The following is a 72,089-nucleotide window of genomic DNA, read 5'->3' as shown; positions in this document are numbered from 1 at the left end:
GCACCCTCTCTAGTACAATGAGATCGTTCCAATAAATCTTCATTTGAGGACAGTCAGCTTGGAATTGTTCAGGGAAGGTCGTGTCTGATTAACTTGATTGAATTTTTCGAGCAGGTAACCAGGATGGTCGGCGAGGGCAGTGTGTATGATGTAGTGTATATGGATTTTAGTAAAGCTTCTGATAAGGTAACACATGGCAGGCTGTTCAGGGCAAAGGGACAATTTGGATCCAAAATTGGCTCAGAGGCAGGAAGCAAAAGGTTGATGGGTGTTTTTGTGAAAGGAAGCCTGTATGCAGTGGGGTTCCGCAGTGCCCAGTGCTGGCTCCCTTGCTTTTTGTGGTATATATCAATGAATTGGACTTGAATATTGCGGGTATGATCAAGAAGTTTGCAGATGATGCTAAAATAGGCTGCGTGGCTGATAATGAAGAAGAAAGCTGCGGACTGCAGGAATACATCAATATGCTGGTGAGACGGGTAGACCAATGGCAAAGGGAATTCCATCTGGATAAGTGTGAGGTAATGCATTTGGGGAGGTCTAACAAGACACGGGAATGCACATTAAATTACGACACAGAAAAGTGTATAGGAAAGAAGGGACCTTGGAGTGCGAGTCCACAGATCCCTGAAGCTAGCAGGCCATGTAGATAAGCTGGTTAAGAAGGCATATGGAATGCTTGCCTTTACTAGTCGTGACATGGGATACAATAGCAAGGAGGTTTGCTTAAAACGGTGCAGTACTGTGTGCAGTTCTGGTCACCGCATTACAGGAAAGATGTGATTGCACTGGAAAGGGTGCAGAGGAGATTTCTAAGAATGTTGCCAGGACTGGAGAATTTAGTCTATGAGGAAAGATTGGAGATGCTGGGTCTGTTTTCGTTGGAACAGAGGAGGCTAAGGAAGAGACCTCATTGAGGTGTATAAAATTATGTGGGGCCTGGATAGCATGCATAGGAAGGACCTGTTTCCATTGGCAGAAGGTTCAACAACCAGGGGGCATAGATTTAAAGTAATTGGGGGTAGGGTTAGAGGAGATATGAGGGGAGATATATTTACCCAGAAGCAGGTGAGTGTCTGCAACTCACTGTCTAGAAGGGTGGTAGAAGCAGAATCCTTCACCACATTAAAAGTTACTTGGATGTGCACTTAAAATGCAGGGCTAGGGACAAAGAGCTGGAAAGTGGGATTAGGCAGGATAGCTCTTGGTCAGCCGGTGCAGAGATGAGCCAAAATGGCCTCCTTCTGTGCTGTAAATGTTGATGGTTCTAGGATTCTATGATCCATGTAGACTACATATAACATGCTGTCCTCATCGACCCTGCTTGTTACCATCTCAATAAATACAATCAAGGTAGTCAGGCATGACCTTCCCTTAACAAATCCATACTGACTGTCCTTGATTAATCTATGTCTTTCATAATGAAGGTTTACACTGTCCCTTAGAATTAATCCAATAAATTCGCCCATCTCCGATGTTAAACTAACTGGCCTGTAATTACACGTTGATCCCTTCCTCCCTTTTTAATCAATGGTACATCATTAGCAGTTGTCCTGCAATAAGTGAGGATTGGAAAGTGATGGTCAGATCTTCTGCAACTTCCTCCCTTGCTTTTTTTAATACCCTAGAATATATTTCATCCACTGCTGGCGTGTTATGCACTTTGAAATACAGTAAACACGTTAATACTTCCTCTCTTACTATGTTTATCCCATCTAATATTTCACTAATACAGAGAAGTTTCTGAGCTGCACGTTTGAGATTCCACTGCGAAAATTGACAGCTACTATTCAGTTTGCGGCATCGCCCACCGCAAAGAATTCCAGTCTGGAGCCTGTCTTCGCTAACCTACATTGTTACGTGGCACGGCAACGCTTTGGCTTTAAAATTCTCATCCTTGTGTTTATATCACTCCTTGGCCTAGCCCATTCCCGTTAATTATACTACAAGCCCTACAAATTTCCCAAATCTGTGTCCTCCACTTCTGGCCTTTTGCGCATCCACAGTTTCTATAGCCCCACCATTGGCGGCCGTGCCTTCAGCTCGCAGGCCCTTAGCTCTGGAATTCCCTCACAAAACCTAACTCCTCTCCACCACTTTCCCCGACAATAAGATCGTACTTCAAACCAAACTATTTGACCAAGCATTTAGCCATCTGTGCTAATATTGCCTTGTGAGGCACGGTTCCAAACTTTGCCTGATTAGGTTGCTGTGTGCACTTTGGGACATTTTATTGCGTTAATGGCTCTAGATAAAGGCAAGTTTTTATCGCAAAATGCCCAAACTGGTGCAACCCAGATGAATACGTGGCTTGAGCAGTGGTGCAGCAGGGAGGGTTTGAAATTCCTGGGGCATTGGAACTGGTTCTGGGGGAGGTGGGACCAGTACAAACCGGATGGTCTGCACCTGGGCAGGACCGCAACCAATGTCCTAGGGGGAGTGTTTGCTAGTGCTGTTGGGGAGGATTTAAACTAATATGGCAGGGGGATGGGAAACAATGCAGGGAGACAGAGGGAAACAAAAAGGAGGCAAAAGCAAAAGACAGAAAGGAGATGAGGAAAAGTGGAGGGCAGAGAAACCCAAGGCAAAGAACAAAAAGGGCCACTGTACAGCAAAATTCTAAAAGGACAAAGGGTGTTAAAAACCAAGCCTGAAGGCTTTGTGTCTTAATGCAAGGAGTATCCGCAATAAGGTGGATGAATTAATTGTGCAAATAGATGTTAACAAATATGATGTGATTGGGATTACGGAGACATGGCTCCAGGATGATCAGGGCTGGGAACTCAACATCCAGGGGTATTCAACATTCAGGAAAGATAGAATAAAAGGAAAAGGAGGTGGGATAGCATTGCTGGTTAAGGAGGAAATTAAGGCTATAGTTCGGAAGGACATTTGCTTGGATGATGTGGAATCTATATGGGTAGAGCTGCAGAATACCAAAGGGCAAAAAACGTTAGTGGGAGTTGTATACAGACCTCCAAACAGTAGTAGTGATGTTGGGGAGGGCATCAAACATGAAATTAGGGGTGCGTGCAATAAAGGTGCAGCAGTTATAATGGGTGACTTTAATATGCACATAGATTGGGTTAACCAAACTGGAAGCAATACGGTGGAGGAGGATTTCCTGGAGTGCATAAGGGATGGTTTTTTAGACCAATATGTCCAGGAACCAACTAGGGGTGGGGGCATCTTAGACTGGGTGTTGTGTAATGAGAGAGGATTAATAAGCAATCACGTTGTGCGAGACCCCTTGGGGAAGAGTGACCATAATATGGTGGAATTCTGCATTAGGATGGAGAATGAAACAGTTAATGCAGAGACCATGGTCCAGAACTTAAAGAAGGGTAACTTTGAAGATGTGAGGCGTGAATTGGCTAGGATAGATTGGAGAATGATACTGAAGGGGTTGACTGTGGATGGGCAATGGCAGACATTTAGAGACCGCATGGATGAACTACAACAATTGTACATTCCTGTCTGGCGTAAAAATAAAAAAGGGAAGGTGGCTCAACCGTGGCTATCAAGGGAAATCAGGGATAGTATTAAAGCCAAGGAAGTGGCATACAAATTGGCCTGAAAAAGCAGCGAACCCGGGGACTGGGAGAAATTTAGAACTCAGCAGAGGAGGACAAAGGGTTTGATTAGGGCAGGGAAAATGGAGTACGAGAAGAAGCTTGCAGGGAACATGAAGACGGATTGCAAAAGTTTCTATAGATATGTAAAGAGAAAAAGGTTAGTAAAGACAAACGTAGGTCCCCTGCAGTCAGAATCAGGGGAAGTCATAACGGGGAACAAAGAAATGGCGGACCAATTGAACAAGTACTTTGGTTCGGTATTCACTGAGGAGGACACAAACAACCTTCCGGATATAAAAGGGGTCGGAGGGTCTAGTAAGGAGGAGGAACTGAGGGAAATCCTTATTAGCCTGGAAATTGTGTTGGGGAAATTGATGGGATTGAAGGCCGATAAATCCCCAGTGCCTGATGGACTGCATCCCAGAGTACTTAAGGAGGTGGCCTTGGAAATAGTGGATGCGTTGACAGTCATTTTCCAACATTCCATTGACTCTGGATCAGTTCCTATGGAGTGGAGGGTAGCCAATGTAACCCCACTTTTTAAAAAAGGAGGGAGAGAGATAGCAGGGAATTATAGACCGGTCAGCCTGACATCGGTAGTGGGTAAAATGATGGAATCAATTATTAAGGATGTCATAGCAGCTCATTTGGAAAGAGGTGATATGAAAGGTCCAAGTCAGCATGGATTTGTGAAAGGGAAATCATGCTTGACAAATCTTCTGGGATTTTTTGAGGATGTTTCCAGCAGAGTGGACAAGGGAGAAGCAGTTGATGTGGTATATTTGGACTTTCAGAAGGCTTTCGACATGGTCCCACACAAGAGATTAATGTGCAAAGTTAAAGCACGTGGGATTAGGGGTAGTGTGCTGACATGGATTGAGAACTGGTTGTCAGACAGGAAGCAAAGAGTAGGAGTAAATGGGGACTTTTCAGAATGGCAGGCAGTGACTAGTGGGGTACCGCAAGGTTCTGTGCTGTGACCCCAGCTGTTTACACTGTATATTAATGATTTAGACGAGTGGATTAAATGTAGTATCTCCAAATTTGCGGATGACACTAAGTTGGGTGGCAGTGTGAGCTGCGAGGAGGATGCTATGAGGCTGCAGAGCGACTTGGATAGGTTAGGTGAGTGGGCAAATGCATGGCAGATGAAGTCTAATGTGGATAAATGTGAGGTTATCCACTTTGGTGGTAAAAACAGAGATACAGACTATTATCTGAATGGTGACAGATTAGGAAAAGGGGAGGTGCAACGAGACCTGGGTGTCATGGCACATCAGTCATTGAAGTTTGGCATGCAGGTACAGCAGGCGGTTAAGAAAGCAAATGGCATGTTGGCCTTCATAGCGAGGGGATTTGAGTACGGGGGCAGGGAGATGTTGCTACAGTTGTACAGGGCCTTGGTGAGGCCACACCTGGAGTTTTGTGCACAGTTTTGGTCTCCTAACCTGAGGAAGGACATTCTTGCTATTGAGGGAGTGCAGAGAAGGTTCACCAGACTGATTCCCGGGATGGCGGCACTGACCTATCAAGAAAGACTGGATCAACTGGGCTTGTATTCACTGGAGTTCAGAAGAATGAGAGGGGACCTCATAGAAACGTTTAAAATTCTGACGGGGTTAGACAGGTTAGATGCAGGAAGAATGTTCCCAATGTTGGGGAAGTCCAGAACCAGGGAACACAGTCTAAGGATAAGGGGTAAGCCATTTAGGACCGAGATGAGGAGGAATTTCTTCACCCAGAGAGTGGTGAACCTGTGGAATTCTCTACCACAGAAAGGTGTTGAGGCCAATTCACTAAATATATTCAAAAAGGAGTTAGATGAAGTCCTTACTACTAGGGGAATCAAGGGATATGATGAGAAAGCAGGAATGGGGTACTGAAGTTGCATTTTCAGCCATGAACTCATTGAATGGCGGTGCAGGCTAGAAGGGCCGAATGGCCTACTCCTGCACCTATTTTCTATGTTTCTATGTTTCTATTGGGCTGCGTTGCGTTCTCTTTGTTCGACCGTCTTAAGGAAAATCTGGTCCAAATGAGGTAAAAACGCTGACAAGCTTTGGGATTGTTACCACGGTTGCTGCCGACTTCTCACAGTATTCAGCTCACAAGGTGGCATTGAAGAGACTGCTAAGAACCCGATGCGGCCCCTGTCGGTGGATGTTGTACATTCTTTAACCTGCCCCACCAGTGCCGGGTCTATTTCACTCCTCCGCCGCCTTGAACTGCATCTGAGTCAGACCTTATTCAGCGTCAGAATCTTGATCACACCCCCTCGTTCCCACTCCCCGAAGGTGCCACAGCCTGAAGCTACAAATTCTGGGTCCAAAGCACACGCAGATTGGAAGGCACTTGAAACCTATGATTGAGCATCTGAGAGGCAGCTGCAGGACCTCGGCCCCACTGCGGTCAAGCGAATCACACAAAGGAGGGACAGAAATGGAGTAATTTGCACATATCAAGCACCTAGTTATCAGAGGGATAGGTATGTATACAAATCGTTTAATGGAAAAAAAATGGATAGCTTGAAGTTAAAAAAAAAACGGAGCAGTGAAAACCGTGGCTCTGCATTCAGTTCATTGGTTGCCATTTATCCGTGACTTTGCATGCACATGTCTGCATGTGCTCGGTACCTTTACCTGGGTTTCAGAGTAATTATCAGACAGTATAACTTTGTTGGCACGAGAGAAATAATATTGCTTGTATACCAACTCCACTCCTATCGCACACCCTTATATAACAAGACCTGGACTAACAGCTTCCCAGACTACAGAACCAAAGCCTGTCTGAGAAAATGAGTACAGGCCAATATCTAAATCGAAACCACAGGCTGTGTAGCGAATTTTGTAAATTAAATCATCGTCCTTTGGAACAAGGTGAGTTCCATTTCTTTTAGCTGGTATGCCATAGTCTGGAGTGCAATTGGATGTCCTCTGCTATCTGGTAGCGCTTGGTAGGTTATGGTAAATCTCCGGCACATCCGAGTTGATCTTCAAATGCTCCCTGCTAAATGGAAATAATTCTAATAAAAATCGTGGGACACTTCATTTTTTCCATAAAATCTGCAGAACCTTTTATTAGAGATCGGCCACAATGTGAAACTGCCTGCTTGACAGGATTATCAATTACACCGAATCACATAGGCTTTACAGCACAGAACGGGAACGGAAGCATAGTTGTTAAGTTATTGGACTAGTGATACAGAGGTCTGGACTAATGATCCAGAGACTTGAGTTCAAATCCCACCACGGCAGCTGGGGAATTTAAATTCAGTTAATTAAATAAAAAGCTAAAATCAGTAATGGTGACCATGAATCTACCCATCTGGTCACTAATGTCCTGATCTGGCCTTTATGCAACTTCAGACACATAGCAATGTGATTGATTCTTAACTACCCTCTTAAATGTCCGAGCAATCACACAGCTGTGCATAACCGCTACGAAACACAATGACAAGAATAAAACCAGGTGGACCATGCGGCACTGCCTTCCGAAATAAGAACCGCACACCCAGCCCAGTCGACTCTGCAAAGTCCTCCTCACTATCAGCTCGGGACTTGTGGCAAATTTGGGAGAGAGGTCTCAGCTCGCGACATTTGCGGTCTGTCTCAGCATGTAACACATTGCTGCATTACATAGATCACTGAAGCCCTGTACTCACGCAGGATGGAATTTATCAGCTTCCCTATGATCAGGGAGGCTCAGACTGAGAGGGCTTTAGGATTGTACCGAATTGCTAACTTCCACAACTTGCAGGGAACAATAGACTGTATGCACATCGCGATGCAGGCACCTTTTCAGGATGCAGATGTTTTCAGGATCCACAAGGGATTCCAATCCCTGGATATGCAATTCGTTGTCGACCACCAGCAAATTATTATGGCAGTGAATGCTAAATTTCCGACCAGCATCCATGATGCTCACATCCTGCATGAGAGCACTGCATCTAACTTGTTTAAAAATCAGTCACAAGGTCAATGCTGGATGCTTGTTGAGAAAGGATATGGCCTCGCCACCTGGTTGATGACCCCCCTGCGTGACACCCACACCGAAGCCGAAAAGCTATACAGCGAAAGCTACAGAGCCACTCGCAATAGCGTGGAGTTCACCATTTGGCATTATTATTTTGGAGATTGTCCAATTTTTATCTCACGTTTTATTTTGAAAATTATCTAAATTCTGTCCATGCTTTGCTGTCAATTATCATTGTTAGCGAAGGGGTTCTTATTCATCATTTATTCCTCAATTCAACAAGTTCCCGAACATTGCATATCAGGTGTCACAGATGTATGCAGTACACAAAACATGTAATCGTAGTAAAACAGAGAGAAACATTAAACAAATACCTTGCATCTGTCTTCAAGGAATAAGATTAAAAAACCTCCCGGGAATAGTAGAGAACAAAGCGTCCAGCAAGAATGAGAAACGGAAAGAAATTGGTATTAGGAAAAAAATAGTACCTGAGAAGTTAATGTGACTGAAAAGCTGATAATTCCCTGGGACCTGTTGGCCTACATCCAAGGATTTTGTTAGAGGTGGCTATAGCAATAGCTATATCTATAGCATTGGTTGTAAACGTCCAAAATTTCATAGATTCTAGAATGTTTCATGCACATTGGAAAGTAGAAAATGTAACCCCACTATTTAAGAAAGGAGGGAGGTAGAAAACGGGGAACTACAGACCAGTTAGCCTGACATCAGTAAGAGGGAAAATGCTAAAATGTATTATTAAGGACGTGGTAGCCGGGCACTTAGAAAATAATAAGAGGATTCAGGAGTGTCAACACTGATTCCTGATTGAGTTTTTTGAGGTTGTAACTGGCAGGATCGATAAGGGGGAAGCAGCCAGGTTCGATGAGGTGCAATAGAAGAAGTTATTTAGCAAAATTAGGGCTCATGGGAATGGGGTTAGGGATGGATTGATGCTTGGTTAGCGGACAGAAAACAGAGAGACATAAACGGGTAATTTTCGGATTGTAAGACTGTAAATAGTGGGGTACCACAAACATCAATGCTTGGGCCTCACCCATTCACAATTTATATCAATGATTTGTGTAAGGGCGAACAATCTTAATTAGGGGAAAAGTAACTTTGTGTAATTAAAATAAAGTAAGAAAGACTGAGAGAAAGGTTTAAAATGCGTTCATGATATAATAGCTGAATTAGGCAGAAAAACTAAGGTCAGAGAAATTCTCTTAGGAGATAAGAACACCCACAAGATTTACGTAGACAGCTCACAGAAATAATGAGAGAAGGCCACGATGTTCCAGGCACAGAAGATACGAGGGACAAAAACCTCTTTAAAGCAGAGTGTAACCAGACTCTGCCAAAGATAACAAGCCTGGGAAGACGTTCCCAGGAAAGTACACACAACCTGCCTGGGACTGCAGCTGTCAGAACTGAATATAACCTTAGAATCATTAGAATTTACTATAACCAATGAAATTGCCTGAAACCTTTATCGACCAATGTATTAGTAGTAGGTGGGCGGGGACTGATGGCAAATAACCAATGGAACACTTCCCCGCCTAGTTTCTGCATTTCGACTCTTTAAACATGTAATTGCACCGCCTGTCCTGTGAGATCGGTCTGGAGAGCACTCAGTAACGGTACTGATGCGGCCAGATTTCCCATGTTTAATCAGGTTTTAATAAACAAGTCTTTTCTCTATAAAAGACCTTTCGTGTGAGTGTTATATTTTTAATACTCCACAACATTGGTCTAGTCGGCAGGATACAATGGGCAGTCTACAGACGAGCGGACACGAATCCATCACGAGTGAGTATCTTTAACTACCACTCTTAATCCGATGTGAGACGTTACGAGACATGTCTGTTGCCCGGGGTACCAGAATTTGTGAAGGGTTTGTTATGGTGTAATAGACTTGGGGGAATTGGGAAGTCAAGATAGACACTATCAGAAGACATCGATGTGGATGTGGCCTCTAAGTTCAAGGGCAACCGGGTAGAGGCACCGTCAGTATCTAGAATACAGATAAGTCGATAAGGTTATCGATGGGATTGTAGGCTCTAGGGGTATGGAAAACTGATTAGAGGGACAGTCGGTATCTAGAATACATGAACAGAGACATCTAGGGGCAGGATTAAAGTCGCATGAATGGGCCAGTGCGGTGGGACTGCCCGTAGTCGGATCACAGAATGGCGTCGGGAAAGAATTAGACTGGGTTGAAGAAGGCACCCTTACTAGATTCTATACAGGCGACTGGAAGGGCTTAATTGACAAGGTATTCTAGACTGGGGGCCGGATGGCTTGCTTAGTAGATATTTTTCAGACGACCATAAAAAAAACTGATAGTGACTATCTTAAATGTCGTATGGATCCAAAAATAGAGCCAGCCAAGCAATTACTAAGCATTGTTGAATGAAAAGAGACTTTTGTGAATGTCTGTCTTTAAATGAAAGTGCTTGTGTGATTTTTGACTGTGGAATATTTGAGGTGGGAATTAATGAATTTTTCATGTGTCTGAAAGCCTGGTTGAAAAAAATGGTGGAGCTGTCTGTTTGTTTTAGCTCCACCCACTTTTTCAGACAGAATGAACGTTTTTCTGAACCCTTTGCAGTGTTGTCCTGTATGTGGGAAGTTTTAAGAAAGTCGGAACCTCGAATTGAATTACATTTTAAGTTAGAAACACAGGTGCAGGTTTATTCGGATGATAAGTCAGGGAGCTAGGAAATGCACAAAGGATAGGTTTGTTGAGGAAAAGATTAAAAATCGACACGCTCACTTACTTGTCAAAAGAAAAAACGCAATCGTTGAATACATTGGGTTGAAAGACAATAAATTAATCCAGGACTGAGACAAAGAACGGAGAAGGGAAGTTGTAATGCCTTTTAAAAAAGCCTGTGTGGTTCCATCGAGGCTGTGGTTTGGGGAAGTACGCCCCCAATTTTCTTTGTGTAAAACGTTGACGTGAAAGCTTCTAGCTCAGTAAAAAGATTTTTAAATAAAAGATTGTCAGTACACTATTTGAGTTGGGATTTTGAGATATTTCAGGTGATTTTCATTGATAAACATTTTGGTTGTATTGGACAATCTTGGGTTTGGAAGCCTTTTTAATAAAAGTAAACATACTGCGTCAGGAGCTGAGGCTTAAAAAGATGCAATGTATGAGATACTGTCTCACAAAATTGATGTTACAGAGCAAAAGATTAGAGTTTTTGATGTTCAGCTTCTAAAACAATAGTTAGGCACATAATTATAAAACAGGTACTTTACATTCTGTGATCTGTGAATCACTAGTAGCATAAAGGAAAAGTCTGATATTAAAAAAAACAGTATTACCATATTTGACATTTTGTAATACAACAATAAATACAAATACTACAAAAGGGGAGCAGAAATTAGGATGGGAACAGTGAAGAGTTAATTTTGTTGTGAAGGTTTCAAGTACAACTTGTTAAGAAAGGGCACAACAAAATGCGATACATAAAAGTAAAATGTTTGGAAACAATCTAGAAATACCTTCAGGGATCAGGTCTAACTCCTGGGCAAGTGGGGAGCTATCTGCAAAAGTGTAAAAGGGACTTTGGAAAAATTAAAATGTTAAAACGGCAGGCGTTAGCAGTTTAGAATAAAGGACAATATAAGTTGAACTTGTGCCTTCAGATACGGTGGTTGAAGAACCACAGAAAATGAGATGGAATGACCTTGACAGTGGAACATTTAAGATAACGGAAAGCAGCTTTCAAAGCCTACGTGCTGGACTCTGTTCTAGTTATGGAAAATACATTTGAGATAACGGAAAGCAGGATTTAAAGTAAATCCCCCAAAGGCACAAATTGGACAAGCAGTGGTACAATACCTGGGACGTGAAATATCCCAAGGAACTAGGACCATGTCCAATAATAAAATGGATCTGGAAAATGGCACATGCCCGGAGAAACGGTACAAACAATCTAGTTGAAATAGAAATGGTAAGATTCTAACTAAAAACCTGGACTATCCAGGATGTGTTTTATCAACAGAATATAAACGTGATTACCACCACCCTTCCGATAAGCTATAAGGCTTCCCCGAGGGAGCCCAGAAGCCTATACCCACAGCGGAAGGTACAACAACTACATAACGCAGTCCCTATGGGGTGGCTCCCGAGAATCAGGAGCGTTTATCTTGAAGCCACAAGATTAGTGGGTAACAAAATACCTGAATATTGTAAACCAGGGGAATTAACCCTGGGAAAATGTGTGGTAGTTAAACCTGGAACAGAAGTATTGCTGTTATTTGACAATGTGCAACATAAAATGTTGCCTGTGAGCATACATTTAACAGCCTAATTCCTGCCAAAAAAGTTTAGCCCCAAGACGAAAGCGTTGTATTCACGATTGCTAGACACAATCCTGAGAAAAGCTAGTGACACATCAGGAGCATGGGAGATCACAAGCAGCTGAGACACAAAGGAGGAAGTCAGAGGAGATCTATAGGGAATGACGTATTAATTGGAGTAAGTACAGCGACCTCTCTAGTAGATGCACTAGATATACAGGCGATCCAGGCAGGAGTAGATAGTTTGAGGGGAACGATGGAGGTACTAATGAGCAAACAGGCCAGGATAGGGATAGATTCTTCAGAGTTAGCATCTAAAACATTCAAAATACTGCTAGAGGATATATCCATATTGGAAGGCCATGCACGAACAATTAACGAGGTAAAAAATAAGCAGGAATGAGAGGACGATGCCGAGAACAGGAAAAGAGACACACGTCATGCCTATGGGAGATGGAAGATCGGTCAGGTGAGACACAATATGGATCAAATAGAAACCGGGCGAGTTCCAGATTGGAAAAATAGCACCCAGTTGAAAGAAATGGCACAACACACTTCTTTGTGTGCACCCTGAAAAGATATATGCGGTTCCAGGTGGATGTGAGGAGATACAAATATAATACGAGGGGAAGCATACATCCGTGATGGACCACTATCAGATCACAAAGAATGGAAATATAAAGGGAGGATCTTTATCAGGGTGCCGGAGAGAAGGACGCCTAACTATATGCCCTCACTCAGTGGGAGAGGGGAGCAAGGATAGCTCTGGGTTTGACAATACTATGGAAGTATGTGTCATTGGAATAAGCCCTGCCCGAACTGAATCCACATACTGCAACTATCAAGGACGAGGAAAATATTGCATGGTAAATAGCCTGGGAACTTACGATTAGGAGGCTTGACTTGTAACATTACAATGCCTAAATTTTGCTTTACTCCCAGAGTATCGGTGGCAGTGGGAAGAGCACGCATGGCATATATACACTTCAGGAAGACAATGACATTAAATATAAGCGATGAGATATTGATGATTACATGGAAAAGCATGACCAGCAATTCCCCTGTTACTTGAAGATTTAACTGAGCTCAAAGAACTATTAAGAAATAAAATTAAAATATATTATGAGCTAAAGGATAAAGGCAAACAACTGGACAGCGAAATAAAGGATACACTGAAAAATCTGCCTTGATACTTGAGATTATACATCCATGGATAAGGATCATTTCACGTACCCTAGTGGTAGTACAGATAGTAATAGCCTTGAGTTGGTTAGTGCTGTTATGTAACAAGTGCAAAGACAGGAGAGACATACCCGAGTAAAGTTATAAGATAGGGATTAAAATTCTATTGCATGTTTTAGTCCTAGTGCAGCAATAGTGGTGCTGATGCTCCTGGGAGAATGTGCAGGCAGATGCAAGAGATGCAGAGGGAAGAATTTGGCCAAGGCCCATAACTAAGAACGCAGAAAGCCTTAGCTAGATCCAAAGAGGGGTAATCAAATATAAACACGGCATGAATACCTGATATGAGTCGTGATGGTCCCAATCCTATCGCCCGATCAACGAAACAGAGCCGGGAGACACACGAATCAAGACAGGAAAAGGCAGGGAAAGGAAAAATTGTTGTTCATGGTTGGTATTAGGGGTTACCACCTGATCAAATGGGGGATTGTAAGGGCGAAAAATTATGGGTAAAGTAATTCGGTCTAATTAAAATAAAGTAAAAAAGACTGAGAGTAGGGTTTAAAATGCGTTCATGGTAGAATAGCTGAATTAGGTAGAAAAACTAAGGTCAGAGAAATTCTCTTAGGAGATACGAACACCCACAAGATTTACATAGACATAATGAGAGAAGGTCACGATGTTCCGGGCACAGGAGATAAGAGGTACAAAAGCCTCTTTAAAGCAGAGTGTAACCAAACTCTGCAGAAGATAACAAGCCTGGGAAGACGTTCCCAGGAAATTACACATAACTTGCAGGGTCTGTTCCCCAGCAACAACTGTCAGAACTGAATGTACCAATAGAATCATTAGAAATTACTGTAACCAATGAAATGCCTGTAACCTGTATCAACCAATGTATTAGTAGTAGATGGGCGGGGACTGGTGGCAAATAACCGATGGAACACTTCCTCGCCTGGTTTCTGTATTTAGACTCTATAAACATGTAATTGCACCACTTGTCCTGTGCGATCGGCGTGGAGAGCACTCAGTAATGGTACTGATGCGGCCAGATCTCCCTTGATTAATCAGGTTTTAATAAACAACTATTTTCTCTATAAAAGACCTTTCGTGTGAGTGTTATATTTTTAATACTCCACAAAAACTTGGATGTAATGTAATATATCCAAGGATGCTGATGATACAAAGCTAGGTGAGAATGTAAATTGTGAAGAGTATTCAAAGATGTTTCAAGGAAATACAGACTAAATAAGTGGGCAAGAACATGGCAAATGAAATATAGTCTGGAGAAATGTGAAGTTATCCACTTTGGTTGGAAAACTAGAAGAGCAGAATAATTGCAAATGGTGAGGGATAGGGAAATGTTGTTGATCAGATGGGCCTGGGTGTTCTTGTACATAGAAACATAGAAACATAGAAAATAGATGCAGGAGTAGGCCATTCGGCCCTTCTAGCCTGCACCGCCATTCAATGAGTTCATGGCTGAACATGCAACTTCAGTACCCCATTCCTGCTTTCTCGCCATACCCCTTGATCCCCCTAGTAGTAAGGACTTCATCTAACTCCTTTTTGAATATATATAGTGAATTGGCCTCAACAACTTTCTGTGGTAGAGAATTCCACAGGTTCACCACTCTCTGGGTGAAGAAGTTTCTCCTCATCTCGGTCCTAAATGACTTATCCCTTATCCTTAGACTGTGTCCCCTGGTTCTGGACTTCCCCAACATTGGGAACATTCTTCCTGCATCTAACCTGTCTAACCCCGTCAGAATTTTAAACGTTTCTATGAGGTCCCCTCTCATTCTTCTGAACTCCACTGAATACAAGCCCAGTTGATCCAGTCTTTCTTGATAGGTCAGCCCCGCCATCCCGGGAATCAGTCTGGTGAACCTTCGCTGCACTCCCTCAATAGCAAGAATGTCCTTCCTCAGGTTAGGAGACCAAAACTGTACACAATACTCCAGGTGTGGCCTCACAAAGGCCCTGTACAACTGTAGCAACACCTCCCTGCCCCCGTACTCAAATCCCCTCGCTATGAAGGCCAACATGCCATTTGCTTTACACGAATCACTGAAAGTTAACATGCAGGTACAGCAAGCAATTAAGAAAGCAAATGGTATTTTGGTTTATATTTCATGAGGAATTAAGTATAAAAATAAATACGTCTTCCTGCAATTATATAGTGCCCTGGCAAGACCACACCTGGAGTATGGTGTACAGTTTTGGTATCCTTACCTAAGGAAGGATATATTTGTCATTGAGGGAGTGCTATGAAGGTTCTCCAGGCTGATTCCTTGCATCAGTGATTGTCCAACGAGAAGGGATTTAGTAGACATGGCCTATATTCCTGTGTGTTTAGAAGGAAGAGAGTTGATCTGATTGAAACATATAACATTCTTAAAGGTCTTGATAAGATTAATGCTGAGAAGATGTTTCCCTTGACTGGCGAATCAAGAACACTTGGTCACATTCTCAGAATAATGGTTCGGCCATTTAGGATTGAGATGATGAGAATTCACTCAGAGGGTGATGAATCTTTGGAATTCTCAATCCCAGATGTCTGTGCATGCACTATCGTTGAGTATATTCAAGACAGATATCGATAGAATTTTGGACATTAAGTTAATTAAGGGATGTGTATTGGAGGCAGTAGAAAGTAATTTGTGTATTTGGACCCAGTTTTTTATTCAGTATGCACATTAATCAGGGAGTGGAACGTGGAGAGACAGCAATTAGACAGCAGTTAGGGATCACTGGAAGAATGTTATGCAATGAAAACTGGTGCAGTCAGAGAGAAGGGGAGAGAATGAGGGAGAGTGGCAGAAACACAGGGACTGCTGTCTAATTGCTGTCTTTCCACATTCCACTCCCCGATTAATGTGCATATTGAATAAAACACTCGGTCCAAATACAGCAAATTACTTTCTATTGCCTCCCACACACAACACTTAATTCACTTAATGTCCAAAATTCTATCGATATCTGTCTTGAATACACTCAACGACTTCGCATGCACCGTCATCTGGGGTAGAGAATTCCAAAGATTCATCACCCTCTGAGTGAAGAAATTTCTCATCATCTGAATCCTAAATGGCCGAATCCTTATTTCAGAAAGAAAAGGGGAGAAATATAGCATGATAGGTCAACAGAGACATGGAGTTATAGTAAGAAAGAAATACATGGTAATATAAGAACATAACGTAAGAATTAGGAACAGGAATAGGCCATACGGCCCTTGAGCCTGCTCTGCCATTCACTAAGTACATGGCTAATCTTCGACCTCAAGTCCACCTTCCCGCACTATTCTCATATCCCTTGAATCCACAAATCTATCAATCTCATGCATGAATATAAACAATGACTGAGGTTCCACAGTCCTCTGGGTGTAGAAAATTCCAAAGATTCACTGCCCTCAGAATGAAGAAATTTTTCCTCATCTCAGGCTTAGATTGTTGACCCCTTATCCTGAGACTTTGCTGCCGAGTTTTTGACGCTCCAGCCAGGGAATCAGTCTTTTGTTATTTATTCACTCAATGGATATGGGTGATGTTGGCAAGCCTGGCATTTATTGCCCATCCCTAATTGCCCTCGAGAATGTGGTCAGAAACCTTCTTGAACCGCTGCAGACCTTGTGTTGGAGGTACTCCCACAGTGCTGACTTTCTCATAGCGGTTTCGTACAAATGAATAGCTTCCTAGGGCATTTCAGAGGTCAGTTAAGAGTTAACGACATTGTAGATGTGGAGTCACATGTAGGCCCAGATCAGGTGAGGAAGGCAGATTTCATTCCCTATAGGACATTAGTGAACCAGTTGAGTTTTAATGACAATCCAGTTGTTTCGTGTTCACCATTACTAATACAAGTTTTTTAATTGCAGGTTGATTTACTTAACTTAATTTTAATTCTGCAGCTGCCGTGGTGGGATTTTAACTCATATCTGTGGATCATTCGGCCAGAGCTCTGGATTACTAGTCCAATAGCGTAACCACTCTGCTACTGAAGCCGTAAAACCTCTCAGCATCTGTCCTCTGAATCCCCTCAGAGTCGTATCACTGAGATCACCTCTCATTTTTCTAAGCTCTTGATAGTATGGGCCCAATCTAGTCAATCTCTCATCATAGTGACAGGAGAATAACAGAGATTCAGAGAGAGAGATCGTGAGAAGGAGCAAGAGTCAGATAACGATAGGAGGATAGCAGAAAGGTGGAAGGTTCACTGAAATTCGTTCTGTGCAGGATGAACTTTCATTTCATACTTTTGTTTGTTATTTTGCCACATTTGTTATGACAGAAATTTTGACTTCAGGAAGGGAATCACTTAAAATAATAATAGGAGAGCGAGAAACAAACCGAGACAAAGTGAGAAAACAGAGAAAAACAGGCGATCAGAATAAGAGTGCGAAAAATAGAGAGATGTAAGATGAAGGGATAGAGATGTAGAAGCACAGTGTAAGAATAAAGAAAGAAAAATTACTTATATATAGCGAATTTCACGATCACCGGACGTCATAAAGTGCTTTTCAGTCAATGAAGTACTTTTGGAGTGTAGTCACTGTTGTAATGTGTGAAATGCGACAGCCAATTTGCGCACATCAACCCCTCGCAAACAGCAATGTGATAATGACCAGATAATCTGTTTTTTTTTTGTTATGTTGATTGAGGGATAAATATTGGCCAAGGACACCGGGAATAACTCCCCTGCTCTTCTTAGAAATAGTGCCATGGGAGCTTTACGTCCACCTGAGTAGGCAGACGGGGCCTCGGTTTAATGTCTCATCTGAAAGATGGGACCTCCATCAGTGCGGTCTCCCTTAGCACTGCACCATAAGAGAGACAAATCATACAAAGATGTCAACGATAAGAGAGATGGATAAAAGTACAAAAACAAGGGAAGAATAATAGACACAGGAGGAGATTGTTTGTGGCAGAAGCTCCTAGTGATATGACAATAATATGTACTGGGCTGTTTTTCATCAAGACGACAGTGGAATCGATGGAGGAGGAAAATTAATTGAGCTGAATATAATTATAATCTCCTGCCTCAATGGTTTCGTGTGCATTGTGGAAAATAGTAAATTAATTTAAATAGTGAAATACATCAGTAGCACATTCCATTTTACGTCATTATGTGACTTTCCCAGGATGAGCCAGGTCCACAGCTCTCCTGAATCACAATCTACTCTTTAATGCTTAATTAAAACAAAGGTCACAGTGGAAGTAGCATATTTTCCACAATAGCTGTTCATGATAGAACTAAAATCCAATAACAAATTAATTGCATAATGATGGACCAAATAGTTTGCAGCTCGAAAATAAGGGACTTTGAGAAACTCCTGATCATGTTGTTCAGCCTTGAAATCATAACACAAACATTAATTCCTGGATAAGCGCAAATGCTGTAAAGCAGGGATATGGTATTTCTCACACATTGCTATCTTACAATTACTCCAGTTGGTTGATCAAACGGGTTCAACGAACAGCAGTAAGTTTGGCTGAGAACTCAGGAGAACGTAATATTTGATCTCCCCAACTTGTATCCATATTGCTCTGTGATAATTCATTGCACGTCGTATCTATTCATGTTGAGGACATGACTGATTATTTATCATGTGATTACCTTCTTGGTTGAGTAATACCTTGCGAAGATCAAGGAGTATGCTTTGCACAAAGAGTCCACTTATGACAATGATGGTGAGGTCAACTCAAGATTCAGAGGCTCTATTGGGTCATCCCAGTTACCCATCATTTAATCACATCTCACCCAGGGAGCACCTCGTAGGGGTCTAGAGAGTAGGGACAGAAATTAGCGATAAGGGGAATTTACTCAAATTGTCTGGATGTTGACAGTGCTATCGCACAGTTTCGGACCTCAGCATTTCAGCGTTTCAGTATATGTATCACTTATTTAGATGAAGGAATAGAGAACCATATATCTACATTTTGTGGCAGCACCATGCAGGGTGGCAGACTACGTAGTGCAGATGGGAGAAGAATGTTGTACAGTGTCACTGATAGAATAAGTGAGTGAGGAAAACTGTTGCAGATGTTGGTTAATGAAGTGTGAGGCCATCTACTTAGGACCTAATAAACATCTATCATAATACTTTGTAAATGGTCAGAAGCTAAGAAATGTGGCGAAAGGAGATTTAGGAGTCCATGTACAGAGATTACTAAAAGTTACAGAACATTTAAAAAATAATTTAAAAGTCTAATAGCACATTAACAGTATAAGCCATGCCTCAGTGGGTAACAGCCTCACCTCTGAGTCAGAAGTTTACGGGTCCAAGTCCCACTCCAAGACTTGAGCACAACAATCAAGTCTGATACTCCAGTGCAGCACTGAGGGAGTGCTGCCCTGTTGAAAGTGCCGACATATATTTTAGTGATGTTGGAGCAATAAATACTGGCGAGAGCACCGGGGTTAACTCCTCTGCTCTTCTTCAGATCATTTACGTCTACTCCAGAGAGCAGATGGGACCTTGGTTTAACCTCACATCAGAAAGGCAGCACCTCAGACAGTGCTGCATTCCCTCAATACTGGAGTGTGAGCCTGCATTGTGTGCCTGGAATGGGACTTTTACCCATAAGGCTAACCTGGGGGCGAGAGTTCTACCTGCTGAGCAAAGGCTGATCAATAAGTTTGAGGTAACTGGGCTTCGACGGCTATGATGGTCAAAGATGGCCGTCGGAAATACATATTACCATGTTTTACATTCTAGTCTGCATTGGATATTCTCTGGGGTTCAGCATCAATGCTCAATTCCGTAACCGGATCTCGCATTCTCTACAGTCGCCAATCCTGGCACCCACTTAGAACACAGTGCAACACGTGGGATGTAATGTAGACCCTTGTCGTCCACCGGCAACAGTAAACTCAATGCCACGTGTGATATTTGCAGCTTTAGAAACGTGGACTGAAAAAAACAATCTCGTGATACCAGGCATGATTGCTAAACAATAAGATATTTACATCAAATCTATAAATGCACAAAATCCAGGTTCACAGTGATTTCTTACCCCTCCTCGTTTCATGTAAATAACGAAACACAACCCTAATAATATAATTTTAATTTAATAAGCTAGCTGGTCACATATTTAGGATGGACATAATTGCCCGTTCCGATGAGTCAGATGTGCAGTTGACATCAGGTCAGCATTGATGACAAAACGAAGATTCTCCATCACCAGGTAAGCAACGACAGGGAGTTGAAGATGTCGGAAACACTCACACGCTTCAATGCTCCTGATATTGAGAGGCAGGGAGTTTCAATTCATGCAGAACATAATGTTAGGCAGGCAGCAGGATAGTGCAACAAAGAGGCTGTGAGTTAATGCATCAGGGATAGAAGGCATTTTATGCGAATCTAGGCAAAACAGTAAAGGACTGTTTAATACAGATTGTATGCATGTTAAGCGCTGCAGTTTCTAATGGTGACAAGTGAGCTCGGCATGGAAGATTGTTGCTGTTGCGGTCTTTGGCAACACAGGTTTGTAGTGTCTGCAAAGAAAGGTTAAATCCGCCTATTTAACAAAAGGCAGCAGACAAAAAGCAGGAAATTATAGACCATTTAGCCTAACATCTGTCATTGGGAATATGCAAGAGTTTATTGTTAAGGAAGCAGTAGCGGGACATTTGGAAAAGCATAATTCAATCAAGCAGAGTCAGCATGGTTTTAAGAAAGGGAAATCATAGAAACATAAAAAAAGGTGCAGGAGTAGGCCATTGGGCCCTTCGAGGCTGCAGCACCATTCAATAAGATCCTGGCTGATCATTCATCTGCTTTCTCTCCATATCCCTTGAACCCTTTAGCCATAAGGGCCATATCTAACTCCGTTTTGAATATATCTAACGAACTGGCATAAACAACTCTCTGCGGTAGGGAATTCCATAGGTTCACAAGTCTCTGCGTGAAGAGGTTTCTCCTCATCTCGGTCCAAAATGGCTTACCCTTATCTCCTTAGACTGTGATCACTGATTCTGGACTTCTCCAAAATCGGAAATATTCTTCCTGCATCTAACCTGTCCAGTCCCGTCGGAATTTTATATGTTTCTATGAGATCCTCTATCATTCTTCTAAACTCCAGTGATTACAGGCTCAGTCCATCCAGTCTCTCCTCAAAGGTCATTTCTGCCATCCCGGGAATGAGTCAGGTGAATATTCGCTGCACTCCCTCAATAGCACGAACGTCCTTCCTCAGATTAGGAGGCCAAAACTGAACACAATATTCCAGATGAGGCCTCACCAAGGCCCTGTACAACTGCAGTACGACCTCTCTGCTCCTATACTCAAATACCCGAGCTATGATGGCCAACATGCCATTTGTCTTCTTCACTGCCTGCTGTACCTGCATGCCAACTTTCAATGACTGATGTACCATGATACCCAGGTCTCGTTGCACCTCCCCTTTTCCTAATCTGCCGCCTTTCAGATAATATTCTGACTTCATGTGTTTGCCCCCAAAGTGGATAAGCTCAGATTTATCCACATTATACTGCATCTGCCATGAATTTGCCCACTCACATAACCTGTCCAAGTCACCACGCAGCCTCTTAGCATCCTCCTCACAGCTCACACCGCCACCCAGCTTAGTGCCATCTGCAAGCGTGGAGATATTACACTCAATTCATTCATCGAACTCATTGATGTATATTGTTAATATCTGGGGTCCCAGCACTGAGCCCTGTGGCACCCCACTAGTCACTGCCTGCCACTCTGAAAATGAGCCGTTTATCCCGACTCTCTGCTTCCTGTCTGCCAACCAGTTCTCTCTCCACATCAAAACATTACGCCCTATACCATTTGCATAACAATCTCTTGTTTGGACCTTGTCAAAAGCTTTTTGAAATTCCAAATACACCACATCAACTGGTTCTCCCTTGTTCACTCTACTAGTTACATCTTCAAAACATTCTAGAAGATTTGTCAAGCATGCTTTTCCTTTCATAAATCCATGCTGACTTGGACCGATCTTGTCACTGCTTTCTATATGTTTTACACATTAACTGGAGTTCTTTGAGGATGTAACAAGCAGGGTGGATAAGGGGGAACCAGTGCATGTCCAGTATTTGGATTTCCAAAAGGCGTTCGATAAGGTGCCACATGAAAGGTTACTGGACAAGGTAAAGTTTCACGGGATTGGGAGTAATATATTAACCTGGATAGAGGATTCGCTATCTAACAGAAAGCAAAGAGTTGGGATAAATCGGTCATTTTCCAGTTGGCAAACAGTGACTAGTGGGGTGCCGCAGGGATTGATGCTGGGTCCTCAACTATTTACAATACATATGACTTGGATGAAGGGAATGAGTGTAATGTAGCCAAGTGTTCTGATGATACAAAGATGGGTGTGAAAGCAAATTGTGAGGAAACAACAAATCTGCAATGGGATATATACAGGCTAAGTGAGTGGGCAGAAATTTGGCACATGGAGTATAATGTGGGAAAATGTGAGGTTATCCTTTGGCAGAAACAATTTAAAAGCAAATTATAATTTAAATGGAGAAAAATTGCAAAGTGCAGCAGTATAGAGGTATCTGGAGGTACTTGTGCATGAAACACAAAACGTTAGTATGGATGTACAGCAAGTAATCAGGAAGGCAAATGGAATGTTGGCCTTTATTGCAAGGGGGCTGGAGTATAAAAGCAGAGAAGTCCTGTTACAACTATACAGGCCACAACTAGAGCACTGCGTACAGTTTTGGTCTCCGTATTTAATGAAGGATATACTTGCATTGCAGGCTGTTCAGAGAAGGTTCACTAGGTTGATTCCGGAGATTGGTCTATGAAGATTTGTTGAGTAGGTTGGGCCTATGCACATTGGAGTTCAGAAGAATAAGAGATGATCTTATGGAAAAATATAATAATGAGGGGGCTCAATAGATGGATGCAGAGGGGATATTTCCACTCATATGGAAAACTAAAACTAGGGGACATAGTTTCCGAATAAGGGGCCGCCCATTTAAAAGTGAGATAAGGAGAAATTTCTTATCTGAGGGTTGTAAATCTATGGAAGTCTCTGCCCCAGAGAGCTGTGGAGGCTGGGTTATTGATTATATTTAAGGCGGAGATAATTTTTTGAGCGATAAGGGAGTGAAATGTTATGGGGAGCGGGCAGAGAAATGGAGCTGAGTCCATGATCAGATCCGCCATGATCTTATTGAATGGTGGAGCAGGCTCGAGGGGCCAAATTGCTTACTCCTGCTCCAATTTCTTATGTTATTATGTCTGTCCTGAAGTTTACAAATTTCACACTGATATTTATAATTCTTTATATTGTAGTAGTAATAATTTTTCATTTTTCAGCAGGCAACTTTAATTCAATTTCAAGAACCACTGGGCTGCTGGCCCCGGCCCGACCCTGCAGCAATGGGCCGTTTCAGGATAAACTAATTTGACAGGGGCATGGGCACCAGGATGTAGCATTAGAAAGGGAAAACAAGGTGCGCAAAGGATTTCGAAAGACAGATAACAAAAGAGTAATAAATAGTATGATGTTAGATAGGGTCAGACTAAAAGAAATTACAAGAAGGTCTAAGATAGGTTTATAGTGCACGTGTGTGAATGCATGAAATATGGTACAATAACGTTGGTGAACTGCTGGCGCTAATAGTCACATGAGAATATGATGTTGTGGCGATAATGGAGACCTGGCTAAAAAAGGATAGGATTAGGTACTAAATATTCCTGGATATAAGGTGTTCAGGAAAGATAAGGAATTAAAGAAAGGAGTTGGGTGGCAGTATTTAATGAGGACAATATTACCGTGCAGCAGGGTGAGGATGTCCTGGAAGTGTCAAGGACATAATCTATTTGTTTAGAGTTGAGAAACGATAGAGGTGCCATTACACTGCTAGGTATATTCTATACGCCACCAACTAGTGTGAAGGCTACACAGCAGCAACTCTGTAGAGAAATTACAGAGGGATGCAAGAACCATAAAGTAGTGAAAGTGTGGAAATTCAGATATCCTGATATAGACAAGTATAATAATCGTGTAAAGGATTGAGGGGGGAAGAATTTCTGAAGTGTGTGCAGGAAAACTTTCTTGATCAATAAGTTTCTGGCCGAATGAGGAAGGAGGCATTGTTGGATCTGTTTCTGGAGCATGAGGTGGGTCAAGTAAAGCAAATGTCAGTAGGGAATCATAAAGTTTAGACTAGATATGGAAAAAGACAGGGGGCAATCTATAGTAAAAATAGTTGATTGGACACAAGCCAATTTCAGTTGGCTGAGCATGGATCTGACCCGGGTAAATTGGAACCAAAGATTGGCAGCCACATCTGTAATCGAACAATGGCTGCATTTAAAGAGGAGATGGTTCGGGTACATTTGAAGTACATTTTCACGAGGGGGAATGGTAGTGCAACCAAAGCCAGAGCTCGCTGGATGATGAAAAAGATAGAGCATAAGATGAAGAGGAAAACGGGGCTGTGACAAGTCAAATTGAGAATACAAATAAGAAGCAGGCTGAATATTGAAAGTTCAGAGGGAAGTGAAAATTGAAATAAGGGCCAAAGAGAGAGAGATAGAGAGAGAGAGAGAGAGAGAGAGTACTGCAATAGATTGGTATCTAACATAAAAGAGAATCCAAAAGTCTCTGTCAGCATATAAATAGTAAAACGGTTGTAAGAGGAGGGGAGGGGCCGATTTACGACTAAAATCGATACCTATGCATGGGGTCATATTGCCTGGCTGAGGTACTAAATGAGTACATTGCTTCCTTCTTTAAGAAGGAAGACGATACTGCCAAAGTCATAGTGTCAGAGTAGTAAGTTGAGATACTGGATGGAATAAAAATTGATTAGGAGCAGGTACTAGAAATGCTAGCTGTACTTAAAGTAGTAAGTCACCAGGACCGGACAGGATGGGATGTATCCTAGGATGCTGAGGAAAGTAGAGGTGGAAATTATGGAGGCACTAGCCATAATCTTCCAATCCTTCTTGTATACGGGTCTGGTGCAAGAGGACTAGAGAATTGCAAATGTTACACCCCTGTTTAAAAAAGGGTGTAAATATAACTCAGCAATTACAGGCCAGTCAGTTTAACCTTGGTAGTGGAGACGTTTTCTAAAACGACAATCTGGGAAAAAAATAAGAGTCACTTGAGAAAGTCTGGATTAATTGAGGAACGCCAGCACGGATTTGTTAAAGGAAAATCGTGCTTAACTAACGTTTTTGAGTTCTTTGATGAGGAAACAGAGAGGGTTGATGAGGGTAATGCACTTGGTGGGATGTACATGGATTTACAAAAAGTGCTTTATGTAGTGCCACATTATAGGCTTGCCATGCAAATTTGAAGCCCATGGAACAAAAGGGACAGTGACAGCATGGCTAAGTGACAGGAAACAGAGAGCAGTGGTGAATGGTTAATTTTCATCAGGAGAAAGGAGGTTGTGTTTCCCGGTGGTCGGTACTAGAACAAGTACTTTTCTTGACATATATTAATTATAAAGTTGGAGATGACATGAAATATAGTAAAAAGTGATGAGGATAATGATAGACGCAAGATGACACAGGAAGAGTGGTGGAATGGGCGGACATGTGGCAGACTAAAATTAATGCAGAAAAGTGGGAAGCGATACATTTTGGCAGGAAGAATGAGGAGAGGAAATATAAAGTAAAGGGTACCATTCTAAAGGAGTGCAGCAATAGAGCGATGTGGGGCTTTATGTGAAAAGATCGTTGAAGGTGGCAGGGTAGATTGAGAAAGCAATTAATAAAGCATACGGGATGCTGGCCTTCATAAAGCAAGGAAGTTATGATGAACATTTATGAAGGCTGCATTGCCACAACTGGAGTACCATGCCCAATTCTGGGCTGTGCATTTTGGAAATGAAGTAAATGCCGAGAGAGGGTGCAGAAAAGATTTACAAGAATGTTTCCAGGGATTAGGGACTTCAGTTACATGGATATACTGGAGAAGCTGGGTTGTTCTTCTTCGAGCAGAGAAGGTTGAGAGCAGATTTGATAGAGGTGTTCAAAATCATGAGGGGTCTAGACAATGTAGATAGAGAGAAAATATTCCCATTGGCAGGAGGGTCGAGGACTAGAGGACACAGATTTAAGATGATTGGCAGAAGAACCAAATGCGACATGAGGGAAAACTTTTATATGAGTGGTTAGGATGTGGAATTTACTGCCAGAAAGGGTGGTGGAGGCAGATCCATTTGTGGCTTTCAAAAGGGAATTGTATAAGTACCCGGTGAAAGCCTGGGGGAGTGGGCCTAGCTGAAGTGCTTTTGCAGAGAACTGGCACAGGCTCGACCATACGAATGGCATCATTTTGTACTGTAACTATTCGATGATTCTATGGCTTTATGAAGTACAAAGGGGTTACATTATAGATAACTAATGAATCATTTAATAAAATGTGTGAGGATAATTGATAGTTCGACAATGGAAAACATCTGGGCCTACATCATCCTTTTGAACTATAATAAATGATACATAAACGAAGACAGACTTAAAATTAAATGTGTCACTTGATATCATAGCAATTATCTGGAATAAAAGTGAAATATTCGAAACAATAAAACAATGTAAGGATATTGCAACTTTCTATGGAAAAATATATTTTCTGTCGGGAAATTAATGTTATTGATAAGGGATACGTCTGTTAAATTCTTATTAATTGGAGTTGTATTTTAGCTTTAACATAATTACAAAATACAAAATGTTGTGGTTTGTCAGGAATATTTGAATTCAAAAAGGCCTAATTGTAACCCATTTGAATCTCCAACAAAACTCTCAGTTTTGATAGTACGCACTGCCTTTGAAGTGTACGTTCAATTATTATTACATATACTCTATACTTAATAAATTTGTGACACCTGATTTTCATGTTCAGAACCTTATTGTTTGGAGGAGTAAATTATGAATAAGCACCCCTTTTTTAACAGCTTTATTTCTCATTACCAAGGCAACGAGCCAAATGTTTGCATGTCTATATCTATATCTAAAGAGAGGTGGATACATCGACAGTGTACAACTGGGATAGAAATGGTCTGTTGAGCACTGAGAATTAGAACTTATTGATCAGGTTAATTCGTCAATTTATTTCACATCAATCTGCATTTATTATGTCACTATGTGCCATCGGATAGATCGTCCCGAGGTCCATGATGCAACATCAGGATCATCACTTTGATGGAAACCAGTACTTGAGGATGAGGAACAAAATGTAGCCAATTGTAATTCATCGAAGCACGCTCGTGTAATGACTATAATAAGAAAGCTGCCAGGCATTTAAGACTGCTTCATACAAAGCCTAATGTACAAGACGCGAAAATTATAAAGTTTATGGTATGTACCAAAAAACAAATCCAAACTAAACCCATTTGAGATATCGAACCCTTGACTGAGTCTATATAAATTTCTAATCTGCCCTTCTGTGCACAGCAAATTACTGTCCTGTTTCATTTCACCGAACGTCCCATTGGAACGTTCCCATCAGTGACGTTTGAGAATTCGTTTGGATTCAATTGTCGATTTCCAACATCAGGACCTCGTTCAAATCAAATTCAAATGATAATCAACAAATGACTGGATTGTTCGTAATTCCACAAATTACAGGGTGTGTATTTCAAGTTGTGGTGGTCCTCATAACTCCATCTCACCTCATTGAACTTCATCATATTCTCCTCCGAACTCAGTGCCAAAGAGAGTAACGGAACCTAAAAAATATACATGTTGAGCTGATTAAAGACAATGTAGACATCAAAATAATAAGCACAGCTTCTGCATAGTCTGTTTGTGAATTTCTCCAACTCTGGTTTGCTGTCAGTCCATCTCATCGCTCGATATATCCATTCAGCTAACGCTTACTCGACACTAACATTCAAAGTACTTTCATTGGGAGACAATTCCTATTTCTAGTTGATCCCAATAAATTCGCATTAAAAATTTCAGACTAAAGGCCCCTTGTCACTTATGATGGATTTAATTTAGAGGTTAATGCCAGATATGGGGTAAATAATATGTTGTGTAGATAGGCAGAATTGTTTATATTTCTGAGTGCTGAAGCCAGGACACTGATATCCTACCCTTTAGAAAAGGTGTAGCTCATGTCGGCTGTACAGGAGCGGGCTTTCATATGTAATGTCAATGTAACCAACTAACACAAGAGAACTATTATATCTCTAGTTATATACTATGCAAATGGTCTAGATGATAGTTACAAATAGTTTTGGCTGCATGAGCTACACAGTCACAGGTCTTTAGTCCGAAAATAGGCAATTATCAGGTATCTACCCGTGTAATTATCGGTGTTTGATTACAATGCATGCAGGTAGCTGAGTAAATTCGCGCTAATAACTGCTTCAGAGTCACAGCCAAAGAGTGTAAAGTCCCTCGAACGATGTAGTTAGTGTGCGTCAGGTAGATGATAAACATACAGGTTTTACTTAATGTCTGCATTAATTAAATGAGACCACACTAAAACCAATATATCGTTCGATTGCTGTGTGTTTGTAAAGTGTCTGAGTGTGAAAGTGAGGGGTTATTTCTTTTTATCTCGCTCTGTGTCGCTGCGGGTGGCGTGTGGCAGGATCGCAAATGGTCCTACCTTCCATATTTATATCTTCACTTTCATGTAAATCGCTGTCTATATAATATTCCAACTTGTCCACTGAACGGATAGATTGCGAATCTAATAACAAAACACAATGCAATTTTAAAATGGAAAGATTCTTCAAAATGAAAGAGAACATATTGATCAAGGTTAAATATAATTACCGGCTCCTGCCCCAAACTCCTGAATCTGTATCTCCTCATAAACCGGCTCAGGGAATCCAGTCGTAGAATGTTGCATGTTTCTGTCGCCTGTAATACCAAGAGCGAGAGAATATCGGGTGAACGAGAGTCGAGAGTTATTTATATCTCAATTTCCCGGATTCCTCTTACCATTTTTTATTACTACTTGTGGCCAATTAGAGGTTATTTGGATTATAATATATCAGCGCAATTCACCTTACCTATCCCCGAAGAATGCTACACCACTCAAGAACTCACTGCGCTTTATTTTGCTGAATAGGACCAATTGGGGTCGGCTCAGGTTGAAAACTTGGCACGATCTTATAGCTGGAACTATGGTTGTAACAGGAAACAGTGCCTAAGAGTCCTGCCACTATTCTGATTCCTGTGAGATTCAAGGTCCTCTGCCAGCTGTTGGCGAGACCAACGTCTGACTATACTGAGGAGGTAAGTAAAAGAGTTGCCCTCTCTTTTGCTATTTCGACTGCTTCAGATCCTCACCCTGTCTCCCCACACCGGGATCCTCCCAAACTGATGAGGGACCTGGCCCGTTCTTCACCGCTAAATTCTTGGGGTGTATCTGCGTTCGAGAGCCCCATGGGCATACTTCAAGGAAAATGGAGACGCCAGTGCCTTACCAGACCAAATGGACCGGAGCCTCTTGCAAGTGCAGATCCCAAATAGCTTGGAATCGCAGTGCAAGTGTGAGAGGCAGGTATATAAAATTAAGTATCTTCACTCCTTTTCCATGCAAAGCTTTTGGGAGCTTCACATTTCTCCAGTACTACAAAGAGGGAATTTAGCGCTTTCGTGTTACAACAATTCAGCTCTCGACCAGAGTGCCAGTATAATTGATTTTGGAAGCGGTCGTTTCCTGGGTTTGGCTGATTGCCCATAAGGAGGCTCTGTCCTGTGCTATTTAGTCTCTGTTGTTTCTGTACATATTGGGCATTCCGTGGATTCTCAGCTCAATCCGATATCATTTAACAATGACTAGAAAAGATCAGCAGTTCTCACGACTCATTAGACAACCTTTCTGGAAGCTTCTCTGCAGTTCCGCAGCCAAAGTAAGTGACACGGCAGCTAAAAGGGCACCAAGAATGCAGGGGATGATGAAAAGGAAGGATCTCTGCTGGTTGAAAGGCGCTGTGTATTGCGGAGGGCCTGTAAGCAGAAGCACCTCGTATTAGCACAGGGCAAATTTGTCACAATTATTTCATTAACTCACAGATTCAGCAAACGGATCAAACTGAAATATTCATGGGTTACATTGGGGCAGAATCACATCACCTCGCACAAGTTCTGTTGTTGCCTTTATAGAAGAACCGAGTTAAGAGAGAAATGTTTAAATCTAAACCATGCTCATTATCTTTACTCCAGCTCTCGATCTCAAGCTGCCATTAATCATTAATAGCACTGTTTGGGGAGAAATGTGTCAGTTCTGGACAGACATTGAGCCGTTGCTCAGATGGGTAGACAATTTAACGCTGAAGTGCCAATAACATAAACAAATAGAGAGCCATATATACAATTTTCTGATGACACCGTTAATTGGCACAGTAAATAGTGCAGATAGGAGCGCCATGTTGCAAATGGACAGTAACAGATTAAATGAGTGGGGGAAACTATGAAAATGGAGTTCAATGTGGGGAAGTGTGAGGTGATCGACTTTAGAACTAAGAATGATAGATCATTCTATTTACGAAATGGTGAGAAGTTAGGAACCGTGCTTGAACAGAGACATTCGGAAGTCTAAGTACAGAAATTACTATTAGCTTATGACGAAGTAAAGAATATAATGAATGAGGGAACAGTCAGGCGGGTCTGGATGGCCACAGTAAATAATGTAAATAGGAGCAGAAAGTTGCAAACGTCGCAGCTGGATTAACAGCAAAACTTTGCCGATGGAATTCGTTGCGGGGACATAAGAACATAAGAAATAGGAACAGGAGTAGGCTATGCGGCCTTTCGAGCCTGCTCTGCCATTCAAAAAGATCATGGCTGATCCGATCATGGACTCAGCCCACTTTCCCGCCAGCTCTCCATAACCCCTTATCCCCATATGGTTTAAGAAACTGTCTATTTCTGTCTTGAATTTATTCAATGTCGTGACTTCCACAGTTCTGAGGCATTGAATTCCACAGATTTACATCCCTCTGAGAGAATAAATTTTTCCTCATCTCTGTTTTAAATGAGTGGCCCCTTTCGTGAGGTGATCCACTTTGAAAAAGTAATTATAGATCAGAGTATTTTCTAAATGGTGGGAACTTAGGAACTAGGGTTGAGCAGAGAGATTTAGAAATTCAGATACAGAAATCATTAAAGTCTAGTGGACATATAAAGATAGTGAATGGCGGACCAGATATGTGGGGCTGAATGTCCCTTGTCCCTCTGTTCCTAGCACGTGGGATCGTTCACAGGATGGACAGTGTCAAAACTACACTTTGTACAGGTGCAGGAAATCTGGCTTCTCTTCAGCAGGTGACATAGTGGGGCAAGAAACGCCATTTCCGAATGAGAAGCTCTTTCAGTGAAAAGAATCGTCTATCAGACTTACATAGTTACAAAGCAACTAAGCACATTTTAAAACAACTTCTGGACCATGACAGGAAACATGTGACTGTGCTTTTAAGCCAGTGGGCGCTTCTTAGTTATTCCTGCAAAAACCTAAAATAATCCTAGTTTTGTCCCTGGAGAGTGTTGTCTACCTACAGATTATTATGTCAACAACCTGCATGTATATAGCGCCTTTAATGAAGTAAAAACGTCCCATGGAGCTTCACGGGAGCTTCAGAGACACTTTGAAACTCAGCCACATAAAAAAGATATGACAGATAAATGGAAAACGATAGAGCTGGATTTATATAGCGCCTTTCACGACCACCAGACGTATCAAATCATTTTAGCCAGCAAAGTACTTTTTTGAGGAATAGTCACTGTTGTAATGTGGGAAGCCATAAACATGGTCAAAGATGTAACGTTTAAGGAGCGACTTAAAGGAAAGAGAGTAAGAGGCGTGGAAAGGTTTGTAATGCCCGAGGTCCAGGTAGCTGAAGGCAAGGCTAGCAAAGGTGGGGCGACAAAAGTTGGTGATATCCAAGAGGACAGAGTTGGGGGAATATGTAGCTCTCGGAGGTCTGTAGGACAGTAGTACACACGTAGGGTGGCGGGCAGTCATGAGGGATTTGAATGAGAATTGTAAAGTCGAGGCTTTACTTTAAAATCACGTACCGGAACATATCACACTGACATCCTCTTTATGCCCGCAGTCATGATGGCCCATTCCCGAAAATTGGCAGTCCCACAGAAACAGCTCACTCCCCTTGCATTTAACCTCGTCCATCCAAATGGTGCCATTTACTAGGGCGAATACCGTGTCTCCTGGAGCCCAGACTGGATCGCCACAGTTCAATTGTCTACAGACGACAGCGGCATCGTGTCGATCCCAGGAATCATCGCACACTGTTCCCCACGTACCACTGAGTAATATCTCAACTCTTCCGGAACAATTACTGAATCCTGCAGCCAGCCGCAGCCCTGCATCAAAAGATATACGTGTCAGCACTTGAGTACTTTAACTTGCACTTGGATACAATCATTTATTTTTCCTGTTCCGAGTCCCAACCCACTGTGCAATGTTTGGCGCGACACATGTAAAATATCCTGTCATTCGCACTGGCCCAGGATACTCTGCTGGAAAACGTGAAGCTAAACTAGATTGGTAACGTGTACATTGGAAGATAACTGCTCACTCTCGGGTTTGCTGATATTTAACGAGATACGTTAGAAAATGTGAGTGGAACCAATTTTATTAAAACCCTCTCTGCTAATAGTCATTTGAGATCCTGGTACAGTTCGGAGAACAGTTGTTGTAGAACCTAGCCTTATATCAGAAGATACATTTTGAATGCTCCTCGACAGGCAGCAATGTGCCGAACACCAGTGTTGAATAAAGAGGACGTGCAGCCTGTGTGATCCAAACGCTAACTGCGTTTGAATCAAATATGTATATTTCATCTACAATGTATATTTCATCCCCATTGTCTATTTCATCCACATTGTATGCAGGTTGTCCCACATGCATTCTGTTCTATTGAATAAAACAGCGAGTTACGAAGTGATCAGTGACATCTTACAATCATTTCTTTCAAAGCAGTTGATTCTGGCAATGCTGAAATCAATTGGCAAAAGCCAATTCAATCGCCTCCTGTCCCTCTCGACTGCATTCGCTACTGGACTTAAAAGTGGTGTTGCACTAATGGTACAAGAAGTGCTGGGGAGACTGATTGTATGTACCTGGGATTGTAAATATCAAAAACATTCATGGACAAAAACAAATGAATTAACATAGGCCAAAGCAAAATAAATCGCAGGATACATATTCTCCAATCCATTTTAGTATCCAGATCAGTAATTACCAACATCTTCTGGAACTGGTTCCATTTTGCTTTTCTTCATATTGGCCTCATCGCGGTTCTTCCTCGAATTTATTTCTGAAAAACAATTTCCAATCATTACTTTATTGAAACATTCCCAAAGGAATGGGTTCCATTTGCAATTTGTTACCTGAGCAAGTGACCCCAACATCTTCCTTGTGCTCACAGTTGTGTTGGCCCCATGGTGAAGATGGACATTCCCATAAGAGAGAATTGTGCAAACGACATTCCACTTCATCGAGCCAGATCGGTCCAGAACCCTTTCCAAATGCTGCATCCGTGTTCACAGATTGCGCCACGCCGCAGCTAAGCTGGTTACAAACCACTTCTGCATCTTCGAAGCCAAAGTTGTCAGAACAAACAGTGCCCCATGTCATATTATAGAAAACTTCAACTCTTCCCTGGCAGGGACTCCATCCATTCTCCAACCTTATCGCCCTATGTTCTGTAGAACAAAGAATGAAGTTTAATCTCCGTTTTAGAGGTCCCTCTCTTCAGTAATAAAGAAACAAGAGATCAGGCAATTCCTGTTCTTTACAAGAGATTAATTGTTTTCTGTTATATAAAATCGTTACTTTTGACAGATTGCTTGTCTCAGAAGCGACAAAATACCTATTCTTTGAGCGGAAGCAGCTTAGAAGGTATTATTTTCTACATTGTGATTTGGGTCAGTAGAGTAATGGGCTTTCATATTAGTTATCTACATCACGAGGCCGTAGACTTTCAAATTCAATTATTACCATGGCTAGAATCAATTGTCCTGATCTCAGGTTTGTTAAAAATGGCTTTTTAACTAAAGCCAAAATGTGCACAAATTTCAAAGTACATCTCACCCGAGCAGATAACCCCAGCATCTTCTTTATGAATGCAGTCACTCTCACCCCATGGTTCCGTTAGACATTCCCACAAAGCAGAATCATTCGCTGAACATTTCAGGTTGTCCAACCAGATAGGCCCCGATCCCGAGCCAAACCAACCGGAAACCGTTGCGTTTACCGCCTGCCCGCACTTCAGCTGGTTGCAGACAACATCGGCGTCTGTTAAATCCCAGAAATCATCACACACAGTTCCCCAGGTTCCGTTGTAGTAAATCTCTACCCTTCCAGCACAGCGACTTCCACCATCCACCAACCTTATTTGAATGTGATCTGCAGCAGAGGAATAATTAAATTTAATGGCATGCTATCCAGGAATCATCTTCTGGACGATCCCAATCGATTCATTCCCGATTGATATATTTTTCCCAATTAATTTTGTTGCAACAATTAGTTTGTTGTTACGTTTCTGTCAAACCTTTGTGATACCTTTCCTTTATAAATTCCAAGGCACACATTGATAAGGAAATTTAACTATGTAAATTTATTTTTTGCAACCTTTCCCAGTGCAGGTGATTCATTGCTGCAAAAGATTATTAAATAAAAACAAAAAGTAAGTATTCAACCTATGATTTTAAAATTGTAACGAAATTTAATTTGAAGCTGCTTCAATTAAAGTTTACAATTTTAATAAACACGTTCACTGGATACGTGCATCACTTTTTTGCTCATCGCTAGCTGCCCCTCATAAGCTGATGATAGAATTTTGGACTGTACAGCCACATAAGAACTCATCAAAGAGTGGAAGCAAGTCTTCCTCGATTCCGAGGGACTGCCTATGATGATGATGATGATGATGATAGAATTAACTGGCTCGCTAGGTTACTGCAGAGGGCAGTTACGTCACCCACGTTGGTTTGGGACTAGAGGCACATACAGGCCATACTGGGTAAGGACGGCAGATTTCCTTCTCTAAATTAAATTAGTGAACTAGTGAGGTGTGTATGACAAATCAAAAGCTTCATGTTCAGTTTTATTGAGGCCAGCCTATATTTCCAGATTTTCATTTTAAACTGATTTCCTATTTGCAAAATGCAACAGTTGGCTTTGAACTAACCAGCTCTGGGTTGTTAAACCAAGCCTCTGGAGTGCTAGCCCAGTAACAATAAAACACTACCCCAGTACACCCATAACTTGAGTCTCTGAGTGTTTGCCACAGGAGCTCAACTAGTATTATATAAAATTATTCTGTTTGTGCACACTTAAAGATGATATTTCTATTTAGACAGAGTCCTCTCCTTCTCGATATAAACTTGCCAAGCTGTCATTTCAGCCTGTCACCAGAGATGACTCTGTACAGTCTCGGTTTCATTTCTTTGATTGCTCTGTATATATTGCAGAGAAACTCATTTGTTCCAATGCACTCTAATTGTTTGCTTTCTACATTGTCCAAGAATTTGCTACGTAATACAAATAAAATATATAATCAAAGTATTAGAAAAGGACTAAGCGTAGAATGTATTACTCTAAAGTGTGCGCAGGCAGGGAGGAAGTGGGTGACCATCAGACAGAAGAGGACTCGGCAGGTCGGGCAGGAGTCCCCTGAGTGTATTTCACTCTCCAACCACTAAGGTGTTCTGAGTACTGGTGAGGACCATGGTGCCTCTGGGGAGTGCAGCGAGAGCCAAGTCCATGACAGCGCTGGTGGCTCAGCTGCATGGAGGGTGAAGGAGGAGTAAGAATGGAAGAGCAATAGTGGGAGGCGATTCCATAATTAGGGGAGTAGACAGCAGATAGGTGACTCCAGGCTGGTATGTTGTCTCTCTGGCGCCAGGGTCAAGAATGTCACCGAGTGGCTGCAAGACATTCTTGGAGGAGAGGGTGAACAGCCAGAGGTCGTGGCCCATATCGGTAGCAATGACATAGGAACAAAGAGGGATGAAGTCCTGCAGGCAGAGTTTAGGGAGCTAGGAGAGAGATGAAAAAGCATGACATCAAAGGTAGTATTCTCCTGGTTACTATCGGTGCCACATGCTAGCGAGTACAGAAATAGGAGGAAGAAAAGATGAATGCGTGGCTGAAGAGATTGTGCAGGTGGGAGGGCTGTTGATTCCTGAGGCATTGGGTCCATTTCTGTGGGAGATGGAACCTGTACAAGCCGGATGGGTTACACCTCAACAGAGCTGGGACCAGTATCCTCGCTGGTGGGTTTGCTAGTGCTGTTGGGGAGGGTTTAAATTAGCTTGGCGGGGGGGTGGGAACTGGAGGATAGATTCAGTGGGGAAAGTGGCAAAGCTGAAATTAGGCAGCAGAAAAGAATTGAAGAACAAAAAAGGGGCGATCACACTATTGGGAATGTACTATAGAGACCCAAACAGTCAGAGGGAGAGACAAGAACAATATGTGCGAAAACTGCTGTTAACAGCAAAATCTATAGAGCTGTAATTGTGCGGGATTTCAACTACTCTAATATTAACTGGGGGAAAAAAGCAGTGTGAATGGTACAGAGGGATAGAGTTCCTGAAATGCAATCAGGAGAAATTCTTTAGGCAGTATGTAACAAGGCCGAAATGGGAGGTTGTGGTTCTGGACTTGGTTTTGGGGAAAGAAGAGGGGCAGGTAGAAGGGGTATCAGTGGGGTGAATTTTGGTGCTGGTCATCATAAATTAGTAAGATTTACGGTATTTATGGAAAAGGATAAAGCTGGATTGGAAAACATTTTCTTAATTGGAATAAAACCAATTTTACTGAGCTGAGATGGGATTTGGCCAAAGTGGACTGGAAACGGCAACTTCATAGTAAATCTTTGACGGAGCAGGGGGAGGCATTATAAGAGGAGATCCTGAGGGTACAGATCAAGGATATTCACCCAAAAAAACTGGAGCTAAAAAATCTAGAGTCCCCTGGATCTGATGGCTTGCATCCTAGGATCTTAAGAAAAGTAACGGCAGGGATGGTGGATGCATTGGTTGTAATTTGCCAAAATTCCCTGGATTCTGGGGAGATCCCAATAGATTAGGAAACTGCAAATGTAACGCCCCTATTTAAAAAATGAGGCAGACAAAAATCAGGAAACTATAGAGCAGTTAGTCTAACATCTGTGATTGGGAAGATGTTGGAGTCCATTATCAAAGAAGCAGTAGCTGGACATTTGGAAAAGCAACATTCGGTCAGGCAGAGTCAGCATGGATTTATGAAGGGGAAGTAATGTTTGACAAATTTGCTAGAATTTTGAGGATGCAACGAACAGAGTGGATTAAGGGGAGCCAGTGGATGTAGTGTATTTGAACTTCCAGAAGGCATTTGACAAGGGGCCACATAAAAGGTTACTGCACACGATAAAAGATGACGGGATTTGGGTCATATTTTAGCATGGAAAGAGGATTGGCTAACAAACAGAAAACAGAGAGTAGGGATAAATGGTTAATTCTCGGTTTGGCAATCAATAACCAGTGGGGTGCCGCAGGGATCATTGTTGTGACCCCAACTATTTACAATCTATATTAACGACTTGGATGAAGGGACTGAGCGTAACATAGCCAAGTTTGCCGACGATACAAAGATGGGAGGCAAACCCATGTATGAGGAGGACACACACAATTTGCAAAAGGACATAGAGAGGCTAAGTGAGTGGGCAAAAATTTGGCAGATGGAGTGTAATGTTTGAACCTCTGAGGTGATGCACTTTAGCAGAAAAAAATCCAAGAGCAAGTTATTATTTAAGTGGAGAATGATTGCAAACTGCTGCAGTACAGCGGGACCTGGGGGTATTTGTGCATGAAATACAAAAAGTTAGTATGCGGTACAGCAAGTGATCAGGAAGGCCAATGGAATCTTGGCCTTTATTGCAAAGGGGATGGAGTATAAAAGCAGGGAAGACTTGCTACAGTTACAGAGGGTATTGGTGAAGCTACACATGGAATACTGCGTGCAGTTTTGGTTTCCATATTTACGAAAGGATATATTTTCTTTGGAGGCAGTTCAGAGAAGCTTCACAAGGTTAACTCCAGAGATGAGCGGGTTGATTTATGAGGAAAGGTTCAGTAGGTTGGGCCTCTACTCATTGGATTTCAGAAGAATGAGAGTTGATCTTATAGAAACGTATAAGATTATGAGGGGGCTTGACAAGGTGGATGCAGAGAGGATGTTTCTGCTGATAGGGGAGTCTAGAACTCGAGGGCATAATCTTAGAATAAGGGGACACACATTTAAACTGAGATGAGGAGAAATTTATTCTATGATGGTTGTGGATCTGTGGAATTAGCTGCCTCAGAGAGTTGTGGAAGCCGGGACAGTGAATACATTTAAGACAGAAATAGACAGTTTCTTAAACGATAAGGGAATAAGGGGTTATGAAGAGCGGGCAGGGAAGTGGACCTGAGTCCGTGATCAGATCAGCCATGATCATATTAAATGGCAGAGCGGGCTTTAGGGGCCATATGGCCTTCCCCTGCTCCTATTTCGTATTTGCTTATGCTCTTATGACAGATTCCGAGAACTCAATACTGCAGAGACTCTAGAGTAGTATCAGAAGCATAGGGGTGCAATTAAAACATATATCAGGAAAGCAAAGAGAGAGTATGAAACAATGTTTCCATGTAAAATCAGGGAAAACCCAAACATTTTTACAAATACATTAAGAGCAAGAGGATAACAAGCGAAAGAGTGGGGCCTATTAGAGACAACAAAGGAAATCTCTATGTGGAAGAAGAGAATGTGGGTATGATTCTTAATGAATACTTTGCATCTGTTTTCACAAAAGAGATGGGGCATGCAGACTTTGCAATTACAGAGGAGGAGTGTGAAATATTAGACATGAAAACAGTGAGAGAGGAAGTATTACGACCTTAGCAATTTTGAAATTAAATGAAACCCCACACCTGGATGAAACGTATCCCAGGCTGAAAAGAGAAGCAAAAGAGGAAAAACAGAATCACTGACCATCATTTTCCAGTCCTCTCTGGCTGCAGCTGTTCTGGCAGACGACTGAATGACTGAAAATGTTGTATCTTTGTTTAAAAAGGGAGAAAGGGTTAGAGAGAGTAATTACACCCAGTCAGCCTAACCTCAGTGATAGGAAAATTATTGGAAAAATTCCTGAGGGTCCGGATAAATCTTAATTTTAAAAGACATGGATCAATCAAGAACAGTCGGCATGGATCTCTTGAGGAAAGGTCATGTCTGACAAACTTGATTGCATTCTTCGAGGAAGTAACCAGGAGGGTCGATGACGGCAGTGTGTATGCTGTAGTGTGTATGAATTTTAGCAATGCTTTTGAGAAGGTCTCACATGGCAGACTGGTCACGAAAGTAAAAGACCATGGATCCAGGACAAAGTGGCAAGTTGGATCCAAAATTGCCTCAGAGGCAGGAAGCGAAGGGTAGTGGTTGATGGGTGTTTTCGTGACTGGAAGGCTGTATCCCGTGGGGTTCCACAGGGCTCAATGCTGGGTCCCTTGCTGTTTGTGGTATATATCAATGACTTGTACTTGAATGTTGGGGGTATGATTAAAAAGTTTGTAGTTGAAACTAAAATAGGCTGTGTGGTTGATAATGAAGAAGAAAGCTGCGGATTGCAGGAAGATATCAATGTACTGGTCAGGTGGGTGGAACAGAGGTCAATGGAATTTAATCCGTATAAGTGCAAAGTCATGCATTTGGGGAGGTCTAATAACGTGAGGGAATACACATTAAATGTTATGATACTGAAAATTGTAGAGGAACAAAGGGACCTTGAAGTGCAGGTCCACAGATCCCTAAAGGTAACAGGCCAGGTAGACCATGAGGTCAAGAAGGCATATGGAATACTTGCATTTATTAGTCGAGGCATGGAATACAAGAGCAAGGAGGTTATGCTTGAACTGCATAAAACACTGGTTAGGCCACAGCTGGAGTACGGTGTGCAATTCTGGTCACCACATTACAGGAAAGATGCGTTTGCACTGGAAAGAGTGCAGAGGAGATTTACAAGAATGTTGCATGGACTGAACAATTTTGGCCATGAGGAAACATTGGAGATGCTGAGTCTGCTTTACTTTGGAACAGAGGAGGCTGTGTAGAGACCTGATTGAGATGTAACAATTATGAGAGGCTGGGATAGGGTGGATAGGAAGGACCTGTTTCCCTTGGCAGAGTGGTTAACAACCAGTGGACGTAGATGTAAAGTAATTGGGATGAGGTTTAGAGGAGATATGAGGCGACATTTCTTCACCCACTAGCTAGAGGGGGTCTGGAGATCAATGCCTGAAAGTGTGATAGAGGCAGAAACCCTTACCACATTAAAAAAAATACTTGGATGTGCACTTAAAGTGCCGTAACCTACAGGGCTGTGGACCAAGAGCTGGAAAGAGCTGATTCTATGAAAATGCCGGCCGAATATTGCCTGTCTGCTCGGGTTCACCTGAACACGGACAACTCACACTCCTTAAATGGAAAACTACACTTGAGCTTCCGTCCACCTGTGCAACATTAAGGGACATCGACTCGCATTATATGAAGTGACTTGTATACCGATGCTTTTCATTTAAGTGTCACACTTAACTTCCTTTTAATGCTTTCATTTCATCTTTACAAGTATTACAAATAGTCACAGCACACAATCAGACCATTCGGCCTGTTATGCTCCATTAGAATCTCCTCCCACCCTTCTTCATCTAACACGCACCCCTATCAATATATCCAAAGCAAAATACTGCTAGTGCTGGAAATCTGAAATGAAAATAGAAATTCTGGAAATACTCAACAGGTCAGGCAGCATCTGTGGAGAGAGAATAAGAGTTAACGTTTCACGTTGATGAACGTTCATCAGAATAGAAATACATTAGATTTATAAGAGGTTTTAAACAAACACATATGCAGGGAAAACGGGGATGGGAGGAAAGAACAAAAGGGAATAGAAACATAGAAACATAGAAAATAGGTGTAAGAGTAAGCCATTCAGCCATTTGAGCCTGCACCACCATTCAATTTGATCATGGCTGATCATTTTGCAACTTTAGTACCCCATTCCTGCTTTCTCTCCATACCCCTTGATCCCCTTAGCCTTAAGGGCCACATCTAACTCCCTTTTGGATATATCTAGCAAACTGGCCTCAACAGCTTTCTGTGGTAGAGAATTGCACAGGTTAACAACTCTCTGAGTGAAGAAGTTTCTCCTCATCTCAGTCCTAAATGGCTTACCCCTTACCCGTAGACTGTGACCCCTGCCTCTGGACTTCCCCAACTTCGGGAACATTCGTCCTTCATCTAAGCTGTCCAATCCCGTCAGAATGTTATATGTTTCTATGAGATCCCCCCTCACTCTTCTAAATTCCAGTGAATATAAGCCTAGTTGATCAAGTCTTTCTTCATATGTCAGTCCTGCCATCCCAGGAATCAGCCTGATGAATCCCTCAATAACAAGAATATCCTTCCTCAGATTAGGAGACCAAAACTGTACACAATTTTCAAGATGTGGCCTCACCAATGTCTGTGATAGGGTGGAAGGCAGGAAAGATTAAATGATAAAAGGGGTAATGCTGAAAGGTGAAAGGAGGTGTTAATGGAACAACTAAACAAAAAAAGATGAACCTAGAAAAGGTGTAAATTGGAATATCAGAATCAACAGCAATAGCTGTCGTTCGAATAAATGGGGGCAGAGATTAAGATCTGAAATGTTTGCAATAATTGTTGAGGGCAGATCTTCGTTATGTGCTTTTGTAGATTCCACTTGAATGCATTTATGCTATTTGCCTGAATATCGCCATGTGGTAGCGATTTCCAGATTTTAACCACTCTCTTGGTAAAGAAGTTTCTCCTGAATTCCCTATTGGATTTATTATTGACTACCTTATATTTATGACGCATTTTCCTCCTTGCTGTGAGCAAGGCCAGGGGATATTCAGGAGTATATCATTAAAACACGATATTCTGGATATATAGTTTTAGTTAGATAATTAAATAAATTCTTACCAGAACAAACCACGCCCACGTTATCAGTGATAGAAATAGGATCCGCTTGTGTAAAACTACAGTTCCACAGGTAGAGTTCACTTCCATTGCATCTGACATTGCTCATCCACACCGGAACCTTACCGGGTCCATACTTCGAGTGGGTATAAATGCTGCTAGCCGAACCACATTTTAGCTGTCTGCACACTACTTCTGCATCATTGAAATTCCACAGACTGTCAGTCACTCTCCCCCAAACACCTCCGTAATAAACCTCGACTGTGCCGTCACAACCAGTCTCTCCATTGGCCAATCGCAGCTGCCAATGTTCAGCTGTAAGAATACAATATGTAAATCAATGTCCATTCAATGTTTAACACGCTGATATTTTGAACATAAATTATACAATTTCATGATAATATGTGGTTTCATTTTGCCTCAGTTAATAAAAAGAAAACCCGTTGTAAATACACAACAATATAGTCGCTATCTGCAAGAGGTAGAGCCTGGTTGCTGTTTTTGGGGAAGCTTCGGTCAATAATGTTGTGGTCAGGTGGACAAGTCATTTATAGATAGGCCAGAGAAAAGAAGGCAGCTATATCGCCAGGTGAAGGTTGAGGCAACAAGTTACGCAACTCCCTTTCCAAAAGTGTTAATAGCCTACCCAATAGAAGCGGAATGTTTGTAATAACCTGTAGCTCGGAATTAAACAGAATGCAACTAATCTGTTCATTGTCTCAATATCATGGACTTTAGCGTTTCAAGGAAAAGGCGATAGCCACCTTCTCAGGGCATGGAGGGAGAGCCAGTACAATCTGGTCTTGTACATATCGCCTGCTTTCCGACGAAAACTTATGAAAAACAATTGCTAATTGGAGTTTTGCTCAGTGAAGAAGCAGAAGAATTGAGATTAGTAGGAAGATACAAACCATTCAGCCCCTCGGTGCGGCTCCGCAGTTCAATGCTGACCTGTGTCGTACCTCGACCCACTAGGCTTAGCTCTATATATCCTAATACCCTTGGCTAGCAAAATGATATCGACCTTGGATTTAAAAGAATTCATTGAGTTAACATCTATTGCTTTTTCTAGGAGAAAGATCCGGACTTGCATCAAGTGTTTACTAACTTCTTTCCTGAATGGGCTGGCTCTGAATTTAACGTTTTATCCCCATGTCCTCAATTTATCCCACCAGAAGAAAATGTTGATCTCTGTCTACCCTATCAGTTCGTTTCAAAATCCTAAAAACAGACGATAAAATCATTCTGGTATACAAGGGAATACAATCCTATGTTATGTAATATATCCACTCAATTTAACTCTTGGAATCATGCTAACATTCTGGTGAATCGGCGCTGCACTCCTTCCAAGGCCAATATATCCTTTACAAGGTGACGTGACCGGAATTCTGCATGGTACTGCAGATTTTGTTCAACCAGGGCTTTGTATAGCTGTCGCAAAATTTCCTTCCCTTTATAACATAGCCTTCTGGTTATAAAGTCTAACATTCCATTCGACTTTTTGATAATATATTTTGCTTGACAACTGCACTTTAGTGATCTGTCTACATGAATCCATAAACTTCACTGTACCTCCACTGTAACAAGCTTTCATCATTTACAAAACCCTCCGGTATATCTTTTTTCAGTCAAAAATGCATCACCTTAATGCATTACCTCCATTGAAATCAATCTGCCACAATTTAGCGCACTAACTTAACCTATTTGCAATTGTATGTGATCCTACCACTACTTACTATGGCACCAATATTTATTTCATCGGCAAACCTGGACATATGGCTCTCTAATTTTCAAATAACTATAATGAATATATGACACACCAGTGCAGATATGTTCGTTAAATTCATTCATGGATGTGGGCGTCGCTGGAAACGCCAGCATTTATTGCCAATCACTCATAGTCTTTACGAAGGTGGCGGTCAGCGGCCTTCATGAGCCACTGCCCTGCGTGAGGTGAATGTACTCCAACAGTGCTGTTAGGGAGGGAGTTCCAAGAGTAGACTCAGGTATACCACCCGCTTGGACTGAGATGGCGACAGCCATTCGGGGTGTGAACTTTGATCTAATGATGCATTCAGCGCACCCGTAGGGACCTCACAAATGTAGAGACAGCTCCTTATAGGATGTGCTAAACTACATTCATTCTATTTTCTTGCTGCTAATGAAGAAAAATAGAAGAGCAGCAAATAATCCTATCATTATGATCCCAAGAACATCACACCCATTCGCCCCGCTGTTTCATAATTAATCCCAATGCAAACAGGATGTGACATCGCATGTAGTCCAGAATTATTACATATATATAAATAACGACAGCAGCACCTTTGTATAGCAACTTTAACGTAGTAAAATGTCCCAAGGAGTTTCACATGAATGTTATGAAACAAAATTTGAAATCTTGCCACATAAAGAGAAATTAGGACAGATGTCCAAATATGTAGGTTTTAAGGAGCATCTTAAAGGAGCAATGGGTGATAGAGAGGCAGAGGAGTTAAGAGAGCGAATTAGAGAGCTTAGAATCTAGCCAGCTGAAGGCATGGCCGCTAATGATGGAGCGATTAAAATCAGGGATTCTCAAGAGCCGAGAATTAGAGGAGTGCAGAGATATCGGAGGATGGTGGCGCTGGAGGAGCTTACCGACATAGAGAGAAGCGCTGCCATGGAGTCGTTTGAAGAAAAATATGTGAATTTTAAATAATTTTGAATCATTGATACCTGACAATGATGCACCTACCGGAACAAATGACTCCAGCATCATTTCTGTGTGTGCATGGATGGTGCCCCCATGCTGCAACTGGGCAGTCGCTCAAACGCATCTCATTGCCGTTACATTCGTTGATATTCTTCCATATCGGACCCTTTCCCTCGCCAAAGAATGCTCTCCCTGGCGTTGATACCGCTTTCCCACAGTTGAGCTGATTGCAGACCACAGCCGCATCCTGCAAATCCCAGTAAGTATCGCATACCGTGCCCCAGATGTCATCAATTAATATCTCCACTCTCCCTGAGCAGGTGTCCTCACCACCAACTAATCGCGGTCCTTTTTGCCCTTTGTGAACAAACAATGAGGATTATTGATATGATTTATATTACATTTATATTATATTATGTTGTCTCTTTTAAGCTATCAAATATACACAAATAGAATTGTTTAAATAGGAAAAGTTTTATATTTGGCCTGAGATTGAGTGAGAAATTGTGTCCTCTACACCTGGTCATCCTAACCCACAAAAAGAGTTTGTCAAGGTATCCTTGACATGACTGTTACAATCAACACTGCACTGCAGCGCCAGAATATAAGCGAAGAAATGACTGGAGAATGCAACAGCTAAACACTTGCTGAGAGCCAAGCTGAAAGAGGAGGCTCCACAGAGGAAGATGATACAAATATTCTGAAGAATGGAAGAACTAGACTTAGAAGAAATGATCAGGTGATGAAAAGCGTTATGTTTTTATTAGCCTGAATACAGTAGAACTAAAGGGAACACTAAGCTAGGAGGCATACGAAAGGGAAAGTGTGTGATGGGTCTTCCTTTGAAACTCTTTGCACAAGTGGCGCCAGGAAAGGAAGTTGTACGAAGCGGAGAAGAACTAGTCCATCAAAATCCGCAGGTTTCAATATAAGCATTGATGGGAAGCAATTTTTTTTGTAATTTGAGCCTCGGTACCGTAATATTTTATTGACTCTCGGTTCTTTGGGATGTTGTGTTTTTTTTTAGACTGCAAATATCTCTAGCAAAACGGTGAATAAAGGAATTTGATATGAAGAGGCTATGTGATGTCAACACATCATTGCCAATCTCCGATGTTAAAAAACAGATGGAGGGTGGGGCAGATTCTGATCTTCAACGATGTTTCTCAAATAAATGATAGAGTTATAGAGATAAAAAGTACGGAGTCTATTAGAGAAATTGCATAAAGTTTTAGCTATTCATTGTCTGCCTGCATCTCTATCTAATCCAGATTTACGTACGAATGTAGCACCTACCGGAACAAATCACACTGACATCATTTCTGTGCGTGCAGTTGTGCTGATTTCTTGATGTAGTGGCGCAGTCCCAGAGAATGGATTCGTTACCCTGACATTCATAGTTATCCTGCCATATAGGACCACTGCCCTCTCCAAAGTGAGCCCCTCCGGGTACTGATATCACGTCTCCACATTTCAACGCTGCGCAGACCACACGTGCGTCCTGCGAATCCCAGTGCGAATCACACACAGTGCCCCAGGTCACTCCGTACTGTATCTCCAATCTTCCAGAGCATCCGTCAGCTCCGCCAACCAGCCTCGGCTGTCTGTGTCCTGGTGTTTTAAACAGATGGTGAAAAATCTTCAAAACAACGTGTTTGAATAAACAGCTTAAAACAAGAACAAATGCTGGAATTATCTGCCTTTTTTCAAACCCGTAGTTCAGGATTTAATATAATGCACCTTTCATTATCTGTTACACAATTCTTCTGAATAATTTATAGTTTTTGTTACGCATTTTTTCAGGAACCACAGATTCAGTTGAACACATTTAGTTCTTGGAATCGCTGATTTGCGATGTCATTTGATAATTGGCTCTGTATTTTTGCCTTTCCGGTTATTTCTGAAATTCCAGTGACAAGAATAATATCTCAGGCGTCCGATATCTCCGTGATACACGATCATAATTTCATCAGCTCACACAGGAGAATACACCAAAATGCTATTGTTACTATTTGAAGCTTAAAAATATCTGTTGGGCTAACGTGGTTGTAAATAATAATGTATTTCTCTAATCGCGAAAAATAAGGCTATTTTAATCATTAATCAGTTTTTGTAATCTGTCGCAATTAAATGTTAGAATAATTAATTATCATAGCAAAAATAGCATTTAATCCACATGCCCATTTTTCTCTTCAGAACTTCTCTAATTTATCTAAATTAATTCATAGGCCATCAAGTGTGTAAGTAACTATGTTACTGAACATTTGACAAATAAGAAGCAAAAGAATTGCGATGTTAAAACTAAGATGAATTCAGCAACTTGTAGTATACAAGTTGGCTTAAATACAGGTAGCATATCACTTTTCTATTCCAACAGAATTACCACGAAGCCACTGTCCATTGTATTCTCTGGATTGGGAACATATACACGATCTGTATATTGGCAGTGCTGTTTTTAGAACCAAAGAATCATCGGAATTTACAGCATGAAAGTTGACCATTTTTGACCCTAGTGTCCGTGCCGGCCAACCAAGAGCTATCCAGCCTAATCCCACATTCCAGCTCTCGGTCCGTTGCCCTGTCGGTTACGCCACTTTAAGTGCATATTCAAGCATTTTTCAAATGATGAGAGTTCCTCCCTTTCAGGCAATGAGTCCCAGATCTCCACCACCCTCTGCATGAAGAAATGCCCGCTCATATCTTCTCTAAACCTCCCCCATTACTTTAAATCTATGTCCCTGGTTATTAACCTCTCCGCCAAGGAAACAGGTCGTTCCTATCCATTCTATCTAGGCCCCTTATAACTTTATAAACCTCAATCTGGTCTCCCCTCAGTCTCACCTGTTCCACAGACAACAGAGTGAGCATCTCGAATCTTTCCTAATAGCTAAAATTAACCAGTCCTGGCAACATTCTTGTAAATCTCCTCTGCAACCTCTTTAGTGCAATCACATCTTTCCTGTAATGTGGTGACCAGACTGCAAACAGTATTCCTGCTGTGGACTAACCAGGGTTTTATATACAGGTCAAGCATAACGTCCTTGCTCTTGTATTCCATGCCTCGACTAAAAAATAAGAATATTCCATATGCCTTCTTAACCGCCTTATCTACCTGGCCTGTTACATTCAGGGATCTGTGGATCTGCACTCCAAGGTCCTTTAGTTCGTCTACACTTTTCAATGTCATACCATTTAATGTATATTCCCTTGCCTTGTTAGACCTCCCCAAATGCATTACCTCACATTTATCCGGATTGAATTCCATTTGCCACTGTTCTGTCCTCCTGACCAGTATATTGATATCTGCCTGCAATCTGAAGCTTTCTTCTTCATTATCAATCACACAGACTATTTAATTTCATCTGCAAACTTCTTACTCACACCCCGAACATTCAAGTCCAAGTCATTGATATATAGTACAAAATACAAGGGACCCAGCACTGAGCCCTGCAGGACCCCACTGGATACAGCCTTCCAGTCACAAAAACACCTCAACAATAACACTTTCCTTCCTGCCCCTGAGCGAATTTGACATCGAAATTGGCACTTCGCCCTGGATCCCATGGGCATTTACTTTCGTGACCAGACTGTCATGAGGGACCTTATCAAAAGCATTGGTAAAATCCATGTAGATTACATCATAAGCACTGGCCTCATCGACGATCCTAGTTGCATCCTATAAAAGTTCAATCAAGTTAGTCAGACATGACCTTGCCTTAACAATTCCATGCTGACTCTCCATGATGAATCCACGTCTTTATAAATGAAGATTTATCCTGCCCCTCAAGATTTTTTCCAATAATTTTCCCACCACTGTGGTTAGGCTGACTGGCCTGTAATTATAGACCGGTTAGCCTGACATCAGTAGTGGGGAAAATGTTGGAATCAATTATGAAAGATGAAATAGCAGCACATTTGGAAAGCAGTGACGGGATCGGTCCAAGTCAGCATGGATTTATGAAAAGGAAATCCTGCTTGACAAATCTTCGAGAACTTTTTGAGGATGTAACTGGTAGAGTGGACAAGGGAGAACTGGTGGATGTGGTGTATTTGGATTTTCAAAAGGCTTTTGAAATGGTCCCACACAAGAGACTGGTTTGCAAATTTAAAGCACATGGCATTGGGGATAATGTACTGTCGTGGATAGAGAACTGGTTGGCAGACAGGAAGCGGAGAGTCGGGATAAATGGGTCCTTTTAAAATGGCAGGCAGTGACTAGTGGGGTGCTGCAAGGCTCAGTGCTGAGACCCCAGCTATTTACAATATACATTAATGATTTGGATGAGGGAAGAATGTGATATTTCCAAGTGTGTAAATGACACTAAGCTGGGTGGCGCTGTGAGCTGTGAGGAGGACGCTAAAAGGCTGCAGATTTAATTGAACAGGTTAGGTTAGTGGGCAAACGAGTGGCAGAAGCATTATAATGTGGATAAATGTAAGGTTATGCACTTTGGTGGCAAAAACACGAAGGCAGAATATTATCTGAATGGCGGCAGATGAGGAAAAGGAGAGGTGCAACGAGACCATGGTACATCAGTGATTGAAAGTTGGCATGCCAGTACGGCAGGCGGTAAAGAAGGCAAACGGTATGTTGGCCTTCATAGCTAGGGGATTTGAGTATAGGAACAGGGGCGTCTTACTGCAGTTGCACAGAGCCTTGGTGAGGCCTCACCTGGAATATTGTGTTCAGTTTTGTTCTCCTAATCTGAGGAAGGACGATCTTGCTATTGAGGGAGTGCAGCGAAGGTTCACCAGACTGATTCCTGGAATGGCAGGACTGACATATGAGGAGAGGCTGGATCGACTGGGCCTGTATTCAATGGAGTTTCGAAAGATGAGAGGGGATCTCATAGAAACATATAAAATTCTGCCAGGACTAGACAGTTTAGATGCAGGAAGAATGTTCCCAATGTTGGGGAAATCCAGAACCAGGGGACATAGTCTAGGGATAAGAGGTAAGCCATTTAGGACTGAGATGAGGAGAAACCTCTTCACTCGGAGAGTTGTGAACCTGTGGAATTCCCTATCGCAGAGAGTTGTTGATGCCAGTTCATTGGATATATTCAAGAGGGAGTTATATCGTTAAAGGGATCAAGGGTATGGATAGAAAGCAGGAAAGGGGTACTGAGGTGAATGATCAGCGATGATCTTATTGAATGGTGGTGCAGGCTAGAAGGGCGAAATGGCCTACTCCTGCAAATATTTTCTAGGTTTCTATGTTTAATTACTCGCTCTATCCCTTTCTCCCTTTTTAAACAATGGTACAACATTAGCAGTCCTCCAGTCCTCTGGCACTACAGCTTTAGCCATAGAGGACTCGAAAACGATGGTCACAACCTCTGCTCTTTCCTCCTTTGTTCTCTTAACTGACATGGATACATTTGATCGGGCCTGGGGATTTATCAACTTTCAAAGCTGCTAAGCTCCTTAATACTTACTCTCTCATTATGTTTATACGGTCTAATATTTCTCACTCATCCTCCCTCATTACAAAGTTTGTATCGGCCCTCTCTTTTGTGAAAACAATTGCAAAGTATTCAACAAGAATCATACCCATATCTTCTAACTCTGCGCACAGATTTCCTTTATGGTCTCTAATAGGCCCCACTCTTACTCTAGTTATCCTATTGCTCCGTATGTCTCCGTAAGATCCTACAAATCACCTGGGAGGACTGACGCACCAACATTAGAGTCGTCGACCAGGCCAACATCCCCAGCATTGAAGCACTGACCACAATTGATCAACTCTGCTGGGCACCTGACATCGTTCGCATGCCAGACACGAGGCTCTCTAAGCAAGCGCCATACTCGGAACTCCTACACGGCAACCGAGCCAATGGTGGGCAGTGGAACCGTTACTATGCACCCTCAAAGCCTCCCTGATAAAGTGCAACATCCCCACCGATACCTGGGAGTTCCTGATCAAAGACCACTCTAGGCAGAGGAAGTGAATCCAGAAGGGCGCTGAGCACCTCGAGTCTCATCGCCAAGACCATGCAGAAATCAAGTGCAGACAGCGCAAAAAGGGTGCGGCAAACCAGTCCCACCCACCCCTTCCCTCAACGACTATCTTTCCCACCTGTGACAGCGATTGTGGTTCTTGTATTGGACTGTTCAGCCACCTAAAGACTCATTTTTCGTGTGGAAGCAAGTCTTCCTAGATTATGAGGGACTGCATATGATGATGATAATCCTCCTGCTCTTAATATATTCATAAAACATCTTTGGGTTTTCCATGATTTTATTTGCCAACATTCTCTCATGCTCTCTCTTTGCTTTCCTGATATCATTTTTTAATTGCACCCCTGCACTTCTTATACTCCTCTGTACTGTTGTATTGAGTACTCGGTACCATTCCTAAGCTTTCCATTTTATCTTTATCCTACCCTGTATGTCCCTTGACATCCAGGGGGGTTGTAGATTTATTCGCGCCACCATTTTTCTTTAAAGGAAAGTAAGTGCTCTGCACCCTCAGGATATGCTCCTTGAATGCCTCCTACGTTCAGACAGTAATTTACCATCAAGTAGCCGTATCCAGTCCACTTCGGACAAATCGCATCTCAATTCAGCAAAATCGGCTTTACCCCAATTGAGAACATTTTTTTTTCCTGGTCCACCTTTTTCCTTTTCCATAACTACCCTAATTCTTCGTGAATTATGATCACTAGAACCAAAATGCTCTCCCACTGATACCCCTTCCACCTGCCTCTCTTTATTCACCAAAACCAAATCGAGAACCTCCCGCCATCCCTTGCTGCGCTTGTTACATATGGACTAAAGGCGTTCTCCTGATTGCATTTTAGGCATTCCATAATGTTTGTACCATATACACTACTTTTTTGCCAATTAATATTAGGGTAGTTGAAGTCTCCCACTATTATAGCTTTATATGTTTTGCAATTTGTCACACATTTGTTCTTCCATCACCCTCTGACTCTGCGTGGGTCTTTAGTACACTCCCAGTAGTATGATTGCACATTTTTTGTACTTCAATTCAACCCATATGGCCTCGCTTGATGGTCCTCTGACATATCATCCCTTCTCATCACTGTAATTGTTTCTTTAATTAATGCTGCGACCTCCCTACTTTTCTCCCCTCTCTATCCCGTCTGAAAGCACTTTGATCAGGAATGTTGAGCTGTCATAACTGCCCATCTTTCATCATTGTCTCAGTAATAGCCATAACATTGTACTCCCAAATGTCTATCTGTGCTCTTAGCTCATCTGCCTTATTCCCAATACTCCTTGCATTGAAGTATATACCATTTACTGGTGTAAAACTCACTGTTGTCTATTTTGCAGCCCTTGTTTGCTCTGCCTTCCAAATTCATTTCTACTTTTCTGCTGCCCAATTCCAGCTTTGCTTCGCTCCCAACTGAATCTATTCTCCGGTTCACATACGAACATAAGAAATAGGAACAGGAGCAGACCATACGACCCCTCGAGCCTGCTCCACCATTCAATAAGATTATGGCTGATCTAATCATGGACTCAGCTCCACTTCCCCGCCCGCTCCCCATAACCCTTTATCCCCTTATCGTTTAAGAAACTGTCTATTTCTGCCTTAAATTTATTCAATGTCCCAGCTTCCACAGCTTTTTGAGGTAGCAATTTCTACGGATTTGCAACCCTCTGAAAGAAGAAATTTCTCTTCGTCTCTGTTTTAAATGGGCGGCCCCTTATTCTAAGATTGTTCCCCCTAGCTCTGATCTCCCCCATCAGTGGAAACATCCTCTCTGCATCCACCTTGTCAAGACCCTCATAATTTTACACGTTTCGATAAGATCATCTCTCATTCTTCTGAATTCCAATGAGTAGAGGCCCAACCTACAGGACATTTCCTCATAAGTCAACCGCCTCATCCCCGGAACCAACCTAGTGAACCTTCTCTGAACTGCCTCCAAAGCAAGTATATCCTTTCGTAAATATGTAAACCACACTGCAGGCAATATACCAGGTGTGGCCTCACCTATACCTTTTTTTTAGCTATAGTAAGACTTCCCTGCTTTTATACTCCATCCCCTTTGCAAAAAAGGCCAAGATACCATTGGCCTTCCTGATCATTTGCTGTACCTGCACACTATCCTTTTGTGTTTCATGCACAATACCCCTAGATGCCGCCGTACTGCGGCACTTTGCAATCTTTCTCCATTTAATAATAACTTGCTCTTTGATTTTTTCTGCCAAAGTTCATGACCTCACACTTTCCAACATTATGCTCCAATTGCCAAATTTTTGCCCACTCACTTAGCCTGTCTGTGACCTTTTGCAGATGTTTTGTGTCCTGCTAACACATTGCTTTTCATCCCATCTTTACTGCTATGAACGAGATGATTTGGTGTCCAAAACTATTAGACTCTATCTCTCAATACAATATTAGGCAGAACCACACAACATATCTGCTGGCTGTTCTCAATAACACTGTGTCCCTCAACAATTAGCCCTGCGTAAAAGGGCTCCATGTCAATTTTAGATCCTCTTTTTCAACCTTCCTTACACTGGAGTCTCGCAATTTTCAATGAGTTATGTTTGTGAATCTGAACCATGAAAAAAATGTGTTGTTGCAGCAGTACACTGATTGGAATGTCACAAATAAAGTTCCATTTCTTTCAATCTTCAGTTAGAAAAGTCCCATCTTCCACAAGTTTTATGCACGGTTCTTAGACATTGTTATGAAATAGTCCTTTTCTGTTTTTATTTGGCTGCATATACCAAAACCACTATTCACGAGCAGAATGAATTGTATGTCCCTGGCCAATCATGCCTGGATGCCGCACTGCTCTCATAACTGGGATTGTGTTTATGTACATAATTTGTATTATGTAACAGTTCTCCTCTTACAGTATTTTTCTGGCAAAATAATATTTTTATTATGTAACTCTCGTCTACTCATTGAAATTTGTTGAAGATTGAGAAATAATCAATTTGTATTATGTCACTATCCTCAACTGACTGCATGTTGTTGCAGAAATAAACTTGCTGTACTCTGGAGATTCTGTTTCCTGTAGTTTATGAATAAACTAACACCACTAGTTCTGTCCTGCCTGCAACTCATTGGTTGACACAGCAGTGTCAATATTCACTCCATTTTTATTCTAACCAGAGAAAGGTTGCCCTCTGTTCTTGATATGCCTTATCAAACAACAGCACATTGCAGAAGAGACTTCTTACTTTGATTATATGAATAATTAAATAAATAATTTATAAATCTATATAATATTAACCGTCCTTACATTCTGCCTCTGAAGCTGTCAACATTGAAAGTGAATTCAATAACTTTCAATATTTTAAACGACATGTTCTTCTGCAATTTGTGTGGTTCACTGCTGTGGAATGGATAGACGTCACCTTCAGCCGTTTTCTAAGATATTACAGACAGGAGAATTACCTGAACAAATGATACCCGCTGCTTCCTCTTCCTTAGAACAGTTATTGTGAGCCAACGGTTTCAACTGACATGTCCAGGGGTCGTCCTCGGTGCCTTTGCATTGAACTTCAACGTACAACATAGACCCGTGCCCCACCCCAAATTGGGAATTCCCGGATGCAGATATAGCGTTGCCACATCCCAGGTATTTACACATAACACGAGCATCATTCATATCCCACATTCGACCGCAGATAATGGATGTGCCATGAAGGAAGTTACTGGCCTCAACTCTTCCAGCACAAGGGCTTCCTCCACCCACCAGCATCAGCATTTGGTTGACTGTTATGAAAGAAATGTAGTTTTACATTATTCAGCTTAAATATATTGCAGCAATTTAAACAGGAGACATAGAGCGTATAGTTCAAATTTATCTGCACAAAAAATATCATGTCTAGCCTGCTGTAAATTGCACTAAATTATGTTTTTTTTTACATTTGCAGCACAATCAGTTAGCTCTACAAATATAGCATCAAGAGCACAGGTATTGATCAATGTAAACGCAGCACACAGAGCGCAGGCAATTAGTAGCCAGAAGTTAGCACTATAACTACAGCACAGATACTGCACAGGCACAGAGAAATACATTTTAGATGTATGATTAGGGAAATTATGAGATTTCAAATGGATGGGAAGAGCACAGGGGCAGCCCAGGTAGAAGAAGCTAAAATAAGGCAGACAAAATCCTTGCTTTGTATCGAGAAAATTGAACATGAATCCAACGGAGTTATGCCCCAGTTTGAGCTCAGTGTATATGGAATGTCGCTAAATTCACATTCATTCTTAGGCATGCGCCAAAACCAGGAACTTGCAGTGACAGACCGTATGCATCCACAAGTAAACGCTCTCCACGGGTGGAAATTTGGGCTATTTGAAATTCATATCACCGATAAAAGCAGGCCAAACGTAATACTTTTAAAGAACAGAAAAGTAAATTTTTTCAATAATTTAAACATTTGAAATCATGAGAAATAATGTGTTTATTTTTTAACCCTTTAAAATAGGTAATATTTTTAAAAGTAAACATGTGTTTTAAATAATGAATTAACTTCCCTTTTGATTAATTTTAAATATGTGACTTTTTTATTTTTTTATGTGTTTGTTTATTTTATGAGTTATTCCCATTCATGCTTCTGGTGGTTCAGTATGTTGGAACTCACCATATGTATGTCAAGCAACGTCTGTGGAGAGAAACAGAGTTTAATGTTAACTCTGTTTCTCTCCACCGATGCTGTTTGACCTGCTGAGATCTCCAGCACTTTCTGTTTTTATTTCAAAATCCAACATCTACTGTATTTTGCTTTTGTGTCACCATAAGTATGACTAGGAATACCCCAACTTTTGATTGGTTGGGTTTTTCCCACTTGGCCCCAAGGATGCAAATACCTACATCCCTGTGATATGTGGGCCTCTACCCAGTCCTTTACATAGAGGCCCAGGACTGCAAGTCTCCGAATCTCCCGGACCACCAGGTAAGTTCATAGAAATTTTTCAGGTTGGAGGCATCCGCCCACTGAGAAGTATCGAGGAAAAGAAGGACCGTGCAGTGCATATCCACGGATCCCTGAATGTAGCAGAATAGGTAGATAAGCTGGTTTAGAAGGCATATGCGAAACTTGACTTTATTAACGAGGCATATAATATGATAGAAGGGAGGTTACTGTATAAAAATCTAGTTAGTCCACTGCTAGAGTACTGTGTGCAGTTCTGGTCAACACATCACAGGAAACTTGTGATTGCACGAGAGAAGGTACAGAGGGGATTTACGAGGATGTTGCCTGGACAGTAAAATTTTAGTTATGAGGAAAATTCAGATGCTTCCTTTTGGGAAGCTGAGGAGGCTGAGCGAGACCTACTTGAGTTGTACACAATTATGAAGGGTCTTGGTAGCGTGTATAGGACGGGCATATTTCCCTTAGCAGGGGGATCAATAACAATGCGCATTGATTTCAAGTAATTGGTAGAAGGGTTGGAGGGGATGTGAGAAGAATTCCTTTCACCCAGAGGGTGGTGGGGGTCTGGAACTCCCTGCCAGAAAGGGTGGTAGAGGGAGAAACCCATACAGCATTTAAAAATACTTGGATATGCACTTGAAGTGGCATAACCTAATAGGCTATGGACCAAGTGCTGGACAGTAAGATTAGGTGCGGTAAACCTTTGTCAGTCGGCACAAACACGTTTCGTCGAATCACCTCCATCATGCTGCAAATGAATATGTTTCTATGATTTCTCACCTCCATCATCCGAACACACAGCATCAGATTCCATGGTTTTAATTGTCACAAATTTTATTCTGGCAAATTTTACATTTTTTAAAAACAGGGAGGGCTTCTGTCTGAGAGAGGGGCAGATAAAATCAGAAAAAATATAGGCAGTTATGATGAAGTAGCTGTTGTGTGTTTCATAAACTTCAGAATGTGTATTCAGTTACTGAAAAACGAAGGCCAGACTAGAGCATTCCACCAGCCGCAATAGTTTTCTTTTGTAATCGTATTTAATTCAACGCCATTTCTTTTCCAGGAATGCCCACCTTGAAGAAGTTCTACTCTTCTCTCCGACGGGATTACCATTTGTCTCTTTTACCCTGTTTATTGTCATTGCTTTCTCTTCCCCTTCTCATGTTGAAAAACACCTAATCTAAACCAATCTTTCGATTATTTATTTGTTCTATTAACATATTCTTTTGCCTTGCAGCAACATCACTTTTTTTCATTCAATCTCCCCTATCTTCCAATCTCTCACAGACCTTCCACTTTGTTCTTTCCTCCCATCCCCCTTTCCCTCCCTCTGCACTTGCTTAAAGCCTGTTGTATCGCTAATTTTTTCCAGTTCTGACCAAAGGTCTGAAAGGTTAACTCTGTTTCGCTTTCTCGACAGCTGCTGCCAGACCCACTGAGTATTTCCAGCACGTTCTGTTTTTATTTCAGATTTACATCAACCACAGTATTTTGCTTTTGTCGACTTCTGTCTTGGCAGCCTAGATGCAAGACAATGCCTGCCTTTTTCAAGAGCGATGTTAGGTAGGCACAGACAGAGGTCTTTAACAGCTACTTAAATTAATGGAATGACATTCAGAAGGATCTGTTATGGTTCTGCAATCCACCATACCAAATTGTTCCTTCTAATACAGCCAGTTGTTAATTGATGCCTAGGCAATAAAGATAAAAAAATCTACCCCAGAGTGTCTATCCAAACCCTAATTTAAACTCAGCTTTTTTTAAAGGATTACTTTAAAGCCAAAATAAAGTGTCCAATTATCGCCTATGTAATTTTCAATGTTAGGAATTGTAGATATTATTAACAATCTGTGTGTGCGTTTGCATGTGTGAAATAAAGTACACCTATCAACTTCTCTGAGTGTGTAATGGGCGGACAAATAAATTGGCCACCCGTGAGATACCCTGCCAGTTTTCTTTTCCATTTACAGCACTGAGTTGAATTTTACAAACAAACTGGAAAAACACTACTTGACTTCAATGGAAGGGAACATCAGGCGACGTGTATCGGGGCAGATAATCACTGACACATATTTTCACTCATGCCGAAGTTAAAAATTCCAAATAAAGAGAGAGAAAGATAGACAAACCAGACGGAGTGAGTATCCCGTTTCATTCCAAATTCAGTTCCTACGAGTTGAATTTTAAAAATAGAGCTTCAGCTGCTAATTATAATTTTATTACCAGCGATGTGTTGCTAACATTTATACAAAGAAAATTGTCAAACACATATAGGATAACAGAAGAAAGAGGAGAAACAAAGACACAGACAAAAAAAGACAAAGAAAGGTCCTCATCTGAATTTGATTTTGCTTATATCAAAAACAAATGAATTGAATTTTAAAGCAAACGGATCAATCTAATTACCAGTTGTGTTTTCTTGATAGTTAGTAATTAGAATATTTGCGTTTTCTTTATCTGTGAGTTTTCAAAGATATTAGCAGGGAGATAGAAGGAGAGAGATACACAGCGACAAAAAGCTAGGAACCAAATTTACAGAAAATAAAATCTAACATTAACAGCAATCCGATAGAAAGTTACAAAATAATATATTGCCAGCCATGGAGTCCCCAAACAACGTGCCGTAAAGTGCAGAATTGGCAGGATATTCGCTTTACCCATTTAGCAAGTGATAAACAGATAACATGACCTCTCAATCTGCATTCTTCCTGTAAGAAGTGCATGACCCCCGCTGGGTGACATCCCATGACTGCAGGACTGATATTGACAAAGGTAGTGAATGCAACGCATTTTGTTAGATAATTTTCATGCAAATTATTAAAACAAGTGGAATAAAATATTAAACAGCAATTAGCAACAAATCATGTACCTTTACAGAAGACGCTTACAATCGCCCCAGTTTCGCAGTTGTGCTGGCCAGAAACATTGAACTGACACTCCGACAGTGAAGCCTCCGTTCCCTGGCACTGCACATTATTCAGTAAAACAGGTCCATTTCCTCGTGAGATGGGATGCATTACTGATGTGTGATACGAAACGCAGCCAGTCTGCCTGCAGACAACTTCGCCATTAGCTGAGTTCCACAGACTGCTACAAACGGTGCCCCACTGGCCTTGATAATAAACATTCAGTTCCCCAATACACGGCGCCTCCCGGCCCACCAACCTTAGGTCTCTGAGCTCTGTTAAAAAATTTAAGAGAAAAGCTAATTATGTAAATATTCCAAACTGAACGGAAATCATATTATAAACCAGTTGATAACATAACAATAAATGGCATTGATTAAACAGGAATATTAAAGTGATTTTATGCACTAACGTTTCACTTTGTTCTACGTTTTGCTGTTTTAAGATTTTGGCATAATGTCTCTCCATTTCCAACACATCCCCCTGTGACTTTTTGTCACAGACGGAATTCTTTATATATAAACACTTAGCCTGTGCCACTTACTCATTTCATTTTGTCTTATAAGTCCGATTTTGAAACACTTCCGTTATTAACCTTTAGAATATAGCATGGACAACTGCGCTGGCAGAAATTGGACAATACACATCGCATTTCCATTGTCTCCCGCATCTGCTACAAAAAAGTCTGAATCCATCTACATTGAATGGCACATTTCCGATTGGTATGCGACCGAGGTGCAACAAATTTGAAGTCACAGTAATAAGGATACATGAGCACTGATTTGTAACGCCAGGTCTATTGCGCTGGTCAGACAGAAATTCAACTTGAGCGGGATCCAAAACGAGCTTATTTGTATCTGCTTCGTTCATATATCCTGTTCCATTGGACTGCACCCACACGCATTGACTCTCATTTCCCTCTAGCGAGGCGTGATGTGTATTTTGTAGCACCTGAAACAAACATGATTGTGGAGAGCGCATAACAAATGCCATGATACACTGGGTCCACGTTTCCGTTGTTTCTACGCATCTCAGGACAAGTGCAGGTTGCTCGCATAAAAACTGGGCACTGAGAGGAGTAAAGGTTCCGTTTCAAAAGGATAAACAAGAAGCTGTGAAAAGTTTTGTTTTGAGAGTTTGGGGTAAAGGAGCAATTTAAGTTTATGAAAGATCCTGACCAGCTCTTGATATCATTATGTTGCTCTGATATAAATGTAATGTTTAGAGTAACTGTCTCTCTCAGCAGAATCGGGTCCAAGTTTGGGACACCAGTATAAATGTCTGCTGTTGCACTGCGGGCCAGACACAGTGCAGTCACTGCCAGTGAGGGTGAACGCACCTTAATTTTTCACCTCTGTACCTTTATGGGAGTTGAGGACATTAGCTGTATCTGTCACTGCATAGCTGCATAAAGAAATTTATTGATACCCGCTTCATAGAGCCAACAATTACAGCATGTTCATCCTGCAATTCAGAGAGCAACAGTAAACATTCCTCTGGGCATCTGAATGGTAGATGTTCCAAGTGCTCAGCGAATGATAAATTTTGTGCATACTGTTCGTGCACCAACCAACATAAGTTCCTGCTGCATAACCCTTTAATGCTTCTGTGCTATTATTATGCAGTTTTTTTGGCGACCATTTGTAGACATCATACAGGGTACTTGTCAACCTTCTAGGCTGCATTCATGATGCATTTAGTTTTCCCACAAAGCCAATGATCTTCAGCCATCAGCAGCAGATCGGGACCATAAAAGGAGAATGCGAGAGGCGGCCCCTGGACAGCGTGGACTCAGGCCACTACAAGGTACAGCGCGAGTTGCTGCAGGAGGGCGACGGCAGTGAAGAGTCCAGGTCGTTGATTGGAGCGTAGCCAGATGCAGCCGGAGCGGCATGAGCGGGGCGAAGGAGCTGTGAGGGACTTTGGAGGGCTGTGGTCGGGGTCCAGGGGAGGCGTGAGTTCGGGCCGAGGGGCAGCATGGGCGAGCCCACACTGCGATGTGTGTGTGCACTAGGTTTGTGCAGCAGAGCAGCTCTCCAGTTGTCTTGGGTAATCCTTGCCACTGGACCAAGACCTAGCTCTGTCATGCTCTTGTGGTGGCTGGTGTGCAACGGCCACCGCATGTTAAAAAATCCAGGCATCTTCCACTGTTGAGGATGTAGTTCGGGTTCTTCATTCGAAACACCTGTGAACTCATCATTTTTTTGGCGTGGAAGCAAGTCATCCTCGTTTTGAGGGACTGCCTATGATGATGATGATGATGATGATGATTTTCTCTCGTCTTCCAACTCAGCACACATTGATGATCCACAGACAAAGTCTAGCTTCGGGTGATCAAAGATGTCTGGCGCTCTTTGGCTCATGATAATTCTGCAATATTGTCTCACGTAAGCCGAATTTTGATATAGTGACGCACAGATCTTCACGACGAGCAAGTAATGATTGACATCCTGATGGACCTCTTCTATGCCTTCGAAAAATATTATGCTGCAGTACAAACGTGCGAAAGTAACAAGGATCATGGTGGAAATGTTAGATCGCCAAATAGAGAGGCTCGAGTAAGAATATAGGAACATAAGAAATAGCAGCAGGAGTAGACCGTTTGGCCCCTGGAGCCTGCTCCACCACTCAATAAGATCATGGCTGATCTGATCATGGATTTAGCTCCATTTCCCTCCCGCTCCCCATAACCCTTTACTCCCTTATCGCTCAAAAATCTATCTCCGCCTTAAATATATTCAATGACCCAGGCTCCACAGTTCTCTGGGGCAGAGAATTCAATAGATTTACAACCCTCTGAGAGAAGAAATTCCTCCTCATCCCAGTTTTAAATGGGCGGCCCCTTATTCCGAGATTAGGTCCCCGGGTTTTAGTTTCCCCTAAGAGTGGAAATATCCTCTCTGCAACCTCCTTGTAGAGACCTTTCACTATCTTATATATTTCAATAAGAACAACTCTCATTCTTCTGATCTCCAATGGTATGGGCCCAACCTGCTCAACATATCTTCATACATCAATCCCCTCTTCTCTCGAATCAACCTAGTGAACATTCTTTAAGCAGCCTCCAATGCAAGTATATCCTTCCTTACATACGTGGACCAAAACTGTACACAGTACCCTTGGTATGACCTTCCAATACCACGTACAGTTGGAGAAGGATCGATGCTTTTATACTCTATTCCCATTGCAATTAAGGAATATATTCCATTTGTCTTCCTGATTAACTGCTATACCCACATACTAACGTTTTGTGTTTCATGCACAAGGACCCCCAAGTCTCTGTGTACTGCAGCAGTTTGCAATTTTTCTCCCTTTTAATTATAATTTGCTTTTGTATTTTTTTCTGCTCAGATGGATAACCTCACATTTTCCACGTTACACTCCATCTGCCAATTTTTTTCCCCACCCGCTTAGCCTGTCTATATCCCATTGCACATGTTTTTGTTCTCCTCACAATTTGCTTTCCCGCCCTTCTTTGCATCATCAGCAAACTTGTCTACATTACACTCGGTCCCTTAATCCAAGTCATTAATATATATTTTAAATAGTTGAGGACTCAAAAACGATCCCTGAGGCACTGTGTGCCAACCGGAAAATGACACATTTATCCTAACTCTCTGTTTTCTGTCGATAAGCCAATCCTCTATCCATGCTAATATATTATCCCCAACCCCGTGAGCTTTTAACTTGTGCAGTAACCTTTTACGTGGCACCTTCTCGAATGCATTCTCGAAATCCAAAAACACCACATCCACTGGTTCCTACTCATCCTACTCATTACGTCCTCAAAGAACTCCAGCAAATTTGTCAAACATGACTTCCCTTTCATAAATCCATGCTGACTCTGCTTGATTGAATTATGCTTTTCCAAATGTCCCACTACTGCTTCTTTAATAATGGACTCCAGTATTTCCCAATGACAGATGTTAGGCTAACTGGTCTGTAGTTTCCACCTTTTTGTCTGCCTTCTTTTATAAATAGGGCCATTACATTTGCAATTTTCCAATCCACTGGGACCGCCCCAGAATCCAGGGAATTTTGGTAGATTACAACCAATGCATCCACTATCTCTGCAGCCACTTCTTTTAAGACCCTAGGATGTAAGCCATCAGATCCACGGGACTTGTCCGCCTTTAGTCCCATTATTTTACCGAGTCCTACTTCATTCGTGATAGCGATGGTATTAATTTCTTCCCTCCCTATAGCCCCTTGATTATCCACTTTTGGGTTGTTTTTAGTATCTTCTACCGTGAAGATCGATACAAAATATTTGTTCAACGTCTTTGCGATTTCCCTGTGCTCCATTATTAATCCCCCATCTCATCCTCTTGGTGACCAACATTCACTTTAACCATTCTTTTCTTTTTTATATACCTGTTGAAACCCTTACTATATTTATAAATATTTTGTGCTAGTTTAATTTCATAATCTATCAGAGTAACTGCATTAGGAGCCCAGTGAAAAGGAGTGGGATGAACGGGCTCGGGAGGCTAAAGATGCACTCTTACAGGTAAACACGGTTCAAACTATTGTTAGTAGAACAATTTACATATTAAAACAAAAACAACTTAAGCGCAGTTCAAGAGCATGCTTTAGCGTATATAAATGGCTAGAGCTGGTAACTGAGAGCAGAGCACTGCAGCCAAATCTTCTGTCCTGCAGTCTCAAGGCGGAATCTCAGAAAATCAACATTATGATTGTTCATTAAACAAGATGTATGGTGTATTTCTTCTGTGAAAATTTTGTTAATTCAATAGAAAGGATGAGTTTCTTATCTTATTTAATGTTTTATGATACAGTTATCTCATAATGCAGAAAACGTTTACCTCTGTTATTCACTGCCTGAACTTCAGCACTTTGACTGGGAGGTGGCACAGATGATCGAATTGGTGAGACTGAAATACAAAATGGGGGTGGTCCAAATTGTGAAAATCTATAGAGACCGGTTAGGGGTATGAAATAATTGACCACGAGCACAACAATATCCAACCCACCCCGCAATGTGATATCCTCATTAAACGTGTGTATTGTTCAGTTACTGCCTGCATCCACGTCATCTACAATTGCGCAGTGGATCTCGTAATCTCCCGCCATAATGTCCGCGGAACCCAAGATACAGAGTAAAGATGGCTGAAAATGGTTTTTAAATTGTATCCTTTGGTGGTTTCGCCTGTCAGCGGAATTGCAGCCTGTAGGGACTGGGAGCCCACAGAATTTCAGGGCCATTGTACATAACAGCGAACCCAGCACATCCCCGCATTAGACTAAGTCGGAGAAACTCTCAATAACAGTCCCAGGCAATTCAGTGAGTGAATAAATTCTTCCCGACTTGCTCATTTCTGATCTTTTGACGCCGGTTTTTCAACTTCACACTAATTCATAATTTGCTCAATGGTCACATTGCTTTAAACATTGCAATTAAATCAACTAAAAGTCCAAGGATGGTTTCCTGAGAAAACAAGACAACAGTCCTAGGGATATACCTTGACTTTTTGCGATGGTGTAAGACAGAAGAGAGCCCATTTTAGATTTCTCCTCAATTTTTGTTTCTACTGACGTCAAAATTAACTTCATAATCCTTGCTCAAGAATTGGATTGCTGACATCCAGCATTTTTCTTGTTCCTTCTGTACCCTCTAAAAAGGCAATAATATCAACCCCGTAATTAAATCACCTGGGCTGTACACAGTACCCCAGATGGTATTTATCCAGATCCTTCGAATGTTGGGAATAAATTCATTTTGGACTTGCCGTCTGTGGGATGATATTCAACTTCCGTGCCAGACTTTCTCCTGCATTGATGGCGTTTAGGGATAATTTTAACTATTATGGTCGGGCGAGAAACGAGTTATCGTGAATCGGCAGCCCATTTTAAAACTCTTGTGATTTTTTCATCCATCCAAACCAACGGAAGTAAACATCTGGAGAGTTCCAAAGCGGTGGGACTATTCTCTATCGCCCCTATTTCGCCCAGCATTAAAAGTAAACATTACCCCAACAGATGATCCAGTAACGCCCGTTTTGCGTCTCGCTGTGTACTATATGTCTCAATTTCACACAGTTTACCTCTCGTTTCACAGTCATATTTTGTAGTTTATCTCTTTCACACACTCATTGCACCGAGATAATCTCTCCCTCGTTCTCTCTCACGGTTTCGATGTCTCTTGCTTCTTTCCTGCATGTTCTATTGTTCACACAGCCATTCATTCCCACAGGTCTCGCCTCTCTGTTTGAGTGGGTGACTTTCATTTACGTCACCCGGTTCGGTAAGGTCCAGTACAGTGTGTATTTGTGAACCGGAGGGGGTCCAGCGACGAACTGTTTGCAACAATCTGTATCGGCTGACTGAGGTTACTGTACTTTTACTAACTGAAGTTAAAATATATTTATTTTGCACTTGAATCCGACTGATTAAAAATAATCTCCAAACAGTTCTGTCAGTTTGCCTCTATTTCTGCGTTGTGAATTTACATGAATAACACAAAATTGTTAAATCTGATCCCGTTATTTGTTGTGTTACGAAGAGGGGATGATGTCAAACCATTCCCTTACATTCATGTCTCCAATTAACTCACAGGCAGAACTGTCTCCATCTCTTCCTTCTTTGGAGAGTTTACAAGCTCGATTATTTTGGATTCTTGAACTGATTCCTAGTTTAACATTTCAACAGTTACTCACAAAATCAGATTATAATGCGGCACAAATTGGCCCCAAAGGGTTTGTGCCAGCTGCTTTGACGAGCAATCCATGTAGTCCCTCCCCCGCGCTCTTTCCCATATAATTGCATTTTTTCTCCAATTATTTAGCCAATTCTGTTTCAAAAGCCACGATTGAACCTGCATTCACCACTTAATCAAGCATTGCATTACAGATCTTAATAAAAGAATTAGGAAGAAAAAAATCTGATATCTGGGATTTTTTTCATCTCCGAGAAAAATCAAAGTGAAATTTTGCATTTCAACGGCCCACGATATGAATTGTTTTCTGTTTAATTCAGAACATGAATAATCCGGAACAGTTATATATTCTGCGAAACCTCCAACTGCACCTTTTCCTATGGTTCATATTTAATTATCAACAACAACTTGTTTAATTTTATTTTATTTGGGAGATTTATACTCCTCAAGTAGTATAGTATGCAGCACCAACTCTAATAAATAATGCTTGTTTCATTTCTACCGTCTCTCCACTTGGATCCGTGAGTGAAACTTATCGCACCCGCTATGAACCCGCATTAAAGCTTGATTCGAAGCTCATTGGGAAACAGCCTTCAACTGACTCCGTGATACCGAGCCGAGTGCGAACCAGCATTTAACTGAAAGCCTAATTATTTCCGACGTCTAGTGGTTGGTTTATTTTTTTCTATCTTGTTTAAACCTTTCTCACAAATCAATGCATGAACACACAGGGTGAAACAATCAAGCGTGTCGCGCCTGCAGCCGCGAAACGCTGCTACCGACGCTCCTGAGGTGCCCAGTGTTTGACCTGCTATTGAGGCGCTATTGAGGGGTGGGGGGGGGGGCGCTGTTGTGCCACTCAGTTAGGTAGACTACCTTTGGTGTGAAAAATATTTTAAACTTGCCACCTATGCCATTGCGAATTCTCTGGCAGTTACGGTAATTAATATCGGCGGTTCTGTAACAGGCGGGCTATGGGCAACAACAACTTGCAGTTAGCATGGTTAAATGTCACATATCGCATCACGGAGCTACATCAGGCAATATTTTACAACAGGCTACGAAAATCTTGGTTAAATAGGTTTTCAGGAATTTCTTCAAGGAGGAGAGGAAGGTGAATATATTTAGGTAGTAGCCCCTAGGCAGGGTGAAAATAAGTTCCATTGAGGATAACATTTAACTTGGGGTGGGTGCACCAAAACAGGCGGCAGAGGATTCGGCGCTCCTTTGCACCCCACCCACTTTACATTTACAATTGACTGATCGGCTACCACTTTTCCGAATTTGAATTTTACCACGTGTTTGGATTAGATCACTGGTGTTGACAAAGAGTGTAATTGGTCCTCGGCCACAGTCCAAACTGGGCATAGCGCATCTGCAGCCCGTTTTACATTCTGTCCGATTTTCATGTCAATTAAGAGAGTTTTATAATGGGACAATGATAACACGTCTTACCCTATTCTAAAAGTTGAAAATACTCCCGTTTTGCTGCCCTGGAATAAAACTGGCAATGCGGTGGACCGCCCGTCATCAGAAGCGTCTCATTTTCACTTCCCGCAAATTCAGTAACACTTGGGCAGCAAATCGAACTTCAGACCAAAAACGTTACAACTCGCCAAAATATAACAGCAGCAGCAGGTCAAAATAGAACAGCAATAACATATCAGTGAATAGGCCCGTGTGACTGGAGGATCCAGCTGGGTTTGGTCTTTTTCCTACATTTCATTTAACGGAAAATGAGATGGCCCACGCTGCCTGCTCCCCGCGCCTCCCCCCCCCCCCCCCCCCGCCACCCAGCACGTATGGACACTTTTACCGGAACTAACCACAGAATTTGTCAACTTAAATCTGGCACAAACTGGGAGAGGAGTTACTATAGATGGCTTCGTTTATAATATCCTGGAGTTCGTTGTTGGATGTTGAAGCGCCTTCTGCTAGGATAACGTGGAACATTGCTGATATTGTGCTTGCGGGAGCTGTTGCAAAGACACGAGATATAGCTCCCATTAGATCAACATGTTTCAGTGACATTAGTGGCAGCGTTGAGATCCTGGGATATTAATCTTTGGCAACTGTCAAGTGCTGTAGGCTAACATCAACATTAAACCCTGGCCCCAGAATGTTACAGTCAGTAATAAACATATGGCAGACACTCGAAGCAGCTGAAGCCATCAATTATACTGAAAGGAAACGGTGAAATTATTGATTCAATTTACTGAAATTATCTCACTCTTTATAAGCTCCATACAACTAATTTACACCATGAGAAGAACAAGGATCAAGAACTAAATCTCTAATCCTGACACTGTAACTTTCAACTAGCTTCTAATTTACAAGAATGTCAAGTTTCCTCTCTGATTGTGGTCAAAGTACCGTAGAGTTGAATTAAATTATATTTTCAAATGTGGATTTTCTTCACTGCCAAGAAATTGAATCTAAAAACCTGCTGAAATCCTTCGAAGAAATTATTTCACCGATATTTATCTCTGTTACTTTTAGCAACTTACAATAGTCAAATCAAGGTCAAACTCTAAAATCATGAAACCATACTCACAAAAGTACTGAATCCGTTTAAGTTACAGCTTTGAATGCAAATTAATTCTGTAGATCAAGGAACATCAACTGGAATCCAAATTATATTACTTGGCATCAATTTAGTTCAATACATTGTAACGAAATCTATAATATTATATAATTAGTAAATGTAATTAGGTAACTGTCCACTTGCCAAAACAGCCGAATATCAACACGTGGTACTGTCTCCCTGATTCGATTCTGCGTTTGAAAAATACACCGACTGTAATACATTTCAACCAGATATCTATAGCCATCTCAACTGACGGCTGTCTGGAAACTTTGTTCCTGATCACTGCACAGAATATGAAACGGTCAAATACTCCCACTGCAGAAACATTTCTTGCTGGGTTGGGATTGACTTTCCCCGATCGCATTCTTCCAGGACATTGCGGAGCGGCGAATTTGTAATGAGGTCACCACTTACAACGGGAGATTCACAAAAGGATGAAGAAAATAACAAAAGGAAAATAATTCAATTATTGCCGATGGTTTCTGTGTGATTCATTGTAATATACCGAAACTCTAGGAGAAAGACACCGTTTCCAGAATGTAGATTTCTGGAATATGTACATTTCAGGGAAAGTGAAATACTTACAGCTTGAAACTTGTAGAACCAACACGAGTATCCATTGTCCCTGCATTTCCCGGTCAGTATATCACAGAGACAGAAAGGAGACGCTGATCGATAGATCTGCGGAGAAACTATAGCTCAGATCGGTGAGAAAGACACTAGGGCCACGTTAGACCACGGTTCTAACAATTCACCAGAAGCAGGCTTCTCAGTCCAGGCCCGCCAATGAGGTCTGAAGTTTCTGCGGCAAACAGAGGACTGGAATCGATACACCAATGACAGGCATTATTACCATTTAAGGTAAAACTTCAGTAATGGGGTCGGAGGAGGGGTTATAGCATCTCGAGATTGTCCGACAGATTTGAGATTAGGGTTAAAACTTGGAAGCGATCTGGGTATTGGAAGCAACATTCGTCAATTTTATTAACGGCTACTATAATATTCTTCTGTTTATACAGTTACAACAAGAGATAACTGCCCAACAGTTGCAGAATATCACGAAACATTGAATCAGTCGCTGCTAGATAGCGGGGGGGAGAGGAATGTCACAATAGAAGATCCCCAATCAGCCTTACTGTTCCTTTGGTTAAAAGAACTTTATGTGGTCGATGGATAAATAGAGAGATAGATAGATAGATAGATAGATAGATAGATAGATAGATAGATAGATAGATAGATAGATAGATAGATAGATAGATAGATAGATAGATAGATAGACCGAAAAGACAGACAAATAGATAGAGGGAATGATAAATACACAAGGTAAACAGAATGTTGGGAAAATTGGAAGAGACTGTAAGGGAGAGAGGCGGAGTTAGGGAGATAGATACAAGCATGCACAAATATTTAATTACGCTTACATTACGTCGTTCACATCCTCAGATCTGACTGATTTTGTATCTGTCTCTCATCCGGTTTAGTTATTTGCCTCTGTTTCTGTCTCACTGTCTGTGTATTTCTCTTTCTGACATTGACCAGGTTTAATTGCGTCTTCATTCAGGATTGCCGAACTTACATTACTTGTCAAGAAATTCAGATATCAGGATTAATAATCTTGAAAATGTGAATTCAAATGCCACCATGGCAGTTTCAGAATTTGAATTCATTTTACATATGATTCCAGACACACACAAACCTGGTTATTTCCTAACTTCCCTCTGAAATCGTCTGGCCGCCCATTCAATTCAGGGCAAATAAATGCCAGCGAGGCCCATACCATGCGAATTAATTCAAAAAGGCAGCCGAGAAAATGGTGCCGGAACAAATTTGGCACACGGAACGATCACTGCACCAAAGCGACAGGCCCGAGGGCCGACGGATGGAGTATTATTTGCATAACACCAGCAAGTTACAGTTGTGTTCTGGGCGTCCCCAGAAAGCTCGCCGGTGAAGACCGTTTTAATTTCCAGATGCTTCATCACAGGCAGTAGCTCTCAGGTAGAACGAGGAAGGACGGGATTAACAATTCCGAGGGAGCGTGTGGACCAAGAGAAGGCCGGGGCGAGGGTGGAGATAGCGATCGGAAGGCAGATGAGTTGTCCCTTTAAGGCCGCCGGGATGCCGCATGAACACCTGATTTTGCTGAAAACAGCCCGTCGGAATACTAATTTAAGTAAAGAGACCTCAACCAGCCGTTAAGCCCCTTATTTGCAAATGCGAAATCATTAAGGCTGTTTTATGTGTGGGCCCTAGAGACATCTTTCGAAGCTTTACCAATTTGTTGGGTGCCCAGTGTCTGGCTCGGAATGGACGCGCACACAAAGCACGTCGTATTGGATATTTTTGCACTTCTCTGCTTGATGTCGCTTAGCCAATTTTGTTTCCATGCTGCCACTGTACCTTTAAACCAGTTGGCTTTAATTTTACTAACAATTTAATTAAGTCTTAATTTGTCAAACGCCTTGTGAAAGATCAAATACACAGCCTCAACCGCAATACCCTAATCAACCCTCTCAGTTACTTGATCAAATAAATCGATGAAGTTAGTCAAACATGATGTACCTTAAAAAAATACGTGCTGACGTTCATTATTAGCCAATAGCTTTCCAAATGTCAATTAAGTTTCGCCACAACCGATGATAGGTGACTGGCCTGTAATTGCCACTTTCATCCCTCTCGTCTGTTTTGAACAGAGGTTAAGCAGTTCTAATTCGCCAAAACTTTGGCACCTCCCCCTTATTCTAGAAGAATTGGAAAATTGTGGCCATAGTGTCCGTAATTTCCACCCTTATTTCCCTCGGCAACTGGACATACTTCCCATCCTGATCAGGTGGCTTTTCTACTTTGAGGACTACCAACGTTTTAGGTACATCCTCTTTATCTCATTTTATCCTATCCAGTATCGCTGCTGTCGCCTTCTTTACTGCTGCATTGGCAACATCCCCTTCTCTACTGAAGACATATGTAAAGTATTTATTTCAGTCCTCAGCCAGGCCCTCTGCCTTCATAAGAAAACCATAAACACACATTGTGTATAAAAGTATGAGGAGCCTATATAGAGTGGATAGGAAGGACCTATTTCCCTCAGCAGAGTGGCCAGTAACCAGCAGGCAAAGATTTAAAGTAATTGGTAGAATGATTAGAGGGGAGTTGAGGAGAACATTTTCACTCAGAGTGTGGTTGGGGCTGAAATTCACTGTCTGAAAGGATGGTAGTAGCAGAATCCTTAATCGTATTTAAATCGTACTTGGATGTGCACATGAAAAGCCGTAACCTACAAGGCTACAGACCAAAAGCTGGAAAGTGCGATTAGGCTGGGTAGCACTTTTTCTGCCTGAACAGACACGATGGGCTGAATGGCTTCCTTTTATACCATACATTTCTATGATTCTATGATTCTATCTCCTTTTTTGATCCCTAATCGCGTCCACTCATCCTTAGACTACCCTTTTAGCATGTATGTGTTTATAAGGTACTTCTGGGTTCTCTTTTATGTTAGCCTCTAAGCTATTCTTATACTCTCTCTTTGGTGCTCGAATTCACTTTTATAGATCCCCTGCCTACTTTCTATATTCGGCTTGGTGGTCTGCTGTATTCTGAACCATACAATTGTTGCAGCTCTTATTTTTCTGTCTCATTTTATCTCTATATCTTTAGTCATCCAGAGAGCTCTAGGTGTGGTGTCCTTCCGTTCTCCTCATGGGACTATGTCTATTCTGTACCTGAACCATCTCATATTTGAAGATCTCCCGTTGATCAATTATTGTTTTGCCTACCAACGTTTCATTCTAATCCACGAGGGCCAGATTCCTTTTCAACAAAGTGAAGGTCGTCCTTCTAATGTTACGCACTTCTACTTGATTGTCCCTTGTCCTTTTGCATAACTATTCTAAACTTAATGATATTATGATCATTGTTCCCCATTGCTCTCCCACTTAAAAATGCTCCACTAGCCCCAATGTATTCCCCAGAATTGGATATAGCACTGCTTCATTTGCGCAGGCCGGAACCAAACTGAACAAGAAAGTTCTCTTGTACATATTGCAGGAATTCCTCCCCCTCATCGTCTTTTACGCTGCTCCTATCCCAGTCTATATTAGGATGGATCTTCAAAAGGACATAGACAGGCTAAGTGAGTGGGCAAACATTTGGCAGATGGAGTATTATTTTGGAAAGTGTGAGGTCATGCAATTTGGCAGAAAAAAAATCAAAGAGCAAATTATTATTTAAATGGAGAAAGATTGCAAAGTGCCGCAGTATAGCGCGACCTGGGGGTACTTGTGCATGAAACACAAAAGGATAGTTTGCAGATAGAGCAAGGCAAATGGTATCTTGGCCTTTGTTGCAAAGGGGAT

This window comes from Pristiophorus japonicus, chromosome 6 (assembly GCF_044704955.1).
Source record: "Pristiophorus japonicus isolate sPriJap1 chromosome 6, sPriJap1.hap1, whole genome shotgun sequence".
NCBI lineage: Eukaryota > Metazoa > Chordata > Chondrichthyes > Pristiophoridae > Pristiophorus > Pristiophorus japonicus.
This window is presented reverse-complemented; position numbering follows the sequence as displayed.